General features: G+C 38.9%; 7 protein-coding genes across 7 annotated transcripts; 4 read left to right on the forward strand and 3 right to left on the reverse strand.

The window, feature by feature from the left end:
* Window positions 1-22,625: 22,625 nt before the first annotated feature.
* LOC109165304 lies at window positions 22,626-24,460 on the reverse strand. Its single transcript, XM_019314006.1, has 6 exons — window positions 24,247-24,460; window positions 23,632-24,157; window positions 23,336-23,526; window positions 23,135-23,253; window positions 22,906-22,999; window positions 22,626-22,825 (listed from the first exon to the last, which is right to left on the reverse strand). The coding sequence occupies exons 1-6, from the start codon at window positions 24,458-24,460 to the stop codon at window positions 22,626-22,628; spliced, it is 1,344 nt and encodes a 447-aa protein (XP_019169551.1).
* Window positions 24,461-26,162: 1,702 nt separating this feature from the next.
* On the forward strand, window positions 26,163-26,913 carry LOC109164718 ((R)-specific enoyl-CoA hydratase-like). Its single transcript, XM_019313269.1, has 3 exons — window positions 26,163-26,444; window positions 26,534-26,649; window positions 26,748-26,913. Exons 1-3 carry the CDS (start codon window positions 26,178-26,180, stop codon window positions 26,803-26,805), a joined length of 441 nt encoding a protein of 146 aa, XP_019168814.1. The 5' UTR covers window positions 26,163-26,177; the 3' UTR covers window positions 26,806-26,913.
* A 4,340-nt stretch (window positions 26,914-31,253) lies between these two features.
* Window positions 31,254-35,471, forward strand: LOC109167420 (uncharacterized aarF domain-containing protein kinase At1g79600, chloroplastic). The gene is made up of 7 exons (XM_019316436.1): window positions 31,254-31,750; window positions 31,835-32,062; window positions 32,449-32,784; window positions 32,934-33,489; window positions 33,667-33,853; window positions 33,968-34,334; window positions 35,240-35,471. Exons 1-7 carry the CDS (start codon window positions 31,373-31,375, stop codon window positions 35,357-35,359), a joined length of 2,172 nt encoding a protein of 723 aa, XP_019171981.1. The 5' UTR covers window positions 31,254-31,372; the 3' UTR covers window positions 35,360-35,471.
* A 2,544-nt stretch (window positions 35,472-38,015) lies between these two features.
* On the forward strand, window positions 38,016-42,583 carry LOC109167424 (UDP-galactose transporter 2-like). Its single transcript, XM_019316440.1, has 5 exons — window positions 38,016-38,691; window positions 39,729-39,913; window positions 40,642-40,842; window positions 41,613-41,774; window positions 41,933-42,583. Exons 1-5 carry the CDS (start codon window positions 38,562-38,564, stop codon window positions 42,293-42,295), a joined length of 1,041 nt encoding a protein of 346 aa, XP_019171985.1. The 5' UTR covers window positions 38,016-38,561; the 3' UTR covers window positions 42,296-42,583.
* An 854-nt stretch (window positions 42,584-43,437) lies between these two features.
* On the forward strand, window positions 43,438-47,203 carry LOC109171393 (uncharacterized protein At1g76660-like). Its single transcript, XM_019320477.1, has 3 exons — window positions 43,438-43,951; window positions 45,385-46,465; window positions 46,784-47,203. Exons 1-3 carry the CDS (start codon window positions 43,880-43,882, stop codon window positions 46,984-46,986), a joined length of 1,356 nt encoding a protein of 451 aa, XP_019176022.1. The 5' UTR covers window positions 43,438-43,879; the 3' UTR covers window positions 46,987-47,203.
* A 515-nt stretch (window positions 47,204-47,718) lies between these two features.
* On the reverse strand, window positions 47,719-57,138 carry LOC109167431 (tetratricopeptide repeat protein SKI3). The gene is made up of 22 exons (XM_019316449.1): window positions 57,012-57,138; window positions 56,536-56,666; window positions 56,126-56,449; window positions 55,918-56,040; window positions 55,758-55,841; window positions 55,612-55,662; window positions 55,327-55,419; window positions 54,646-54,786; window positions 54,446-54,526; window positions 54,054-54,301; window positions 53,807-53,978; window positions 52,899-53,014; window positions 52,753-52,810; window positions 52,402-52,467; window positions 52,038-52,250; window positions 51,873-51,924; window positions 51,197-51,570; window positions 50,952-51,046; window positions 50,139-50,375; window positions 49,294-49,937; window positions 48,502-48,705; window positions 47,719-48,076 (listed from the first exon to the last, which is right to left on the reverse strand). Exons 2-22 carry the CDS (start codon window positions 56,536-56,538, stop codon window positions 47,892-47,894), a joined length of 3,564 nt encoding a protein of 1,187 aa, XP_019171994.1. The 5' UTR covers window positions 56,539-56,666; window positions 57,012-57,138; the 3' UTR covers window positions 47,719-47,891.
* Window positions 57,139-60,800: 3,662 nt separating this feature from the next.
* LOC109164580 lies at window positions 60,801-61,831 on the reverse strand. The gene has a single exon (XM_019313090.1). The coding sequence runs from the start codon at window positions 61,737-61,739 to the stop codon at window positions 61,083-61,085; it is 657 nt and encodes a 218-aa protein (XP_019168635.1). The 5' UTR covers window positions 61,740-61,831; the 3' UTR covers window positions 60,801-61,082.
* Window positions 61,832-70,454: the final 8,623 nt, after the last annotated feature.

Genomic DNA, 70,454 nt, shown 5'->3' on the forward strand with positions numbered 1-70,454 from the left:
TCCACCTACACGGTTATATGGTGGGCTGTGGCGCTGATGAGCTACATTTGCATTTACATCCTTTCGAGCAGCTGTGCAGTCTACCTTTTACTTAGTAGTTTTTATTAGTATTTTATCCTAGCCTATGGTCTAGTGTTAGTTATATGACTAGCATAGGACTTGGGGCCACGCATGTTATAGCCCCGGGGGCCTTCGTTTGTAATTTTTATTTACTTGTTTTTTGGGGGGTTTAGGCCATGTAAGGTCTAACTCTCCTGGACCTTGTATTGGCTTTATGCCTTTTTGCTTATTAATAAAGTTATCTTTGTTTTTCTTAAAAAAAAAAAAAAAAAAAAAAAAAAACCCTAAACCCCAAACCCCTAAACCCCAAAACCCTAAACCCCAAAACCCAAAACCCAAAACCCTAAACCCTAACCCCTAAACCCTAAACCCTAAACCCAACAAGATATATTTAAAAGCTGACTAAGAGAGCACTCCCACTTCAGAGTGTATGCTATGCATGAAACACAAAAATCAAATCTCGCGAGACACACAACCACAGATAGAAGCAGGACAGTCAATGAGACCACAGAGCAAACAGAGAAAACCCCCAATATGGAAAGCCCCCTATGCCGACAAGGCCAACTACTCAACTAGCCCAGCAGAAAACATAATAAACATGAAGTAATAGTACAAGTCTGGAAATATCTCCGCTAAAGATATAAAGATATAAAAGAAAGATAAAAAAGGAAATAGAGACGCGGCTCGCAGGCCAAAAATACAGGCACGCAGGCCCACACAAAACAAGCCCAGCCAATCTCCTCACCAGCAACGAACAGTAACCAGAAACCTAACAGTTTAGGGTTTGGGTTTTTTTTTTTTTTTTTTTTTTAAATAAAGTCATACTTTATTAAAAGAAAAAGAGGCCGAAGCCAATACAAAGTTCGAAAGGACTTAGACCCCACATGGCCTAAATCCTACTAACTAATCTAAAATAAAAAAAAAAAGTAAATAACGATTACAGACGAAGGCCCCCGGGGCTAGCATAACACTAACACTAGACCAAATACTAGGCTAAGTAATAATAAATAATAAAAGAATGCTACCAAGTAGTATGTAGTATGTAGACTGCACGCCTGCTCGATGAATGAGAATCAAGTATAGTATGTCAGCATCACAGCCCATCATATAAACGTGTAGATGGGTGACAAGGGGAAAAGCCACCTTGCGTGTCATGCGCCATAGCACTTCCCCGCCAGCTGCACCATAGCGTCCCAGCACTATAGTGCAATCTGACTGGGCTGCAACCACAACCGCAACATCTCCTGGGGTGCTATTGACTGCCCTGTTACAAAGCAATAATACACACCTCCCCATCTAAATATAAAGGCAAATATCGGCACACAGGCCTAAGTCCAGAAATAACATAAGTAGTATAAGGCAACTCACAGGTCAAAACAGAGCAGCCAATAGCATCAACCCCGATCAGCACCAGCAACGAATCAGAACCAACCCTAACGGGATTAGCTACTATGGGCCAGTAGCAAGCCTGGACTACCGCCAACGGATTTGAGGGTTTGTTTTTTTTTTTTTTAAATAAAGTCGTACTTTATTAAAAGAAAAAGAGAGGCCGAAGCCAATACAAAGTTCGAAAGGACTTAGACCCCACATGGCCTAAATCCTACTAACTAATCTAAACTAAAAAGAGTAAATAAGGATTACAAACGAAGGCCCCCGAGGCTATAACATGCGCGGCCCCAGTCCCATGCTAGCATAACACTAACACTAGACCAAATACTAGGCTAAGTAATAATAAATAATAAATGAATGCTACGAAGTAGTATGTAGTATGTAGACTGCACGCCTGCTCGATGAATGAGAATCAGTATGTCAGCATCACAGCCCATCATATAATCGTGTAGATGGGGGATAAGGGGAAAAGCCACCTTACGTGTCACGCGCCATAGCACTTCCCCGCCAGCTGCACCATAGCGTCCCAGCACTATAATGCAATCTGACCGGGCTGCAACCACATTCGCAACATCTCCTGGGGTGCTATTGACTGCCCTGTTACAAAGCAATAATACACACCTCCCCATCTAAATATAAAGGCAAATATCGGCACACAGGCCTAAGTCCAGAAATAACATAAGTAGTACAAGGCAGCTCACAAGCCAAAAACTTCAGCACACAGACCGATATAAAAAGAAAACAGAGCAGCCAATAGCATCAACCCCGATCAGCACCAGCAACGAACCAGAACCAACCCTAACGGGATTAGCTACTATGGGCCAGCAGCAAGCCTGGACTACCGCCAACGGATTTGAAAAACCCCTACCTGGCCACCGTTCAGCCCGGGCCAGGATGCAATTTCTTACCGCTTGCACCAACGTTGAGGCCTGACCTATCTTAAAAGATGCCTGCAACGGCGGAACCAAAGAAGCCTATAGACCAGTCAATGCCTCGGAGGCCAAAGAAACAACAACCTGCAAAGATAGAAAACAAGATAAACAAACAAGCATCTTGTTCCCTTGACCCCAACTATTTCAAACTTTCTCATAAGGTGAGTGTATAGGTATTAACAGGTGACCGAGTTTGGGGTTTTTTTTTTTTGTTTTTTAAATAAAGTCATACTTTATTAAAAGAAAAAGAGAGGCCGAAGACAATACAAAGTTCGAAAGGACTTAGACCCCACATGGCCTAAATCCTACAAACTAATCTAAACTAAAAGGAAAAAATAAAGATTACAGACGCAGGCCCCCGGGGCTCTAACATGCGCGGCCCCAAGTCCCATGCTAGCATAACACTAACACTAGACCAAATACTAGGCTAAGTAATAATAAATAATAAAAGAATGCTACGAAGTAGTATGTAGTATGTAGACTGCACGCCTGCTCGATGAATGAGAATCAAGTATAGTATGTCAGCATCACAGCCCATCATATATAAACGTGTAGATGGGTGACAAGGGGAAAAGCCACCTTGCGTGTCACGCGCCATAGCACTTCCACGCCAGCTGCACCATAGCGTCCCAGCACTATAATGCAATCTGACCGGGCTGCAACCACAACCGCAACATCTCCTGGGGTGCTATTGACTGCCCTGTTACAAAGCAATAATACACACCTCCCCATCTAAATAAAGGCAAATATCGGCACACATGCCTAAGTCCAGAAATAACATAAGTAGTACAAGGCAGCTCACAGGCTAAAACTTCAGCATACAGACCGATATATAAAGAAAACAGATGCTATTGGTTTGGGGTTTTTTTTTTTTTTTAAAGTAAAGTCAAACTTTATTAATACTAAAAGAGAGGCCGAAGCCAATACAAAGTTCTAAAGGACTTAGACCCCACATGGCCTAAATCCTACTAACTAATCTAAACTAAAAAGTAAATAAAGATTACAGACGAAGGCCCCAAATCCCATATTGGTTTGGGGTTTTTTTTTCTTTTTTTATTAGATTACACCAGACGCCTCCGCAGAGGCTCGTTACGATTGGATGGCTCCTGAAGTCGCTTAATTCGTCCCGGTGCTATGGGTTCACCTCGTTTCGCCCAAGGTCCGGGGCATGTGCCCCTGGTTGTTACGCCTGGTGTCGCCTATATATCACCTGGATCACGGCCCGCCAGGTTCCGGCACGTCTCGGGACAGCATGGGTCCCTGTTCCTCCTTGAGGTGTAGAGGACTTGTTGAGATCCCCGGTCCGTACGCAGGGGCGCCGTAGACCCTGTAATCCTGTTTTGGGTTATACACGGCGTCACAGGTTCTGGTGCCTTGGAATCAGACTTCCCGTTGGTTCCAAGCACCAAGCGTACCAAGTTCTGCCAGGACCATTTTTTATTCAACAATCCGAGCCATGCTCATGGTGCAGAGTGCAGGGCCCAGGATCGCTTTAACAACAATATTTCGACCCACGCTTGGGATGGGAATCGATCCCGGGCCTTTTTTTTTTAAGGTCCATACCGGATACCATCAAACCACAAAGGAGATGGTTGATTTGGGTTTTTTTTTTTTTATTTTTTTTTTTTTTTTTTAAGTAAAGTCATACTTTATTAATAGTAAAAGAGAGGTCGAAGCCAATACAAAGTTCGAAGGACTTAGACCCCACATGGCCTAAATCCTACTAACTATTCTAAACTAAAAAGAGTAAAAAGATTACAGATGAAGGCCCCCGGGGCTATAACATGCGCGGCCCCAAATCCCATGCTAGCATAACACTAACACTAGACCAAATACTAGGCTAAGTAATAATAAATAATAAAAGAATGCTACCAAGTAGTATGTAGTATGTAGACTGCACGCCTGCTCAATGAATGAGAATCAAGTATAGTACGTCAGCATCACAGCCCATCATATAAACGTGTAGATGGGTGACAAGGGGAAAAGCCACCTTGCGTGTCACGCGCCATAGCACTTCCCCGCCAGCTGCACCATAGCGTCCCAGCACTATAATGCAATCTGACCGGGCTGCAACCACAACCGCAACATCTCCTGGGGTGCTATTGACTGCCCTGTTACAAAGCAATAATACACACCTCCCCATCTAAATATAAAGGCAAATATCGGCACACATGCCTAAGTCCAGAAATAACAAAAGTAGTACAAGGCAGGTCACAGGCCAAAAAGGTCCTTGGCCATTTCGGCCATTACACAAACAAAATCTCAAAAATATATACAAGGGGCGGCCCGAAAGTGACCACCCCAAGTAACAACTCCCGGCTCATCATATGAGCAACTATATGATCAAAGGCCAAAAGCTCATCACTTAAGAAGATTCAGAAGTAAATTCTAGCCTTAAAGCCCCAATCCTTTCCAAACCATCCACAATCCTAGTCAGAATAGGCTCCCCGTCCCACACAAGTGATGGGAACGATGCCTGAGCTCATGGATCCAATCTACCTTAACTACCCTTGCTATCCTCAAGTCAAAGTCCCATCCCCTCCGGCACGGCGTACCGTGTTTTAACCCGGGGGGACTTTTGCGGGTCCCGGCTTGAGCAATAGCACTTACCTCCTCCACCCTCATGCCCAAGACCAACTCCCTTCGGCATAGCGCACTATGTTTTGCCCAGGGAGGGAGCCATCGCTCATGTCGGGACCTCAAAAGCACCCCCGCATGAGGTTGCCTTTGATCATATAATTGCTCATATGATGAGCCGGGAGTTGTTATTTGGGGTGGTCACTTTCGGGCTGCCCCTTGTATATATTTTTGAGATTCTGTTTATGTTTAGGGTTTAGGGTTTAGGGTTTTTTTTTTTTTTTTTTTTTTTTTAAAGAATCAAGAACTCCATTCCACATCAAAGGACATAAAGCCTTTACAAGAGACGCCATAGGTCCAAAAGTGACCTATGGCTAGAGATTACAGGAGGCAATAGCCTTACAAAGACAAGGGCCAAGTATGACCTAAATGACAAAGGGCCAAATGGCCTTACAAAACCACAAGGCTAAATAGCCTAAATTTACAAGGGCACAAAGCCTAAACTACCACGGCCTTTGAAATGCTAACAAGGCCAAAAGGCATATACAAACTATAATCACAACAAGGCCATTCGGCCTTTGGTCCCAACCAAAGGCATAGATCCACCCATCAAGATGAACCCTCCTTATCCCTCCTTACTCAGCCATGTTCATGAGATCACCCAAAACCATGGTCTTCTTGCTACATTTAAAACTAAAACCACTTTTGCATTTAACTTAGATCAGCTTCTTAATGCAAGAGCAGAGGCACAAGGGTCCCTTCTCTACAACACTTTTGCAAATTATTCATTCAAACAATAGGCCTCATTTGTAGACCATTCAAGCTGCAGCTGTTCTCAATCATTCCCAGGGATTCTACAGTAGTTTTCTGCTTCTGTTTGCTTTCCATTTGTAGATCATTCAACTCCATAAACCAAAGGAGTCATTTCCCATTGTGGGATTCTCGTTTTGGCAGCAACACCCCTCCACAAAAATGCTTTAAGATGTTGCTTAAATTCTTCTGGTTTAGAGGTCCACCAAGCTTGGTGAACCTCCCTTATGCCTCCCTAGATCCTTACAAAATAGGTTATTCAAGGGTCTCATTTCCCAGTTTAATGATAAGTGGCCACTGGTCTAATCTGCAAGCAATGTTGAAGATAGTCCACCAAGAGGGTGGACCTCCTTATTCCTCCCCACAAACTCTTTTGAAGCCAGCTTTATTTCCCAGAATTCTCATTCTCTTTTTTCTCATACCTAGACATGGATGACCCTCCTAATTTCTTCAGAACAGTTCATAGTCCACCTTGAGGGGTGGACCTCCTTATTCCTTCACTCCCAGCATGTTCATGCTTCCAGACATTCAGTTCTCTTCTGCCATGTTGCTTCATTTTCCTGATAGAATCAGCAACAGGTCATCCTTCTTCCAGAGATTTTTCCAGATCCAGCTCAAAAGTAAAGAAGGAAATGAGGCTGCAAGAATTTGAGAAAAGAAAAGGGGAAATTGTACAAAGAACAAAGGACTTATACTTAAATAAACTCAAAGGTTTAGCAAAAATAGAGGGGTTGGTTTGAATTGAGGTTGCAGGATGGGGAGATGGGAATGGGGGGAGTTAATGGAATCTGAGATGGTGGAGCAGAAGCTATTGATATTGTAGGGGGGCCCATGAAATTTGTGAAATGTTGAAATCAATCCAGAGTAAGCAGCAGTATCCTCTGCTTGAGGCTTAATTCTGCCACATGCTTGGGCAGAATGGCAAAGTCTTGGAGGGCTATGGAATCTGAAGAAAGTGGGGTGATGTCTGTGAAGGCAATTAAGCTGTTCTGGATTAAGGTGAAAGGCAAGCCAGCAGTAATGAAAAGGCTGGGGATGGGCACCCCCTTGGATGTTTGATGATGAAGGACCTGAAGATGTTTGGTGGTGCACTCTGTGAGTGGGCCACTAGGCTTAGATAAGAGGCCATGTTGTTGCAGCAAACTCCTAAAGCATCTCATGTGGAGGGAGCTTTGCTGCTAAGAGGAGGATCCCTTACTGGGAAGTGATTTCTCTTGTTTAAAATTCTGGTTCTGGAAATAAGAGAGGTGTTTAAAGGAATACTCTGAGCTGGATCTGGAAAAATCTCTGGAAGAAGGATGACCTGTTGCTGATTCTATCAGGAAAATGAAGCAACATGGCAGAAGAGAACTGAATGTCTGGAAGCATGAACATGCTGGGAGTGAAGGAATAAGGAGGTCCACCCCTCAAGGTGGACTATGAACTGTTCTGAAGAAATAAGGAGGGTCATCCATGTCTAGGTATGAGAAAAAAGAGAATGAGAATTCTGGGAAATAAAGCTGGCTTCAAAAGAGTTTGTGGGGAGGAATAAGGAGGTCCACCCTCTTGCTGGACTATCTTCAACATTGCTTGCAGATTAGACCAGTGGCCACTTATCATTAAACTGGGAAATGAGACCCTTGAATAACCTGTTTTGTAAGGATCTAGGGAGGCATAAGGGAGGTTCACCAAGCTTGGTGGACCTCTAAACCAGAAGAATTTAAGCAACATCTTAAAGCATTTTTGTGGAGGGGTGTTGTTGCCAAAACGAGAATCCCACAATGGGAAATGACTCCTTTGGTTTATGGAGTTGAATGATCTACAAATGGAAAGCAAACAGAAGCAGAAAACTACTGTAGAATCCCTGGGAATGATTGAGAACAGCTGCAGCTTGAATGGTCTACAAATGAGGCCTATTGTTTGAATGAATAATTTGCAAAAATGTTGTAGAGAAGGGACCCTTGTGCCTCTGCTCTTGCATTAAGAAGCTGATCTAAGTTAAATGCAAAAGTGGTTTTAGTTTTAAATGTAGCAAGAAGACCATGGTTTTGGGTGATCTCATGAACATGGCTGAGTAAGGAGGGATAAGGAGGGTTCATCTTGATGGGTGGATCTATGCCTTTGGTTGGGACCAAAGGCCGAATGGCCTTGTTGTGATTATAGTTTGTATATGCCTTTTGGCCTTGTTAGCATTTCAAAGGCCGTGGTAGTTTAGGCTTTGTGCCCTTGTAAATTTAGGCTATTTAGCCTTGTGGTTTTGTAAGGCCATTTGGCCCTTTGTCATTTAGGTCATACTTGGCCCTTGTCTTTGTAAGGCTATTGCCTCCTGTAATCTCTAGCCATAGGTCACTTTTGGACCTATGGCGTCTCTTGTAAAGGCTTTATGTCCTTTGATGTGGAATGGAGTTCTTGATTCTTTAAAAAAAAAAAAAAAACCCTAAACCCTAAACCCTAAACATAAACAGAATCTCAAAAATATATACAAGGGGCAGCCCGAAAGTGACCACCCCAAATAACAACTCCCGGCTCATCATATGAGCAATTATATGATCAAAGGCAACCTCATGCGGGGGAGCTTTTGAGGTCCCGACATGAGCGATGGCTCCCTCCCCGAGCAAAACATAGTGCGCTATGCCGAAGGGAGTTGGTCTTAGGCATGAGGGTGGAGGAGGTAAGTGCTATTGCTCAAGCCAGGACCCGCAAAAGTCCCCCCGGGTTAAAACACGGTACGCCGTGCCGGAGGGGATGGGACTTTGACTTGAGGATAGCAAGGGTAGTTAAGGTAGATTGGATCCATGAGCTCAGGCATCGTTCCCATCACTTGTGTGGGACGGGGAGCCTATTCTGACTAGGATTGTGGATGGTTTGGAAAGGATTGGGGCTTTAAGGCTAGAATTTACTTCTGAATCTTCTTAAGTGATGAGCTTTTGGCCTTTGATCATATAGTTGCTCATATGATGAGCCGGGAGTTGTTACTTGGGGTGGTCACTTTCGGGCCGCCCCTTGTATATATTTTTGAGATTTTGTTTGTGTAATGGCCGAAATGGCCAAGGACCTTTTTGGCCTGTGACCTGCCTTGTACTACTTTTGTTATTTCTGGACTTAGGCATGTGTGCCGATATTTGCCTTTATATTTAGATGGGGAGGTGTGTATTATTGCTTTGTAACAGGGCAGTCAATAGCACCCCAGGAGATGTTGCGGTTGTGGTTGCAGCCCGGTCAGATTGCATTATAGTGCTGGGACGCTATGGTGCAGCTGGCGGGGAAGTGCTATGGCGCGTGACACGCAAGGTGGCTTTTCCCCTTGTCACCCATCTACACGTTTATATGATGGGCTGTGATGCTGACATACTATACTTGATTCTCATTCATCGAGCAGGCGTGTAGTCTACATACTACATACTACTTGGTAGCATTCTTTTATTATTTATTATTACTTAGCCTAGTATTTGGTCTAGTGTTAGTGTTATGCTAGCATGGGATTTGGGGTCGCGCATGTCATAGCCCCGGGGGCCTTCGTCTGTAATCTTTTTTACTCTTTTTAGTTTAGAATAGTTAGTAGGATTTAGGCCATGTGGGGTCTAAGTCCTTCGAACTTTGTATTGGCTTCGACCTCTCTTCTACTATTAATAAAGTATGACTTTACTTAAAAATAAAAAATTAAAATTAAAATTAAAAAAAAAAAAAAAAAAAAAAAAAAACCCAAATCAACCATCTCCCTTGTGGTTTGATGGTATCCGGTATGGACCTTCAAAAAAAAAGGCCCGGGATCGATTCCCATCCCAAGCGTGGGTTGGAATATTGTTGCTAAAGCGATCCTGGGCCCTGCACTCTGCACCCTGAGGTCGAGGCCCTGTGCCCCCGAACCATGAGCATGGCTCGGATTGTTGAATAAAAAATGGTCCTGGCAGAACTTGGTACGCTTGGTACTTGGAACCAACGGGAAGTCTGATTCCAAGGCACCAGAACCTGTGACGCCGTGTATAACCCAAAACAGGATTACAGGGTCTACGGCGCCCCTGCGTACGGACCGGGGATCTCAACAAGTCCTCTACACCTCAAGGAGGAACAGGGACCCATGCCGTGCCGGAACCTTGATTTTGAATCAGAAGAGAGATTGCAAGAAATGGCAGATCTATTTACTCTATCAATAACCGAGCCGGATCTGGTGTATCATAAGGGATTTTCTTTTTCTATTGATTCGTACGGATTGGATCAAAAAAAATTCTTGAATGAGGTATTCAACACCATGCCGTGCCGGAACCTGGCGGGCCGTGATCTAGGTGATAGATAGCTGACACCAGGCGTGACCTTGGGTGAAACGAGGTGAACCCATCAAGGAGGAACAGGGACCCATGCCGTGCCGGAACCTGGCGGGCCGTGATCTAGGTGATAGATAGCTGACACCAGGCGTGACCTTGGGTGAAACGAGGTGAACCCATAGCACCGGGACGAACTAAGCGACTTCAGGAGCCATCCAATCGTAACGAGCCTCTGCGGAGGCGTCTGGTGTAATCTAATAAAAAAAGAAAAAAAAAAACCCCAAACCAATCTGGGATTTGGGGCCTTCGTCTGTAATCTTTATTTACTTTTTAGTTTAGATTAGTTAGTAGGATTTAGGCCATGTGGGGTCTAAGTCCTTTAGAACTTTGTATTGGCTTCGGCCTCTCTTTTAGTATTAATAAAGTTTGACTTTACTTTATAAAAAAAAAAAAAAAAAAAAAAAAAAACCCAAAACCAATAGCATCTGTTTTCTTTATATATCGGTCTGTGTGCTGAAGTTTTAGCCTGTGAGCTGCCTTGTACTACTTATGTTATTTCTGGACTTAGGCATGTGTGCCGATATTTGCCTTTATTTAGATGGGGAGGTGTGTATTATTGCTTTGTAACAGGGCAGTCAATAGCACCCCAGGAGATGTTGCGGTTGTGGTTGCAGCCCGGTCAGATTGCATTATAGTGTTGGGACGCTATGGTGCAGCTGGCGTGGAAGTGCTATGGCGCGTGACATGCAAGGTGGCTTTTCCCCTTGTCACCCATCTACACGTTTATATATGATGGGCTGTGATGCTGACATACTATACTTGATTCTCATTCATCGAGCAGGCGTGCAGTCTACATACTACATACTACTTCGTAGCATTCTTTTATTATTTATTATTACTTAGCCTAGTATTTGGTCTAGTGTTAGTGTTATGCTAGCATGGGACTTGGGGCCGCGCATGTTAGAGCCCCAGGGGCCTGCGTCTGTAATCTTTATTTTTTCCTTTTAGTTTAGATTAGTTTGTAGGATTTAGGCCATGTGGGGTCTAAGTCCTTTCGAACTTTGTATTGGCTTCGGCCTCTCTTTTTCTTTTAATAAAGTATGACTTTATTTAAAAAACAAAAACAAAAACCCCAAACTCGGTCACCTATTAATACCTATACACTCACCTTATGAGAAAGTTTGAAATAGTTGGGGTCAAGGGAACAAGATGCTTGTTTGTTTATCTTGTTTTCTATCTTTGCATGTTGTTGTTTCTTTGGCCTCCAAGGCATTGACTGGTCTATAGGCTTCTTTGGTTCCGCCGTTGCAGGCATCTTTTAAGATAGGTCAGGCCTCAACGTTGGTGCAAGCGGTAAGAAATTGCATCCTGGCCCGGGCTGAACGGTGGCCGGGTAGGTGTTTTTCAAATCCGTTGGCGGTAGTCCAGGCTTGCTGCTGGCCCATAGAAGCTAATCCCGTTAGGGTTGGTTCTGGTTCGTTGCTGGTGCTGATCGGGGTTGATGCTATTGGCTGCTCTGTTTTCATTTTATATCGGTCTGTGTGCTGAAGTTTTTGGCTTGTGAGCTGCCTTGTACTACTTATGTTATTTCTGGACTTAGGCCTGTGTGCCAATATTTGCCTTTATATTTAGATGGGGAGGTGTGTATTATTGCTTTGTAACAGGGCAGTCAATAGCACCCCAGGAGATGTTGCGGTTGTGGTTGCAGCCCGGTCAGATTGCATTATAGTGTTGGGACGCTATGGTGCAGCTGGCGGGGAAGTGCTATGGCGCGTGACACGTAAGGTGGCTTTTCCCCTTATCCCCCATCAACACGATTATATGATGGGCTGTGATGCTGACATACTGATTCTCATTCATCGAGCAGGCGTGCAGTCTACATACTACATACTACTTCGTAGCATTCTTTTATTATTTATTATTACTTAGCCTAGTATTTGGTCTAGTGTTAGTGTTATGCTAGCATGGGACTGGGGCCGCGCATGTTATAGCCTCAGGGGCCTTCGTTTGTAATCCTTATTTACTCTTTTTAGTTTAGATTAGTTAGTAGGATTTAGGCCATGTGGGGTCTAAGTCCTTTCGAACTTTGTATTGGCTTCGGCCTCTCTTTTTCTTTTAATAAAGTATGACTTTATTTATAAAAAAATAAAAAAATAAAAAAAAATAAAAAACCAAACCCTCAAATCCGTTGGCGGTAGTCCAGGCTTGCTACTGGCCCATAGTAGCTAATCCCGTTAGGGTTGGTTCTGGTTCGTTGTTGGTGCTGATCGGGGTTGATGCTATTGGCTGCTCTGTTTTGACCTGTGAGTTGCCTTATACTACTTATGTTATTTCTGGACTTAGGCCAGTGTGCCGATATTTGCCTTTATATTTAGATGGGGAGGTGTGTATTATTGCTTTGTAACAGGGCAGTCAATAGCACCCCAGGAGATGTTGCGGTTGTGGTTGCAGCCCAGTCAGATTGCACTACAGTGCTGGGACGCTATGGTGCAGCTGGCGGGGAAGTGCTATGGCGCATGACACGCAAGGTGGCTTTTCCCCTTGTCACCCATCTACACGTTTATATGATGGGCTGTGATGCTGACATACTATACTTGATTCTCATTCATCGAGCAGGCGTGCAGTCTACATACTACATACTACTTGGTAGCATTCTTTTATTATTTATTATTACTTAGCCTAGTATTTGGTCTAGTGTTAGTGTTATGCTAGCCCCGGGGGCCTTCGTCTGTAATCGTTATTTACTTTTTTTAGTTTAGATTAGTTAGTACGATTTAGGCCATGTGGGGTCTAAGTCCTTTCGAACTTTGTATTGGCTTCGGCCTCTTTTTCTTTTAATAAAGTATGACTTTATTAAAAAAAAAAAAAAAAAAAAAACCCAAACCCTAAACTGTTAGGGTTCTGGTTACTGTTCGTTGCTGGTGAGGAGATTGGCTGGGCTTGTTTTGTGTGGGCCTGCGTGCCTGTATTTTTGGCCTGCGAGCCGCGTCTCTATTTCCTTTTTTATCTTTCTTTTATATCTTTATATCTTTAGCGGAGATATTTCCAGACTTGTACTATTACTTCATGTTTATTATGTTTTCTGCTGGGCTAGTTGAGTAGTTGGCCTTGTCGGCATAGGGGGCTTTCCATATTGGGGGTTTTCTCTGTTTGCTCTGTGGTCTCATTGCCTGTCCTGCTTCTATCTGTGGTTGTGTGTCTCGCGAGATTTGATTCTTGTGTTTCATGCATAGCATACACTCTGAAGTGGGAGTGCTCTCTTAGTCAGCTTTTAAATATATCTTGTTTGAGTTTGGCAGTTGGAAGAAAGGGCTGGTTGTTCTCTAAAGGGTTGGGTGGGTGTGAGGTGGGCTTCTGGTGCTTAGCATATATACTATTGCTTCTGTGGATGGCCGTACAGGTTCCCTGGGTTAAAATACAGTACGCTGTACCGAGGGAGCTGGTCTAACGCTTAAGGGTGGTATATATGTTAGGCATCAGTGGTTAGGAAGCCATCGCTTGGGACTTTGGGCCGTTGAAGCCCTCTGCGATAAAATGCAGAGCTCTGTACGTACGAGGGTGGCCTGGGTTCCAAGGGTGGGTAGAGGTGAGAACCATTGCTCATGTGGCGGACTATTCACGGTCCCCCCGAATAAAAATGTAGAGATCTGTACTGGAGGGGATCTGTCCAATGCATGAGGGTGGTGGGGTTTCTGGAGGCTGGTTTCATTGCTTCTGTGGATGGTCACATAGGTCCCCTCGGATAAAAATGCAGAGCTCTGTACCGCGGGGGATCGACCCGACGCTTGAGGGTGAAACTAGTCCTTTTTGGCTTTGGAGTACCGTTCCCACCCTTTGTGTAGGGCATGACGCCCAGGAATTGTCCAGCTTTGCATGTGGTACAAGTGGTTTGTAGTATGGGTTTTGGGCCCACTTGGCGGTTTAGAGTTTATCTCCTTTATTAGATTAGCCTTAGGCCTCTGTGCTTTATTCTTTTATCTCTTTGTAGCCTTGGTCACTTTTGGGCCTTGGCAAGACGTTATTTTGTTTTTTTTTTAATAAGACTTCCTCTTTTCTTAAAAAAAAAAAAAAAAAAAAAAAAAAAACCCTAAAACCCTAAACCCTAAATATGATGTCCAAACAGATTTGTTAGTGAAAAAAGTCAATAAATTATTTTTGAATATGGTGGCAGGGGTAGGAAGAACAATAAGTACTGGCCTAAGATATGAGTTGAGTGGAGAAGGGGATAGGGAGGAAGAGGCTCAGAGTTGTACAAGAAAGAGGATAGGCAGAGAAATAAGGAGTATGGATGAGTGGGGAGATGTCTTTGATGAATTTGTGGCTCAAGACAAAAATTTTGAGAAGATCACAAGAGAAGCCTTCCAGGATATTAATAATTACTTGTGGACTGTTTTTGACAAGGCTAAGGATGAATATATGGTGAAAAGAGATGTTATGGCAGTCAAGGCAGTAGAAATGTTTGAAAGTAAAGTAAAGGCTTGCTCAACTTGGGAGAAGGAGGGTGGTTTATTGGGAAGGCATTTGAAGAGGAATTCAGAACTTATTGGCTGGAGACTTTGTGAAGTCTCTGAAGCCCTGTATCTGTAGTTGGTCTGATCTGCAGCAGCAGAATGAAGCTTTTAAAAGTGGAGTTTTGTTGCTGCCATGAGGTGGATCCCACAATGGAGATGATGCTTCATGTTTGGCTTTTTGAAAGTAGAAGGACTATGGAGCTTAAATCTGTATAGGGAGGAAATTTGTACAGCTGCAGGTGTGGCTGTCACTTAATCTAAGACTGACTGAACTGCAGCATGTTGATTGAGCCCATGGTAACTATCAACTTACAGTAGCATTTGAAGCCTTATGGTGGAGGTTGTTGATTGTCTAAACTAATACTGATTGAGTCTGAGTTATGCTTTTGGAAGCTAAAATCTGGAGGAACTTTTGCTTGATTAACTGTTCAGGTAAATATCACTGAAGAAGCAGTTTAAAACTTTTGAAGTGGAGGACTGCTGCTTCATGAGGTGGATCCACTTTGGAGATGATACTTCATGTTGCACTCTGTTTATGGCTTGTCTTGGAATTACAGGCAGATTTGAGGCTGATCCATAGACTGTGTGTTGTGGAAATGAAGCCAAAATTTTTGGGTTATTTTTGGGGTTGATTCACAGGTTGTGATCTGTGAAGATGAAGCCACTTTAATCTTTTACTTGGCTTGCATGAAGCAGCAGAGGATGTTTTGTGGTATAAGCACTAGTCTAAAGCATCTAATGTGGATGACTAATGCTGCCATGAAGTTGATCCCAAACTGGGAGGTGATACTTCATGTTGCATTGAATTTCTGTAAGGCTCTCTTAATGTGGTTTGTGGGCCTATGGAATTTTATTTTTGAAGCCTTGGGCTGATGGTGGATTTAAGGCCGAATGGCCTGTGGAGTCTAGTAGGCTGTATGGCCTTGTCTCTTTTTAAAAGGCTGCTGGGCTAATTTAATTAATTAGCCCAGTGGTATTTTGGGCCATAATATTTCAGCTTTCTTAAGCCTAGTTGGGCCTTTATTTGGTTAGGTTTTCAGGCCTTTGTCTTTTGATTTGCTTAAAGCCACTTTTGGGCTCTAAGCTTGTATATATTAGTTATTTGTTGTGGGGTGGTCACTTTTGGGTCACCTATGTACAGACTTGAACTTTTTGATTTTAATATACGCCAGCTTATTGAAAAAAAAAAACCCTAAACATGGGCAAATTCCACTTCCGCAAGTGAATATACTTACTCAATTGCACAGTACAATTCTCCTTTTAAAATCATGGGTCGTGTCAATGAAGTTTGGGTGGAAGTTACTGGGTTTGAAGCCAATGGTTGCAAGCCCGGGCTGGTGGCTGCATACTAAGGAGGGTGGCAAGCCAACGGGCTGCAGGAGAGTGTGAATCCTTGGTCTGTTGTGGCTTTACTGTAAATAATTGTGTAATATTATTGAACCATTGTGTAAGATGAACTTATAACACATCAATGTGCACAGTGTTGGAATTTTACTGAAGAGTTTGTTTGAAAACAAGGAAAATGACTTCTGAAAAATGAGTCATTTTTTAAAAAATATTTTCTTTTTGTTGTATTCTATAAAACTGTTTTGGTGTATTTGGTTAATTTTTGAAAAAATAAATAAAATTGTAACCCAAAGTTATCTATTATTATCATCACTCAAACAGACATTTCTTAAATAAATAAATAAGGCAAAATTAGTGTTCTTTTTATTTTAAAAAATTAACACGGATTTCATTTAAAAAAAAAAAAAAAGAGTAATATCATTTTTGGTTCCTTGATTATCATAAGTAAAGTACATTTGGTCCTTGACTATTGTTTTTTTTAAGAGATAATTACCAATTTGGTCCCTCGACTATGAGGATTTCACCAATTTGGTCCTCGACTATCAAAATTTCTCAATTTGGTCCCCGACTATTGCATTTTTACCCGATTTGGTCCTAAAGTCAAACCAGCTTGTTTAAGGCAATAAACTTGAGGACATTTTTGTAATTGCCCATTATTTCCTTTCTCGACTGTGTAAGTTAATTCCACACTTTGCCTTATTTCAGACAAACAAAATCTTCTAATTGTTGAATTCCTAAATAAGAAACCCTAATTGCACAACTCCTATCAAAAATTTGAGCAATGAGTTGAGAAATCATCTGTCTTTCAAGCAACAACTATAACCCTACATCAGTGGGCGAGCAGAGCACTAGCGCGTGCGAATCTGTGGTGACTTCTGGTTTTAGCTAGCTCATTTCCAACGACCTCTCACCCCCGTTCCTCACTCGTCGACGACGCAGACTGTAGATGGCAAAGTGTTAACCAGTGGCAGCAGCAAGGCACGGCGGTGGACCTCCGTCTCTCTCTCCCTCGCCTATCCCTCTCATCTCAAAAGCAACTCTGGCGATGTCCTTTTCTGGCGAAGTAGAGCAGGTCAATGGCTAGCAACGGTCTCCATCTCTCGCTTCCTGTCGCAGCAGCAATCTTGGAGGAGCTCCAGCAGTAGCATCTCCTACCTTCTACCTTCATTCCCCTCTCTCGGCTAACTTAGCAGTAGCAGTTGAGGGCATCGTTGACTGGCATGCAGCGACGACGGAACATTCCGGCAACAACAACGAAGTTGTGGATGGTGGTGGTGTCTGGCGGTGTAGTTGAGATGTGATCGGCTATGGTGTTGAGTTGATATTGAGAATGAATGGTGAAGTCTTGTGAAGAAATAACATGTTGGCGTTGATGATGATGATGATGTTGACTGGGAATTGGAGATGATAATAATAATTTGGATTGAAGATGATGAGGTAATAATAATTCTTTTTAATAATTCCCAAATTGCCATTTAGGTTTGACCGACAAATCACACTTAGGACCAAATCGAGTAAAAATGCCATAGTCGGGGACCAAATTGAGGAATTTTGGTAGTCGATGACCAAATTGGTGAAATCCTCATAGTCGAGATACCAAATCGGTAATTAACTCTTTTCTAAATTTGGTGCATGACTTTTTAACTAGTATCAGTTTTGGTCCCCCGATCCAATTTTCTAGTAACATATTACCGAAATTTCAACCGGAAAAATAATATGTTATAATTAGAAGGGCATTTTAATCATTTTAAATTTATTTTATTTCCCTCTTTTATTTTTTTTCTGCTTCCCCTATCTTCCCCAAATCTCCATTTCTATTACTCACAAACTGTAGATAAATAAACACTCCGTAAATGTATTAAAAAAAAAAGACACTCCGTAGGTTTTTTTTTTTTTTTTAAATACTGTTGACTATATTACAATGTAATATCTGTTCATAACTATTTTTTTCAACCTATTGAAACACAGAAAGTCTGTATAACTTCAGTGGAGGTTCAAACACATAACCTCCCATAACTTGATGTCAGTAGATCACAAGATTCAACCTCCCGTAAATATATTTTTCCTTTCAATCCTTTGTGTGAAAATTGATTAAGGCGTGCACGCCACGACGATACCTGGGAAATTAGGGAACGATGTTGAACTGACGAGACGTTTGGTTGGAAGGAAGGAATTGTAATTCGGTGGGAAAAAAATAAGGTGTGAATAAAGTAAGAATTCAAATTACGTTGTTTGGTAGGGAGAAATAGAATTATTAAAATTGAGAAGGAAATAAGTGTTATAAATACTAAAATACCCATGTGTAATAATAGTAATAACAACCAAGATTAGTAATGTCATTTTATATGTTTTTCTTTTCTCAAATTCATTGAATTGCAATTCATGGGATACCAAACAATATAATTGAGGCATCAACTGAATTGCAATTCAATTACAACTAAATTACAATTAACCAAACGTCCCGGGATTTTAATTTTAATTTTTTTTAATTTTTTTTATAACCCTGGTTTAATAAAAGGGATTTGGGCGTCATTGGGTTTGGGTTCGGGTTCGATCATACATTTCCCTTCTCTCCCCCTCTCTCTTCCTCACTCCGTGCTCCCTGCGTCATTCCTCTATAGAAACCGATACATATATGCGCACCATCTCCTCTCCTTCCCTCTCTCTTTCTCTCTCCCTCCCATATATACGTATATATTTATATATAGATATAACTTATATGCATACGTGTTTGTCAGTTTGTCAGTTTGTCGTCCTTTTGGAACAATTCACAGATCGGTGCTCTCGCGGATCCGGTTAATTTCCCTCTTCTCTCTGTGGTAAGATATCCTTGTAGTCTCGTGTTTATGTATTATCCGTGGTTGTATTTTTTTTTTTTTTTATGGCATTTGAAACTTTGAATTTTAGGGTTTGGACAACCTCAGGTGATCGTATTCGAATTGTGTCTGGAGAGTTTAGGTGTTTTTTGTGCTCAAAGAAGTTTGATATTGTCGCATCCGTAAAAGTAGTCTTCGTGTGTTTAGGCATTTGGTAACAGGTAGTCAGTACTGCCTTCTTCCTTTATTATCCAGTGGTATTAGTACACTTATTTTTGAGCTGCAGTTAGGAGAGGGCTAGTATTGCCATGAATTTGAGAATTCTCTCCATTATGCATTGTTATATGCAATTGGAGTTTTCACCTTGTTATGTAGTCATCAATGTAGACTTGGGAGTGTATTTGAAATTTATATGACTTGTGTGAATCTTTATGCATACTTCAATTTTAAGGTTTGCTATGTTTTTACATCCATCACATCATGTCATGTGGGTTTGTTAATGAGGTTTGTCATAAGATGATTTGTTGTGTGGTGTTTGGAGTGAAGTTTGTTGGAGGAATGCACTATTTTAAGAGTTTGAAGGTGAACTTAGCTAGCTTACTAGAAATAGAGTAACTTATGCAATCATTCATCATAAATTATAGCGGGTTTAACAAATTGAGTGTCTGTTGTGAATTATATGCTCAGAGGCTTTGTCTGAATGCTCGGGCTGAGCATTATTTGAATGTATGGTCATAATTTGAACATTTTAGCTATTGTGTATGAAGTGTGATCATGTGCATTTGTGGAACAGGTAGTACTCATCAACATACAAACACTCAAGAATTTATATGCATCTGGTATTTCTGCATTTGCAGCATACTTGTAGTGTTAGAACTTAGAAACATGGTAAACCAATGATAAGTTTCATATTTGTTTCCCTAAAACAAGGAGAGTGAAATGCTGACATGTCTTTACTTGAAAAATGGAAAGCAAATAGTGTGTTGATATATTGATGATCTTTGGTACTTGAGCCAGTTTCATTAGACACTTATATGATCTATTTAGTCATTCTGGCACTTAGCTTGATAACGCTGTGAACTGCTTTGCTTAATTTCTTCTTGCTCTACTGACTTTGATTACTTTTACTGCTTACTACCACTGTGACAAGCGGTTTTAACTGTTTTTTCTTATTGAGATATAGGTTTTAATAACTTATACATTTGGAAACTGGTGAAATAGAGTCAGGCTTTCTAATGCGTGTTAATTGAAGTGTGAGACAGACTTTATACTGTTACAACTAAATTACAATTGAGCATTAAAAAAGGAAACTATTTGGACACATTGATAAAGTAGTAGTAGTAGACCGTAGTATCGTTTGTTTGTTTTTTTTTTTTAATAAGATAAATTGTAGTATGTTGTGATTCTTTACTAGTATTTTTTTGTGATATTAACTTAGTGTGTAAAGTGTGTTCATATGATTCTATGGAGCTATTGGTTGTACTTTTTGCTTATCAGATATGTTTTCACACTTTAAAAAGTGAGAAATTAGAAGTTTGTACATGAAGTGAGAGGTGAGCTAGTTGACCAGGTTAGGCTTTGCATAAGCTGTGTTCAAAATGAGCTCAAGTGAGATCAAACATTATCTAGTTCTAATCTCCATATTTCAGATACTTGGTAGTGGGATTAGATCTTTTACATATTTTTCTTTGCCATCGGAGAATATTTTCCTTTTACTTCACATAGGATCATTATTGAGAGGCCTTACTAGTTTGTTGAGGATTGTTCTCAAGTGTATTTGAAAAAATGTTTGCTTGCAATTTCTTTGGCAGAATTTCTTTATTTTTCTCTAGATGAGTTGCTGCGTTTATAGTCTCTTTCATGTGATTGTATTTTAATCATGTTTCAAATTTGCAGGATTTAAGGTTGTAGTTTGGGTGACATTAGATCTATATATTAACAATGACTTCAAGTATGTTAACTGGGGAGCGAAGGTAATAATAATTCTTGTTCTGAATCTCTGTCATTCATTTTACTTTTCAAGTGCAAATGAGAACTCTTCCTGTTCATTTTACTGTTTTCTGAACCTTTCCTGGTGTAACATGATGTGGATTCTTGCCAATGTAGTTTTGGGCTTTAATACCTCAAAATTTATGTTGACAAAGAGATGTAATTGATTTTCTAGCTGTGGAAAATGAGACAAATCTGAAATATGGAAAATCATGAAGGTGAGAAGGTCATATATTCTGAGTCTGGAATGAGATTTTAGAATTTCCTTGTAGCTATTCCAGTAAATGAGCATATAGGCTAAGGGCTTGTTTGGTAAATGGTGGTTTGCCACTTTGGCATTTTGACCTTGGTCAAAATGCCAAAGAAGATTTTTGGTTACTCAACGGTTTGCTCCAAACCGCTGAAAACTAAAACGCTGCTGCCCCTCAATAATACTTGCCTATCAATGGATGTGCATGCAAATTTAAGGAGCCTGTTAGGAGCCTCAAGGCTCCAAACAATCCGACATTTCCCACGGATGTGGGAAAAGCTGGAAAACAAAGGGCTCCCCTTATTATTATTGTTGTTGTTTTTTAATGAAATATATGTATACCCTTATAGGTCATCTTACATGTTAACTACTATCCTAAACAACTAATTTTACCAAACATCTTTTTATAAATTGCTGATACAATCCGCTGGTCAAAACCGTTGACACAATCCGCTATCCGCTAACGCCAATTGCCAAACAAGGCCTAAATATTAAATTACTTTACTTTCATTCATCATGAGCTCTAGTTTTATCACCAATGACATTTCTTTTTTATGGATAACAATATGAGAAAATGATAAACATTTGAGCAAGACTAATAAGGCACTAATTCAAGATGAAAAGAAAGTAACCAATCAATCAATCATCATATTTGCATGTCATAAATGGTGCAGAATTCATGGGATTGGAGCAGAAAATTAGGGGAAAACAAATCACACGAATTATGCTATTTACTTATTTATTCATTGTATTAGTTGGGTGTTTGACAATTGGCTATTGGCTGTTAGCTGATAGCTTATTGTGTTTGTTGGTTTGACTAGCTGATAGTATTAGCTGGTTATAGAAATGTGTTTGGTAAATTAGTTGTTTACTCTTAGCTGATTACATGTAAAATGATATATAACGGCATAAGTATATTGTGTTATTTACTTAACTCTTAATTAAACCCTGAACCCGCCATCCCCTTGTGGTCTGATGGCACCCGGGTTGGACCTTCAAATGGAAGGTCTCAGGATCGACTCTCATCCCGTGCATGGTACAGAATAATTTGTTGAAAAAAGGGTCCAGGAAGGACTAGGTGACCTTGGAACCAAGTGGGGTCTAGAACTGGGGAACCAGGGTCTAGGTGGAACAACGTGGAGCTAAGTGGAGCCAGGAACAAGGAAACCAGGGTCTAGGTGCAACGATGTGGAACCAAATAGAACCAGGAACACGGAAACCAAGGGTCGGTGGAACCAAATAGAACCAGGAACATGGAAACCAAGGGTCTAGGTGCTACAAGGTGGAACAAAGTGGGGTCTAGGTGCAATGATGTGGAACCAAGTAGAACCAGGGAAACCAAGGGTCTAGGTGCTACAAGGTGGAACAAAATGGGGTCAGGAACTGGGGCAAACTTTTTAAATGGGGTCAGGAACTGGGGCAAACTTTTTAAAGCGGAAAAGCGCACTAAAGCGACAAGCCCGGGCTTTGCTTTAAAGCGAAAGCGCAAAGCGAAGCGTCGCTTTTTTGAAAAAGCGACGCTTTAAATATATATAAATTATATATATATATATAGTCAAAAAATTCAAATAATTATGCAAAATATCATCCAAAATAACTCCTAAAGTGATAAAGTCACAACATCATAATAATACAAATATCATAAAGTCACAACATCATAAAGTCACAACACAATCATTCATAGTCCATAGACTCATAGTCATTCAATCCTCCAGATCAAACTCATCTTCTTCTTCACACAAATCCAAATTGTCAAATTCCATAACTCCATCTTCCTCACATGCTTCTTCCTCATCTTCATCTTCATTTTCCTTTTCTTTTCCCTTAGACCTTGAAGTTGAACTCCCAACCTTTTCTTTTCCTTTTGAAGCATGCCTAAGAGAATAAAGAGTTTCATTTGCACCTGAAAATTTAGCAATTTCACCCAAGTCAAGCTATCCCCATCACCAAACACCAACTCCTCATTTGCATCCTCCGGGATACCTGTCAACCATTCATTGGCAAAATCAATTTGATCCAAACAAATTGGATCAATGGTATCCCGCATTTCCCATCGTCGCCTCAATGCCCTATTATACTTAATGAAAACCAAATCATTAAGGCGCTTGTGTTCAAGGCGACTCCTCCTTTTCGAATGCAATTGGAATATTTAAAATGAATTAGTGCATGAATATGATATAATTGCAAATTACTTCTAAATTGACTAACTTACATGCTCAAAGACACTCCAGTTCCGTTCACATCCAGACGCACTAGTTGTGAGACTAAGAAGCTTAATTGCGAATTCTTTTAAATTGGGAGTTGAACCCCCAAAAGAAGTCCACCAATTAACTGTAAAATTTGAAAATTATTCAAAATTTGATTATAAATAAAAATTGTAAGTTAAATCGTTAATCGTCTAAGAAGTAAGAACCTGGAGTTCTAGAACCACGTTGCTTCTTGGCAACTGGCAAGCCAAATAAACCCTCGCCAACTTCCCACATAGATACTTCCTCGGTAATTTTTTCCTGCAGATCTAGATCTGGAACCAACCTCTCCAAACAAGAATAAAAGCCAGCAACAACTTCTGGCGAATGAATTGAAGGAGAAACCTTTTGCTCACCCCTATACCGGAAGTAATCTGGATTCAAATAATACACAGCTGCATGCAATGGTTGACGAAGCTGGGAAGTCCACCTTTTGTCTATGATCTCAAATACCTTCTTTTACTTGCTTGTGTTGTCGAAAGCTTTTTCAATTGCTTTCTTTGTGATCTCCATCGTAGGATAAATATAGCCCATTGATGGCTTAACATCCCCATCAACTAATCGAAGAGTGCTAATCAATGGACCGCCTATTTTAAGTGCTTCTAGAATTGTATTCCAAAAGTTTGGCATTTGCACAATTCTAGAACACTCTTTTCCTGCCTCTTCTTTGAAGTAAGAGCTAGTGAGGAATTCTTCTGAGTTGAACAATTTTCTCAAATTGTTTTTCTGCTCGTGAAGCCTCTTGAATGTCAAGAATGCTGTAGCAAATCGAGTCTTAGCAAACTTGACCAAGTCACGCTTCCCAGTATACTTCCTCAACCAATTCAAAAGCTTTGTCTTCGAATGGATATACACTGACAATTTCAAAGCCCGCTTGTACGCCATTGAAAAATGACGAATCTCAAAGATGTCTTTAAACATTAAATTGATGCAATGGACAGCGCAGGGCGTCCAGTACAATGTCGGGTACAACTCCATTAAATCATTGCCTAAATTATGTAAAGAATTAATAGGTTAAAAAATTTAAAATTTACAAATCTTAAATTCTTATATAAAAAATCAAATATTTTAAACATACCAGCTCTCACATTCTCTGAAGCATTGTCAGATATAACTTGCACAACTTTGTCCTTCCCCACTTGATTGACAAAAGTTTCAAAGAGCTCAAGCATTTTCTTAGCATCCACCGTATCCGTGCTAACATCTACCGACTGGAGGAAATACGATCCTAGTGAACAATTAACTAGGATATTTATAAATACACGACCTCTCCTATCTGTCCACTTGTCCATCATCAAAGAACAACCATATACATCGCATGTCTCCTGATGTGGCTTGAACAACTCCTTAACATGCTCAACCTCCTTCTTAATGCGCGAGTAGGGAGAGAAGCGGCGGTCGCGGAGAGAACCAGAGAAAAATGCGGCGATGAGGGTTTTTGATTTGTCTCCAGTCGCGAATCGCAATTTAGCTTAGAGTTTTTTTTTTTTCTTCCTTATGACCGTTGACTGCGCTTAACGTGACAAAGCAGGGCTTTTTGCACTTTTGCGCTTCACCGCTTTCCGCAAAAAGCGAGCTTAAGCGCTCGCAATCTCATTTTGCTACGCCTCGCCAAAGCGAGGCAACAAGCTGTCGCGCGCGTCGCTTTTGCGCTTTAAGCGCACAAGCGACCGCTTTTCACAAGTTTGAACTGGGGAACCAGGATCTAGGTGCAGCAAGGTGGAAACAGGAACCCAGAAAAAAAAAACAAAACAAAACAACGCTGAACCCCTAAACACTAAACAGAATTTCCAGTCCAGAAGTGTTACACTTGGTCTAATTTAATATTCAATTAAATCCACTCCTGCCTGTCGTGACCCTTCTAAATATAAGTCCAATATGGTTCCAGAATCAAACCTCTTACCAAAATTAAGCCATATTCAGCGCATTTACTGCCATAATATTGACCCAAGAACAACTCCAAAACCTATCAAATTTTGGAATGCCAAAGTTCTCATATTTCTTCACAATTTCGTACAGCCACAAGTTGCAAATCCACGCAGTATAAAACAAGCAACCCGCAACTCAATATTAAAGCATCATCTAGGGATAATGTAGCAGTAACCCTCCACTAATATAATTCGATATTATAACACCCAAATATGTGAAAATGTTATTTAATTTTATTTTATATACACCATAGTTTCATTAAAACACAACTACATGATAATTTCGATATAACTACAGCTTCATTACACAATATACACTCAAAAATGTGAAATGTTATTCAGTTTCATTTTATATACATTGTAGTTTCATTTCAACACACCTACATTTTCATTTGAATTCAATTACACTATTACAGTTTAATTTGATAATATAAAAACAATATGTGAGACAATTTCATTTTAGATACAATGTAGTTTCATTTTGTAATTAACACACCAAAAATACGGGCTCCGTTAAACTGTAACAACAACCGTTTCTTTATTTAAAGAAACGACGCCGTTTTTAGACCATGATCAACACAGCTTTGTAGACCATGGCCCACGATATAATTACTGCCTAGCTTATATAGTCATTTAAAAAAAAATTATTTTTCTATTTCTCTGACGGCTAAGCCGAGTTGCCCACTATCCACTTAATATTTAGCCCATATTCCTCATTTTTTATTTCTTAAAAAAAAAAAACTAATGCATTTTTAAATTTAATTTAGCATAGCACCATAGCGGGCTTTCAAGTCTCATCTCACTCCACAGCCACAGGTACGTGTTTCCTCATCTTTCATCTGATGTATCTGCTATGCGTGTATCTCTACGTATATATACTGGAATCGACACCTTTGGATGGTGCACGAGCTCACTTGAATTTGTTTGGCCATCTAGTTTGCGGGTGGTGAGTGGATATTGCTTTCTGCAATGCCAGTAAGGTGTTTGATGAATTGTTTGTGAGATTTTCAATTGTATAGGTGCGAGTGGATGTCTCCTTCTTTGCCTAATTTCAACAAGTTGTTGACGAGTTAATTGAACAATGCTGGTTAAACTTGCGTTTTGGAGTTACATTTCCACTTCCGGCTTCTCTTCGTTGGCAGCTACGAATTTGCTTAAATGCGGGGATGTTTTGAAGCAAGCTCGGGTGTTTACGGAAGCAGATGTTGTTGAATACTCGAAGCTGAGCCATGATACCAACCCCTTGCATTTTGACTCAGAATGTGCCAAGCTTGCCGGATTCAGTGACAGGCTTGTTCCTGGAATGCTGGTCGCTTCCTTATTCCCAAGAACCATCGCTTCAAATTTTGTAAGTCCGACTCATCAATTTTTTATACTTTTATCAAGTCATTTTGTTTAAGCCTCATTTCTCTTTTGGTGTTTTGGAAATACTTGTAGCCGGGAGCTGTATATGTTTCGCAAACGTTGCAGTTCAAGTTGCCGGTGTACATTGGAGAGGAGATAGTTGGTGAAATATGTGCAACAAATATCAAGGATCTAAAAGCAAAACATGTGTAGGTTGCCCTGGTTGAATCCTCCCTAATTTCATGTATTTTCATCTAGATTCCATGTTCCTTCTTCTCCAAGCTCTTCAATTCGTTTTGATTGTCAGGGTCAAATTTTCCACCAAATGCTTCAAACGTGATGGCGCGCTTGTTATTGATGGCTAGGCCACAGCCATCCTGCGGAGTCTGAACAAAGAACCAGCTCGGTGGTCGAGCTGAAGAACAAAAAATTATTCCCTGTTTAATGGTCAAAATGCATGATTTTGGTGTACTCGATTGCTGCGTGCAGAACAACACAAAGTTCTTCCCTGTTTAATGGTCGAAATGCATGCTTTTCCAGTAACCAGTTTTTGTTGAGCAAAGCAGGAATTAGAATTATGGACTGAATTTTGACAAACAAAATAAATTGACTTTATTGCTAATTCTACAGTCAACAACTCAAAACTATGAAGAACCGAAGGATGTTTAAGTGTTTAACTCTGACTGACATACACCATCTTCTCTACCAAAGCTAACATTTGTGTGCAAGACAACGATGTGGCTAAAAATTCTCAAATCAACAACTCAACACATAGCAATCTTTACCCCCAAAAAAGAGCACAGTTTTATAATCAAAGACCCAACTACCCCAAAAAATAATTGCTGAGATCATTCATCTCACACGGTGAGCCCTTGTGGAGCTGCGGGCGCAAGTGCCTTAGGTTTTGGCTTCTCCACAACAATGGCTTGGGTGGTGAGCACCATTCCTGCTACTGATGCAGAGTTCTGCAGACAGCATCTTGTCACCTTGGCTAGATCAATAACTCCGGCTTCAACGAGGTTATCGTAACTGTCAGTCATTGCATTGTAGCCAGTCTCCCATTCACTGTCCTTCAGCTTCTCCACAACTACCTCACCCTGAACCCTAAACCCTAAACTTTGAATCCCTGAACCCAAAACCCTAAACACAATTTCCAGTCCAGAAGTGTTACACTTTGGTCTAATTTAATATTCAATTAAATCCACTCCAACCTGTTGTGACGCTTCTAAATATAAGTCCAGTCTGGTTCCAGAATCAAACCTCTTACCAAAATTAAGCCATATTCAGCGCCTTTACTGCCATAATATTGACCCAAGAACAACTCCAAAACATATCAAATTCTGAAATACCAAAATTCTCCTATTTCTTCACAATTCCATAAAGCCACAACCTGCAAATCCACCCAGTATAAAACAAGCAACCAGCAGCTCAATATTAAAGCATCATCTAGGAGTAATGCAGCAGCAACCCTCCACTAATATAATTCGATATTATAACACCAATATGTGAAAATGTTATTTAATTTTATTTTATATACACCATAGTTTCATTAAAACACAATTACATAATAATTTCGATATAACTACAGCTTCATTACACAATATACACTCAAAAATGTGAAATGTTATTCAGTTTCATTTTATATACATTGTAGTTTCATTTCAACACACCTACATTTTCATTTGAATTCAATTACACTATTACAGTTTAATTTGATAATATAAAAATAATATGTGAGACAATTTCATTTTAGATACAATGTAGTTTCATTTTGTAATTAACACACCAAAAATACGGGCTCCGTTAAACTGTAACTGTGACAACCCAAAATCTAATTTTATAAATCCGGTTTTAAGAAAATCCAAAATAGTCAATTTTCACTCCAAGATTTGATTTAATTTCGATATCCTAAATTTCCGGGTACATTGCGTGCCAAGTTTTGAACCGAGAAATCTATCTGAGTGAAATCGGGAGAATTCTGAGAAGCCTAAATCAAATACCTGTCTAGAAATCATTTTGGTAAAATTCCATTTTCAACCCCAAACTATTTTAATTAGCAATTAGAGCCAATGGGGTGCATGTCAACATTGTCAATTCTTTGGAAAATGGTCCTACCGTTTTAGAGTCCAAGTGATTATATTTATGATCAATAACTTTGTAGTAAGGTCGCGCAGGTCTGACAATGATGTAAGAACAGTTTTGTCTAATAAAAAAATAATAGTATAATATTTGTAAAATAATGTACAATTGTACCATTATAAGAATGCATACAAAAAATATTAATACCATAACGACCTAAATCATACCAATAATGCAAAAATATAATTGAAATATTAAGTTTTGTTCTGATCTAAAAAATCAAAAGAATATTAATTAAACGAAAAAAAATTAACCTATTTTTTTAAATGCATAAAAATCAAATGATTTTTAAAGTTATTGATTTATAATCTTTGATACTTAATTTTGAATGTTATTTATTTAGTCGGACTAATTATTTGACAAAAGTTTATGTTAAATTTTATATTATATATATTTTAATGCATTTTAACATATTCGTAGTATATGTTTAACAATTATTCCAACTCTAAGTGTGATGGGGTTCGAACCTAAGACCTTTCTTATAGAAATTAATGAGTAAGTTAAAGTTTATAAATAGTTAACGGAATATTCTGTTACTAAAGTTTATACTAACGGAATTTAGGTTATTTAAGGGAAGAAAATAATATAATAGAGGGTAAATAAGAAAAATCATTAAAAAAATACTAAAATCAAAATAATATGAACCATTCATTTTAAGAAACAATACTACCGACATTTTTTTTCCAGTTAAGGGTCTAACATTATTGGCTCTTATTAGAATTGTCGAAATAATAATATATATCAACGATCTTGTGGTCTAATGGTATTTGGTTGTTTCCTTAAGTGGGAGGTAATAGGTTTGATCCTTAGCAGAGGCAGTTAGTAGTTTAGTAGCTACAACAAAAAATAATACATATGCATTTCTTTAATTTAGAATTATGTGTTTACCATGTCTTTATTAAAAAAATATATATTCATTATTAATAAATAACTTCATTACTTTTATTGTATTTATTTTTCTCCAATATAAAAATTCTTTAAATTCCAATTCATCAATTGATTATATTCGCTACATCTTTGTTTAAAAAAATTATTCATTATCAATAAATTAATTAAGAGAAATAATTTTATTAGTTATATTGTTTTTATATTTCTCCAATGTAAAAATTCTTTACATTCAAATTCATCCAATTGATTATATTCACTACATTGTCTATTTTTTTTTGTGCACTATTTTTAAATTAAATATCAACGTTATAATACAAAATAATGTTATATATTTATTTACCAAGTATTTTATTAATACCATGAAAAAATTTAAAAAAAAAATTAATAAAGCCAATCATATTAACTACTTGAGTGATTTGTTGACAAAGAGAGTATTCAAATCACACAACAAATTGAAGTGAGAACTACCTTGCAATGTCTTTGTTTGACAATCAGCAGTTAGCGGATTATATTAACGAATTTGACCAGCGAATTATATCAACCGTCGGTAAAAATATATTTGAAAAAATTAGCTGTTTAGATTAACATGTAAAATGACCTAAGGGTATACACAAAAAATAATAATAATAATAATAATAATTGTTTTAAAAAAATAAAAAAATATATAATTAAGCCAATCATATTAACTACTTGGGGATTTATTGACAAAACGTTTATTTAAATCACACAACAAATTGAAGTGGAAAACTACCTCGCAATGTTCTTGTTTGACAATCCGCAGTTAGCTCTTCATTAGTATATATTTAATATTTTATGCCCTAATTTTTAATTGCTCTCCCTTATATCCCGTATTTGATTTCAACCATACCTATACAATTATTTTATTGACAATTATAATTAATCTTGACTATATTATCTTGCATTTGTAAACTTAGAATTGCCTATTTAAATACGCAAATTTAACATTCAACTATCTATGCATGAACAATTCCAATATAATATTGCCTTGATATACTTCAAAGTACTTATTTTTTTAAAAAAAACATTTGACATTATCACAATCGCGCAATGCGCGTAAAAAACTAGTTAACCTGATCAAAATACTAATTACTCTTTTTTTTTTTCAAATTCAATAATCAATTTGAAACTTATTCGAGTTTAGTTACTTCACTTTTTTTTGAATACAGAGTGAGGGCATAGGCCCGGGTTAGCTAACTAAGGGTTTTCACGCGGGTGCCATGCGATTCACACGAGCACCGACCCTATCTTTCCAAAGTAAATCATCCACACACTGCGGCTGGGTGCCAAGCTCCCGTGTCCTCAGATTATGGTCCAAAGCGACCGAAGCGAGCTTATTAACAGCTCTGTTTGTTTCCCGCACAACGTGCTTGAAGCTCACCTCTTTGGAAAGTATTTGATTCTCGTACCATAGCTGCACAATGTTGCTTCCTTTTCCACATCTAAAACACATATTTATGCACTTAATCGTACCCATCGAATCGCTTTCTACCATAACTTTCGTAGCGCCACATCTGGCTGTCATTCGTATCCCCACTAGAACAGCCCACAGTTCAGCTTCGTCAGACATACACGACCCGATGTTGTGCAAGTTCAGTGACTTAATTGCTATTCCTTTGTACATTTTCCCTTTATTTATTTATAAACATTTGCGTCGTTTCTTAGAAAAGGTATTCCGTAATCCGATGATAGATATGCAAAGACGTTTGCGTACTGGGGTACACACAAATTAGTAAATTTAAATCCATATGGACCAGAAAAATAAATTAGAATTACGAGGAATAAATGTAAAAGCAAAAATGATGTGGATTCGTCGTCCTAGCTCATTCCTGCGTTCTCCCTGCCCGTCAATTAGAAGATCCTGAAATCATATCGGCAGGCGAAGCGATGAGTTCCTTCGCAGTATCTTTGAAGGCCGCTCCTTCATTTGCTCTACCGACATCGCCTGGCGTTGCTAGGGTTTCTGGCTCCCCAACTCTTTCATGGGAGAAGAAGAGGGGGAGACAGAAGAAAACACATCTTGTACGAGCGGCCCTGGTGGAGGCTGGACCCAGACAGGTGCCAGCCATCAGAGACCGGTCGTCTGACAACAGTAATGGTTCTTTGCAATCTCTGCAACGAGGCGAAGTCACTTCCTCCATTCCATCCAGTAGAGATCGAGCAGACGATATGCAAGCTGAAGCTAGGGCAATGGCGCGTGCAGCAAACGCTTCAGTTTATAGCCCACAACTCTTGTCCGCTAAGTATGGCCCTCGACCCATCAAGGTAGCAAGGCTCTCAGAAACTTAACACTTTGAACTGAATGATGATAAGTTTATCTCCTTTTTATTTTTGAATCTTTGATAATAGGTGTTGAGCAGAGCTCTCGAGATATTCACTGGGCTTGGTTCTTTCGGCCTTAGCCTGTGGCTCGACCAATTGAACGGCCAGCTGGACCAGAATAGAAGATTACGCGCCGTTGAGCTAAGGGAGATTTTCACCAATTTAGGTCCTACTTTTGTTAAACTTGGCCAAGGATTATCCACCCGACCTGATTTATGTCCGCCGGAATTTCTTGAGGAGCTTTCTAAGTTGCAGGTACTTACATCACTTCTTTTCCTTCTCGCTCGCCATTTCCCCGCTTGGCTTGCTGCAAAATATAAATTGATACTCCGTATAATTTATCCCATCCATTTGGGCTCAATGGCAAAAAGACTGTTCGAAGTAGTAATGAAAATTCAGGACAACCTTAGATCCCGCATGCTCAATTTGACACCTTGTAAATTAGCTCCATGGATAAATTTAATAAGATTGCGTGGAGTCTTGAGGGACCATATATCAAGTAGTAAGTCCCTTTTGAATATTTTTCTTCATTTTAATTGAGATGCCTCTGGAGATATGCTGACTTTTCATTAAATTCAGAATCTTAAATAATTGAACTGTACTAGACTCCTGCTTTCTGATTGTTTATTGGTTCTGAGTAGGATGCTTTGCCAACTTTTCCTGATGTGGAAGCATTTTCCTGTATTGAGAGGGAGTTGGGACGTCCACTCGATTCTATCTACTCCTCTATATCTGCATATCCCATTGCTGCAGCCAGTCTGGGTCAAGTTTATAAAGCTCAACTGAAGTTCTCTGGTCAGGTTGTTGCTGTTAAGGTACAACGGCCTGGTATTGAAGAAGCAATAGGATTAGACTTTTACCTTATAAGAGGCTTGGGTTTTCTCATCAACAAGTATGTTGACATAATATCCAGTGATGCTGTTGCTCTTATTGATGAATTTGCTCGTCGAGTTTATCAAGAGCTCAACTATGTTCAGGTTAGCTTTTCCACCACTTCTTTTACTTATCTTGAACCATATGTATTATATATTTTTTTTCTTTGTTTGAATTAGAAGAGTTCCAGTTTTAGTAAAACTTCCACAATATTCCTCTGGGTTTGAATGTTAATTTTGGCAGGTCTATGCAGGAAGGACAAAATGCGAGGAGGTTTAAAAAGTTATATGCTGATAGAGAAGATGTTCTTGTCCCAGACATTTTCTGGGACTACACAAGTGGGAAAGTTTTAACAATGGAGTGGGTGGAAGGTGTTAAATTGAATGAGCAAGAGGCCATTGAGAGACAAGGGCTAAATGTTTTGGATCTGGTGAACACTGGCATCCAATGTAGTCTCAGACAACTGCTCGAGTATGGTTATTTTCATGCAGATCCTCATCCTGGAAATCTCTTGGCAACTCCCGAGGGGAAGCTTGCATTTCTTGATTTTGGAATGATGAGTGAAACTCCTGAAGAAGCAAGATTTGCCATAATTGGTCATGTTGTTCACATGGTTAATCGGGACTATGAAGCTATGGCTCGTGACTACTATGCATTAGACTTTTTGTCCCCTGATGTAGATGTTTCTCCAATTGTACCAGCACTCCGAAATTTCTTTGACGATGCACTTAACTCAACTGTGAGTGAACTTAACTTTAAGACAATTGTTGATGGCTTGGGTGCTGTGTTGTATCAATACCCCTTTAATGGTAAGCTACTTCATTTTCAATCATCATTCTTCATAATCTATTGCAAATAAAGCCTGCTAAGTTTTTGACATTCCATAAGTGAGAAAGTAAACAAGATGGCTTCACTTGTATATAAAGAAATGCAGTCAGTTGCATTATTTCTAACATTTCTGATTCAATTTGTTGAAATTTTTGCAGTTCCAGCTTATTATGCATTGATTCTAAGGTCCCTCACTGTTTTGGAAGGCTTAGCTCTATATGCTGATCCTAAGTTCAAAGTGCTAGCGGCATCATATCCATATTTTGCTAAGAGGCTTCTTACAGATCCGAACCCATATCTTAGAGATGCTCTCATTGAGTTGCTTTTTAAGGATGGAAAGTTCAGGTGCGCAATTTGATGTCCTATTGGTATTGGCTGCTGTTTCCTTGGTAAATACTTGATGGACTTGTGCTGTCTACAGAGTAACTCTTTAACTCTTTGCATCTTGCCTTGCTGTAGGTGGAATAGACTTGAAAATCTGCTTGTCCAGGGAAAGAAAGATCGAGATTTTTCTGCAAGAGATGCCTTACAACCTGTCCTAAAGTTATTATTGGGTCCAGACGGTGAGGAATTGAGGGTTTTGGTGACTAAAGAGGCTATTCGTGTCACTGAAGCTGTCATTCTGGGCTCAATTATTGAATCATATAACTTCATCCCTGGTCCGATGAGGACTATTATCTTCAATGGCAATGCAGCCGGTCCTCTTGTGATGAATCCTGCTGAACAGGAAAGCATGATGGATCTCAGGGCACAAGTATTTAGGATATGGGGTCTTTTGCGATCCTCTGAGAGTTTTGACCCAAGCCTTCTACAACCTATTTTACAGGTAAGCTATTTGCCTATTTCTAGTCTGGTGTCTGGGTGCAAGTGGTTTTATTTGCTTTCTGAGTTCTGAATTCTGATAATATAAAGAAGTTGGTTAAGTTATCTTACCCCGATATCTCTCCATTGCAGCCCTAATGAAATCCAGAAAACAAATAAGTGGATCTTCTTTGTTATACATCACTCTGAAATAACTATCACAACCTTATTTAGCATAGCATGGTCTGTTCATGATTCCTGGACATCTACTATTTAGATGATTCAGAATATGCTTTCTCAACAATTGGAACAAGTTATATTAACTTGTGCACTTAGCTCTGTCAGTATTTGCATTCATGTAAAACATATGGTATATGAGTTGTGAATTAATTGCCTAGTTGGTGCCTTGCTGATCGGGTTGGTAATGTTAAGAGAACTATCCCTTAATGGTTCACTTTCATATTATGCTCATTGTTCTATGAAAACTTGCAAACACCCATTTAAAATCATTCACCCAGGCAGAGGTTTGGCTTTTAACCTGAAATTTTACTGATCAAATTTCATAAAGCTGTGTCTGGCGGTGTTCACCTAAAGAGCATATGCATTTCATGACAGTAGGAACCCCTATCTGTACTCATATGTCATGGAATGATACCCCCAAAAAAAAAAAAAAAAAAAAAAAAAAAAAAAAAAAAAAAAAACAGGTTACTCTATAGGAGAATAGCTTACTTTGACTATTTTATACATAAGTTTGCACTTGGAAAATAGCCATTAGATTTGTTGAAGATAGACATCCAGACCAATTATTGCTATACTATCTATTAAAAAATGTTCTGTTGCCAGAAAATTTGTGTTGGTAAAGTAGTACTTCAATACTCAATAGGAACTTGTGATTATTTTGAAGCTAACTTGAATAGCATTAATAACCAGATACTCCAAGAACCTGAGGCACGCAGCATTGGAGGACGCGTTGTTGGTGGAATAAGCCAACGCCTTGCAGCGCGGTTACTGCAACAAGTTCTTCGAGCTCCTTCTCCAACTGTTAAGTAATTGTATCTCAAAATTCCTGTTGTAGATTCAAAGGAAAACTGAAATTCTGTCACATGACCTGTGACAATTATGTTCGAATTGCTTTCCGTATCTATGGAGAAAATTAACTCAACGTAAGAATTAATTAACCCAATAACAAAATTAATGATTGACCAAATATGATAATAGAGACGATTTTCGAAAGAGATGAAGGAATTTCATATTTCACTGTAGAATGTTTCAATATTACAGTTAAATCTTTTAAGTGTTAAGGAGACAAAATGTGTTTTAAACCTTACCTCTAACAACCTTTGTGGGAATTGAACGTCTATCATAAGATTAGATCTTTGTCCAATAACCGTATCCACGCTATTGGACTGGTTACGTATCATAACCTCTTATGTCAACCTATGTGTCACCTTGGCATCTTGTCACGAATTTATGCCTGTATGTGCTCTATTACATGGTCTATACAATTGTATGGACTATAAATAAAGTACATTTTAAATATATTAAAAATACATTATTTGTAAATTGAAAGAACATTATTTAAATATTGAAAATACATTATTTTGTATGGACTAATATTGATGAAAATAGAAAATTAATATTATGGTATGTGAAAAATAAACTATATAGAAGAAGAGAATGTTAATAGAGCAACTAACTTAAGTGCACATTATTAGTTAACAATGGATACACTTTCAAATTTTACGAAAATAAATGTGATTTTCCCTAAACTCTATTTTAGTTTTTTCCATTTTTCTTTATTTTTTTTAACTATTAAATCAAACTAAATGAACAAATAAGATGATTTCGAATTTCTTATGAGAAGACATGTTCTCATATATATACATACTTTGAGACACAACTCGACTAGCCAACTAACTAAAAATAAGTTCATAAACTTTATTATAAATATTTAGGAAGCGACTTACCCCATCCATCAATCTCTAAATTAGGAGTAACATAACTTGGAACAAAGGAGAATGGTTAGCTCACTTATTATTCTAGTGGGTTTTAATAAACTATGCGGATCTAGTGAGTCTTAATAAACTATGTAATTTAATGGTTCATTTCTTCTTTAGAAACAAAGACAATTGAGATAATGTAGATCATGTGGAACAGTTATTAAAAATTAATTTGATATTTAACCATTTAAAACTTATTTTCAAAATGGTATTGTCCAACCAAATGTTTATTTATGGTTAATAAGTGTGAACTTGCATGGGCAGCTCATTGGTCATAGATGTGAAAGTTTGGAAGAATGACTAGGGATCAAGTCTCACCAAAAGTAGTGTAGGAGCAACTAGTGCGGCTTTATATATATATATATATATATAAATAATATGGCTCTTGAATCAGTTTAATCTAACGGCAGTGGTTAATTACTTAAGATTTAAGTGGGGGTGTTATTATGGTAATTATAGTGTCACCCCCCACAACAATGAAATACACAAAAAAACACACAACATACCTAAAAATACACCATATAACGTCCTACCCCTAATGGTGTATTTCTGAACACTGTGTGGTTCTTTTATCCATACCTAATGGTGTGTTTTGGTGATGCGTACCTAATTGCATCACCTAATTTGTGCATGTTTTTTTTGTGTGCATTTTATAACATGGATGGTGTATATTTGTATAACTATTAGTGCAGCCGCACGGGAAAGGGTTGTCGCACCTAAACTTGGCACCAACGGGAATCTACAAATACACCAGTGTAAGGCTAATAATGCACCAATTACACAAATAAAACACACAACAATGTGATTTGCCCTATTTCGGTGCCCAATGACGACTTTAGCCTTGCAGTTCGCGTAGTGGGAAAACGTGCACGAAAATATTGGAGAAGCCTTGATGAATATGATTCATTGGAATTATCTAATCTAATGGCCTGCAATTGACCGCACCGCTGCACCTAACAACACTGCCGCACTTGAACTCCCCTCTCTCTCTCTCTCTCTCTCTCTCTCTCTCTCTCTCTCTCTCTCTATATATATATATATATATATATATATATATATATATATATATATATATATATATATATATATATATATATATATATATATATATTGTGTATCGACTTATTCACTTACAACCAACACACACTACATGGTAGTTGACAGTTGCCTTACTTTGTTATTACACACTTTAAATTTCTTTCTCAACTAAGAATTAGCTGAAAATGCGATTTCTTGATAATCTTTCCAAAATAGTGCTAATAGTTTAAAGTAGAGGTAGTTGACAGTTGTCTTACTTTGTTAATTACAAACTTTAAATTTCTTTCCAGTTAAGAATTAGCCGAAAATGTAATTTCTTGATAATCTATTCAAAATAGTGCTAATACTTTAAAGTAGAGTAGTTGACAGTTGTCTCATGTTGTTATTACACATTTTAAATTTCTTTATCGGCTAAGAATTAGTTAAAAATGTGATTTCTTGTCTCTTCAAAATAGTGCTAATAGTTTAAAGTAGAGGAATAGTCTAATCTAAATATATAAAAATGATAAGGAAAAGTAAGACGAGAAGAGGTTAAAAAAAAAAAAAAGGTGTGGTGAAGTGGAAAGGGGAGTGACGGTATGCAAGATTTATTATTTTTATTTATTTGATACAAGAAAGGAATATACTCCACCTCGTATTTACTATATTCCGTGTATAGGAAGACGCCAGACGGTCGTCATATTGAAAGAAGAAGGGGTCAAATTTAGGGAAGAGAAGAGGAAGAAGAAGAGAAAAGGATTTGAAACATCAAACGCCGATCCGCCCTTCTCTACCGTACATCTCTCTCTCGGCTGGGGTGGAAGCCCACCCCCTCCCCCCTGTGTTCCCATTTGCCATTTCAGATCTACCCCCCTTCACTTCTCTCTCTCTCTCTCTCGAGCGCATTGCACATACAGACAGCTGGAGAATACAACCCACATCACATGGCCTCCTCCAGTTACTTGACATAGAGAAAGAGGGACCTTAATTTTTGGAAGAAAAGCATAAATTGACACCAGTCTCTTTCTCTCTCCACTCCCTTCTTGGAATCATCCTCCCTCCCTCACCGTCTTCATCGTAACAGCTTCTATTCCTCGTCTTATTCTCAATCCATTGCATCTATCAACTTGTTCGGTTCCTCCATTTGAGATCTATTAGAGAATCATCTCCCCCTCCCTCCTCTGTAATTTCTGCGTGCGTGGAGGGGCGGATCTTTCCCCATTCTACTTGAGAATATGGAAGCCGACAAGAAAGCTTCCATGGTGTCCGACGTCGGAGCATGGGCGATGAATGTCGTCAGCTCTGTGGGAATCATCTTGGCTAACAAGCAGCTCATGTCCAACAATGGCTACTCTTTCACCTTTGGTAACTCAATATATCTATCTATCTATCTATCTATCTATCTATCTATGTGGAGTTGCATGTTAACCAGATCTTAACCTCATATTATTTATATATTTTATTTTTCTATGAATGCCATGCTAAATTCGCACCAAATTATCCCTTTCATCTCCTTTATTCTACTTCTAAACCAATTTCAATGTTCTAGTCTCACTTCAAATTGTGGCTGTATGCGTGCCTTTTTACCCATATTTCGTGTTACTGCTTCAACGATTTCAGTTTCATGGCTATGTTCTATTGTTAGATTTGGCCGTTTCTGTGATTGATTTTTGGTTTAAGTTGCCAACTTGTGATTAGTGGATAATCTATTAGGGACGGAACTTGTCCCCTTTTCTTATTTGTGTTTCAGTTTTGAGCTAAGGTGTTTGCCCTGTTCCTTCTTTCTGATTCCAAGGGGCTGCTTCTTATTTCATTTTCTTAAAGTGCCAATGCTGGGGTTGGGGATCTGTAATTTTGGATCGCTTCAGTGCATCCAAGAATATCCTTCTTTATTTAATGTGTAAAATCTGGCTATACTATGTATGTTAAGTGGTAACATTGCCAATAAAAGCTGCAACCTAAAGGGTGCAAGTTTGCAACAGCACTTGGCACAGTTGACATCACATCATCAAGACATTCAAGAAGTTCAACAAATTTACTATGATATAAACACCATCTTTGTAATGGTAATCATGCATCATCCATATACAATCTTGCAAATATGTGTAATTCTCTTTTCTTAGCCCCTATTTTTTGTTTGGGAAACAGAGTTTATGTTATCTTGATACTAGGCATGTTTGCAAGTGATGTTAGATGATTGAGTGATTGCCTGTAGGGTCCTTTTGGTCTTATGTGTTTAAAGGCATTGATATATATGGTGAATGGTTTAATGTGCTTCTGTATCTTTATTATATTTGTTGCTTTTAATTGCAGAATTTTAATTAAAAAACTCAATTGTATATTCTGTTTCTCTTGTATACAATTAATGAATTGACAAGTGTGCTGTTTTATTCACTATCCAGCTACAACATTAACTGGATTCCATTTTGCTGTGACGGCACTAGTGGGAATGATTTCGAATGCCACTGGCCTCTCTTCATCAAAGCATGTTCCTTTGTGGGAGCTTATTTGGTTTTCAATTGTTGCTAATATGTCTATTACAGGGATGAACTTGAGTCTCATGCTCAATTCAGTTGGATTTTATCAGGTAAGATGTTGTTTTTCAAGTCCTTCGTATCATAAGTACTGTGAATCTGTGATTGGTCTGTGATAGAACTGATGTGGCATTATTACATATATCAAGTTGAAATGTACTACCACATCTCAATGCATTTATATATGATCTGTTATATTTGATAGAAAGCCGGTGGCTGAATTTTGAAGCAAAAGAATCAATTTAATTGTCAATCACACATTCTCTTCTACTTTGCCATTTGCATTCAATTCTTGCTCCAAGTTTTTCCTTAGCAGGAGATGGTAGAATTGTTTGTTATTGAGAGAGAGAGAGGAAGAAGGAATGATGATCTTTGTTCCCTATCAAAAGAACAAAAGAATGTAGTGTGATGGGTTTGAAACAGCCATGTGCCTAAGCCATGAAGAAATTAGCAAGTCTCTGCAGCTTTCCCAACCTAATATAGTTTTATTTAATTTTCTATCAACGGTGAACTTTCAACTGTTTTAGGATGAGCATTTGAATACAGGGTAGGCTTATTTGAATACATGTCCAGTTTTGATAGAAAAAAAAAGCTTGTTGATGACATCTAAACTGTGGAAAATTAGTATTGATGTTTGCACTGGAAGGTATGACAAGGGATGAGCTAGAAGTCTTTGGCTATATCCCTTTATTCATCTTAGCTATGCATAATATTATGTATTATTACTTTCAAGAGTAATTTTTTTAATGCATCTAACCCTTCTTAACTTTTTTTGGTGTAGATCTCAAAATTGAGTATGATTCCAGTGGTATGTGTAATGGAATGGATCCTTCATAATAAGCAGTATTGCAGGGAGGTTAAAATGGCTGTTGTGGTGGTTGTCATTGGAGTGGGTGTTTGCACTGTGACTGATGTCAAAATTAATGCCAAAGGTTTTCTTTGCGCTTGTGTAGCAGTGGTTTCTACCTCATTGCAACAAATTGTGAGTATTACATTCTGTACATTTTCCAAATGGATTAACAGTTAATACAACTTTAATTTTTTTTTTTTTTTTTTGGTCAGGGTGTTGCTATCTAGACTCCTTATTTCACTTTTCACACCCCTCCTATCTTAATGAGATAACCCTATAATCTTGACTTCTACAAATACAGATGATATAGACAACCCTAACAACAGACTTTATTCACATACTCTCTTTGTTGAGAGAGGCTAAATAATGCTCCTGCCACATATTCATATCAAATTCTACTTAAAAAAAAAAAAAACAGTTATAATAATTGTTACCCTGAGGTAATAATGATATTCTTTTGATGCTTTAGACATTAGCATGCAGATTTATGTTTGTTGTGCTTAGTTACACTCATTGTGTCCCCTTTCTTGAGTTCTTTCAGCAGAGAAATAAATTAATGAATCTATATTGGAATTATAGTATGAATGATAAAAAATTTCTGTTATGTTTTTTTCAGAGAGTTCAATATCATCTTTTATGTCCTTTATGCATGCTTCCATAATACTTTGATGGAATTTGGGTACTGTGTCTGTATAAGTCAAATCTTGCCTTCTATGAGTAGTATATGTTATTGTACTCGCCCCAATGTAAGTTTATTATGTACCTTGGGTTGCACTATTATACTACAATATAAAAGCTATACTGCAATAACTATTCTTGTTTACTTTAAGACCTCCATGGTTTACTTCCATCTATAAATTGATGCATATATGGAATTTTTAACAAACTTTATGTTGGTGCAGTCCATAGGCTCCTTGCAGAAGAAGTACTCAATTGGATCTTTTGAATTGTTGAGCAAAACAGCTCCAATTCAAGCTGCCTCTCTCCTCGTGCTGGGTCCTTTTGTTGACTATTTTCTTTCTGATAAACTAATATTAGAATACAAGTATTCTTCTGGTGCTATTGTAAGTCTTTATGAACAGCATAATTATTGCATTTTGACATCCTCCATGCTATTTCTGAAAAATGAAAGAAAGCTTTACACACTTGTACACACACCTACCGAAAATATACTTGCATGATGAACGTGTATTAGATTACTAACTGATGGCAATTTCTGCAGTTGTTTATACTCCTTTCATGTTCTCTAGCTGTGTTCTGCAACGTGAGCCAATATCTTTGCATTGGACGTTTCTCGGCAGTTTCCTTCCAGGTTTTAGGTCACATGAAGACAGTGTGCGTCCTCACTTTGGGGTGGCTGCTCTTTGATTCTGAGCTGACTGTGAAGAATATCATGGGAATGCTTACTGCAGTTGTTGGGATGGTAATTTATAGTTGGGCTGTGGAGATAGAAAAACAGCAGGCCAATGCAAAGATCGTGGCCGGCTCAAAAAACAGCTTGACAGAAGAGGAACTAAGATTACTGAAAGAGGGAGTGGAAAACACGCCCATAAAGGATGTTGATCTTGGTGAATCCAAGGTGTGACTTGGTCTATATTCACAAGTGTAGAGATTTCTGATCGTGCCCATGCTCTCGATACATTTATTTATTCTTGCTGGCACCTTGGGTGCATATTCAGTATCCGTTGTTTAGTTTAGACAAGACAGGTTGCATACCTGCGATGCGAGGTGTTCTTCATTGTTATTGTTGTTATTATTATTGTTATTATAATTTCTAGACTTTCTGCTTCACGCATGAAGGCTTTGGAAATGAACGAGACATAGCGCGTAAAATATTCATAGTTTTAGTTTGAAGTTATTTTTATTTCAGCCATATCTCAATTTTATTAGCAGCTCTTGTATTACTTTGCTTTATTATTTCACCAGTCATTAGTTCAACCAGGGTTGCAACTTGTGACCCGTCGGTCGAGAATTAATTTGATTGGGATTAAAATAAAAATGCACACTAATCTTCACCCCAAACTGGCGAACATCTTGGTGTCAAGTGGAGCCTAAATCCACCCACCGGTAAACTACATTACAGACACACCAAGGGAAGTCAAAGCCAAGAAGGTATTGTCCGAGAGGATGATTGACATTTGACATACAGAGGTACAAATAAAAGTTTAGTATTATGAGACAGCAATTCAAGCACACACGCGAAAAGGGCGGCCGGTGTTGATTATTGGTGTTTTGTGCATTACTTAAGTAGTTGAGCGTGGGTGTTTTGTGCATTACTTAACTACTTAAGTCATTTTTGAGACAATGTCAATATGAGGAATATATGGAAGAAGTCAGCTTCAAGGACATTGGCGGAATCAGAGTAAAATGTAAAACCACCACTTGTTCTATCGTCAAGTATCAAAGTTGTAGCTTATTTTGTTCATAATTTAAATGTTATTTTATCAAAAATAATATTTCAAAAAAAAAAACAATTTACTATAAGTTTGTTCTTTTTTATTTTTAGAGAAATATTTTGAGTTGTTTCTTATTCAAAGCATACGAAATTATTGATGGAATTTGTTTTCCGGCGGTAGAATAAATTAAGTGATACCATACCATATATGAGCACATGTCTTGTACAGCAAACAGAGCTTTTGTCTTTGTTCAACTTTAATTGATTAAAGCAAAAGTGCAACATAACATCCCTTCCTCTCCCTCTTCACACTCTTTATGGTGTAGGTGAGACGAGATCCCTAATCCAGTAATCCCTATCACCGAAACATCAATATATTTGTCTGTATCTTTATGTAGATCTTTCAACTGTCAGCGTCTGATTAAGGAAGAATTTGTTGATAGTTGATTGGGGTTGATATTCCTCCTCTGTATTTTGTGTGTATCTATCTAGTATCTATCTATAACATACATAAATTTTATGCCTCCATGATAGTGATAGTAGTCTAGTTGGAGGAGGAGGAGCTGAGAAAGAGAAGTGTGTAAGTGTACTCTATTCTCTATCTATTATATGTATATGTAGGCAAGCTGCGGATATGATAGGATAGGAGAAAGCGGAAAGCATTGGTGAATTACATTAGCAACAGAAACATAAACTACATATTTGTTGTATAAGTGTTGATGGAAGGAAGAGCAGCGGTGTGGTGAACTCTTTTGCACTTGTTAAACAAAGGAAATGGGTTCTGAGCAGAATGGATTTCCGCCACCTCCCACGCAAGACCCACCACCTCCTCCTCCTCGCCCCAGGGTAGGGTATTTCCGTCTCCCAGATCTACTCTGCTCTATATGCAATTTTCTCCCCTCCTTCCTTTATTCTACACTCTTGCCTTCTTTATATTTCCATCTTTCCTACTTGATAGATCCGTTACTAGCACTTCCTCTCTATGATATGGCTGTCTATCTAGCTTTATTTTGAGGGCTGTTCCTGTTTTGCCATTTAGCTAGCTAGCTCGCTCTTTTGTCCCCTTTCTCTTTATCAAGTGGTAGAGCCACGCAGATCTGATCTTTGATGACTTGTGCAATGGAATTTCCACGGTAAAACCACTGACCCAGCACAAATGATACTACATCCTTGGTGCTGTGAGGACAAAAATCCCTGCATTTCACACTCTAATTATGCTATTTTCTCCACATTTTGCTCTAGTCTTGAAATTTTTGGATCTGGGCTCAAGTCAAAACAGCCAGCAATTACTTTTCTCCCTGGCCCCTACTTCAAATATACACATTTTAGAAGCATGCATATGGATTACAGTGATGTCAATGTCTATCTTTCTTTGCTGTCTGTTGGATAGACAATATTATGCTGATTACAAGCTTTCATGCATGATCAACTTTTGCTTGCTTTTAGTGGAATTCAGTACCATGTTCACTCACTATTTTTCATTTCTATCTCTAACCATCCACTTTCATATGCACATTGTGTACTTCTACCATTATAATTATTATTATTTTTGAACTATATGATTCCATCCCTATTCTCATCAAAGGATGGCTTGCTAGTACTGTATTGTATGGAATTTTACGATTTTATTTTGGAGAAGGAGAGCTTGAGGTTTGTGGATTGGGGGTTGGGGGTTATTTTGCAGAATGTGTAGGGCTTTTGTTCAGAAATAGTCAGATTACCTTCTTTAGTTGCCACTGTTTCCTTGATGGAATGATTCAAAATTTTCCACCAACCGGTAGATAATTCCAAGACTTAAACTGTTGTGTCAGGATTGTTGGCCCGCACTTGATCTCTACATCTGTGTTTATAACAATAAGTTTTTTCCATCTCTGCTTGGGACTTAAATACACCCGTGTATTTTTTTTTAACAATCTGTCATTATTCTATGGAGCTTGGAGTCTTAAGATTTATAACCTTAAGCTGAGGGCCTTTGCAATATCAGTCAATGATAATTGTTACTTATGGACACAGATAATGTGCTTTGGATCATTTTTATATTAAACATCCCAGCAATATGATAAAGCATATTTTTACCCTGCATATGCTGATAAGATCTGCAATTATTTACCAACTATTTATTTCTACATATGCCTGCATGCCTTATTTTTATCTTCGTTGTTTTAAATGGTATGTGCCCAAAGTCTTCTTTTACCGCTGCTTGTTGAAGCATTTGGGCACTTATATCTACATTTCCTTTAGCCTTCTTACAGGTTGCTAATAGTCTAGTTCTTTGACAGCATAAAAGATGGGTTGGATGTTGGGGTGGATCGTCTTGTTTTGGCAAACAAAAAGGTGGAAAACGTATTGTACCTGCTTCTCGGGAGGCCAATTCATTAACAAATCAGCCAAATGGACCCCAAGTTGGTGCCATAAATAATCAGACTACAGGACTCACACTATCTCTTTTAGCTCCACCTTCTTCTCCGGCATCTTTTTCAAACTCAGCAATAGCTTCAACAGCTCAATCACCAAATTGTTTCTTATCTGCCAACTCCCCAGGAGGTCCATCATCCACTATGTTTGCTACTGGTCCATATGCCCATGAGACACAACTTGTATCTCCTCCTGTTTTCTCTACCTTTACAACTGAGCCATCTACCGCTCCTCTAACACCTCCCCCAGAGTTGGCACATCTGACTACTCCCTCTTCTCCAGATGTGCCTTATGCTCAGTTCCTTTCATCTTCTGCAAACCTTAGAACCACAAATAAGTCACAGTATGGCATTACTAATGATCTTCAGTCAGCCTATTTGCTCGATCCAGGAAGTCCTGCTAGTAGTCTTAGATCACCTACTGAATGGGATCCCTCAGTTCCTTCGCAAGAGTTCAAGTATCAAGTGTGTGAATCAGGTGGACTTCGTGGAACAGGAACAGCTGAAACCTCCAAGTTGTCCCAAGATTCAAATTTTTTCTGCCCAGCTACATTTGCACAATTCTACATCGATCACTCCTTATTTCCTCATTCTGGTGGGAGGATAAGTGTGTCCAAGGAATCAGATGCATATTCAAATGGGCATCAGAACAAGCAGAACAAAACTTGTAAACAAGACACAGAGGAGATAGAAGCTTACAGAGCATCCTTTGGTTTTAGTGCTGATGAAATTGTCACTACAACGCAGTATGTGGAAATTTCCGATGTCTTAGATGACTCATTTACCATGACGCCTTTTGCCTCCAGTAAGCCTCAAGAAAAAAATATAATGATTGTGTCAACAGATGAGGTGACAAAAGTAGAGAAAAGTCAGAAAAATGTCTCAAGCCCACAATATCTCAAATCAAGTTCATATCATGCTAAGGGACCTTACAGCAATATAGCAGGTACATATGCTATAGTAGATTTTACAGCCTTCTGTTATTTTGAATCCTATGTGTTCTGCTTGTCAATGTTTAATCAGTTTCTTTTCTTTTTTTTCAAGGTAGTATTTATTATTTAAGTTGTATATATTTTTCCACTTTCAAATTCACTGATAAAATATTATATTTGAGATTGCTATGCAAAGCAAATGTTTCTTGGTAATATGTTTTACTATTTCATCAACAGACCTTCTGAGGTTTACTATGTGAAGTTAATTGTTATGGCACTAGTAGAACTTGTTATGCAATCCTGATTGCTTGACCCTTTTCTTGTTTTCACAGATCACAGTTTACAGAAGCATTCTAAAGATGTTTTTGGACAAAATGCCCTTAGCACTCATGCTGTCAGTGACGAGGAGGATGTCTTCTCCAAGATGGGAAATTCCAGACATGGTAGGAAACATCCCCCTGGTTTATCTAGCTCTGATGCAGAGATTGATTACAGGAGAGGAAGAAGTTTGAGAGAAGGAAAAAGCTATTTCTAATGGCTCGATTCTTTGCATATTTCAACTTGTTTTAGGCTTTTTCTTCCTGTTTGATTGATCGGTTGAATGTATTGTCTCTATATTTGAAGTTCCCAAGGTAAACACATGAAAAGTCTAACTGTATTATAGATGTGGATGTAGCATGGGGCTCTTTTGTAATGTGTTTTTGAATGCTAAAGAGTTTGATTTATTAATATTATTCTAATTTTAATTGTAATTTTTTGGGCCTGGAAGCCTTGTTAGATGTGCATTTAGAGCAAAAGAAATTTCTGTTTTTTTTTGGTTGCCAAAAGATATCCCTCTAGCCAATTGTCAGAAGACTAATCCTCAGCACACTAAGTGATAGGGAATTGGCCAAATGGTTTGTTCCATTCATATGGGTGAAGATTGAACCCCCAACCTCATGCTGAAGGGACAAGGTACTAAACCACCATGCCAACCATGTTGGTTAGAGCAAAAGAAATTTCTAGTATTGCATTACTGTTGTTTATAGGATCGTCGTTGTAAATTCCGTAGACTATTGCATTGTCTGGATATCCCTATTCCATTTTATGGAATGGTTGTTGGGAGTTTGGGGATCAGATCAGATGGATGCCTATTAGTCTATTACCAGTGGCATTTATTCCTTTTCTCAGTGATGCCATATAATATACCTCAAGCTCCAGGACAAGAGGATGAGGGACTGTCCATATCTATGTACAAATAATGGTCAAATATCCGTAAACACACCGGTAGTAAAGCCGCAATAAATTATAAATGCCATATAAGCCAAAAACTTGGGTGTATTTAAAAGAGAGAACTAGAGAAGACAGTAAACTATATCTTCTCTGCAGAAAATTCATAAGGTTAATATCACAGCGCACCATATCCCATATTCTTTCTCTCTCCTCTCACATGATAGCTTGTTAGTTGCTTAATGAACTTCTCAATACTCTCCAGTACCTAGAAGAAGATGGGTTCAAATGGATAGCTTGGAGCATCTGTCTTATGGAATCTGCACAAGGCTCCAAAGATGACTCGCCATAAGTACCACATTGTGAATGTCTTGAAACCAAATGCATTTGGAATAAGAGTTCAGCAGGCTTCATTTCTGCAGGAAATACAAGGCTTCTTATTAGAACATTAAAGCAGATAAAGATGGCTCAAAGGATTATAATTATCAAGTCTGCTCCATCCTTCTATTTACGCCTCTCTCAAATTTGGGTAGACAACAAATGTCAAATGTTACAAAACATTAGCTAAATATCCAGGGTGGTATCACAATAAATGAGAGATGCTTCTACCGTCTCACCACACTAATACATCAAACAGAAGTCCTCACCATTGACCATTGTCTCAAATTGTTCAGAGTGTGGCCTCTAAGACCCAAGGTCAGTGTCCCCCTTCCTGTGTTAGGTTACTTCACTAAGAATCCTAAACTAATGCACATTTAGAACATCAAAAAGAAATAATCCCACAAACCACCTGTCCACCCCAACAAGACAGAAGAGATAATAGAGCTAAAGTAATACTAACCTGGTGGCCAAGATGACCATTCCTCATGAAGGTTTTTCTCCCACTTTGATTCAGAGCCAAGGCTTGCTTCTGCTTGTGCCAACAATAGTGAGATAAAAGGCACTGGAATTGGAGTAGCATCTTTAGCTTTCTTTAGACTTCTAATTGCATGTGACAGAAACTTTGAATCACAATGCTGCCTGGCAAGCTCCATACAAATAGCACCTGAATTCATTAAAAATAAAAAAAATAAATAAAAAAAAAAAAACAAAAAAAAAAACTCCCCTTATAACCTATCAGAGAAAAATGTAAATGAATGCATTAAGAAAAAGGGATACTAGACCCCCAAAGCACAGTTGTAAATTTGGAGATCCAGTGTTTTTTTTTTAAGTAGTTATAATTGCCCTCTACAACAAATTTCTTAGCCACAGTTCCAGCTTTATTTAAATCACATAAATGCTGGCTAGGTTACTCCTTGTGTGTTTGATCTTCTTTATGTTTCTCTTTTACTGACAAATGAGACTAATGCCACTAACATTTGCCTCAACAAGTTCTGCTGTTCCAAATTTTAAAAAAGCCAACATCTCATTTCTATGCATCAGCGTCACAGAAGCTAAACAAGATAGACAGTTCAAATGAATTCAATGGACAAATTTTAAATTAAAAATAGAAACCAACACCTAAATTCTAAGCATCAGCTTCAAAGAACCTAAACAAAACGGAGAATTTATTAAATTTTGAAGACCAATATATATGTGTGTGGGTGTGTGGGTGTGTGTGTAAAGGTCAGAATTATATGTTGTAGGATGATACCATGACAAAGCAGTAAGCAGCTCTCGTCACAGGCTAACGAGCAAGCTTGTGAAAGATATTCTTCTGCTCCTGTGAAATCTCCTATCCAAACTGCACTTAGACCTTGCACTAAGCTGAATATAGCTAGCCAGACATTCCATGAAGTATTTACATCTTTGGAGCACTCCTCAAATCTTAACGCTAACACAGTGGAATCTGCCTGTAGTTTGTACTGAGATTCAAGAAACTTAAGGCAGATCCAACCAATATGGCAACCATTTTTAAGCTCCAAGCATTTTAGATATTCTTCAGACAATTTAACAGGATTATCTCCCACAGCATATGCACGGCATAGAAGTAAGTGGGCAAAGAAGATATAGCGATCGGGTATGGATAGCTCTGAAGCACTTGTAGCATTCTTTATGCAGTTAAAATAATTCCCACATTGCAAACTGACCTCAGCTGCACTAAGTAAGAGCTGGAACTTCTGATACTGAAAAGAAGGGTCCTTTCTTGAATACAGTTCATTAGAAAGGGCAACACCTATTAGCCGATCAAGCACAACACATAGATAGTGAGGATATCTCTCCTTGCGAGCCCTCTGAAAATAGTTAGCTATGAGCAAGTACCGTGTAGTTTGGTTCCATGGCTCTTGATGCAAATGCCTGTTAAATTAGGAAGTAGAATTAAATGATGCATTAATGAAAATAAAAGATGATAGTCTATCAACTATCCATGGCAAAAAAGGATTCAATGATAATCACTGATAAACATCAAAATTCATCAATCATCAGACAAGCAGTTGGAAACAAAAGAATCATTATACAAATGAAATTCTCAAGATGCAAGGAATTAAAGCAATGTACTTCTGTAACAGCTGCATAGTGTAACATCCAGATGTAGATTTCCCTCTGCAGGTGGTCAGTGATGTTTTGCAGCATTGGAAGGCATGGCAAGCTACTCCCTCTGCACCAAAAATCTCAAGTGCAGATTTTTTATCATCTTCATTCGGATGGTCAGAAGGGTTCACGATTATGCATCTAGTTGAAGCATGAAAATCTTTCCATTGCTTGCTTAATAACAAAAGATAACCAAGAAGATTCCTGTTGACAGTAAGACAAATCTGAGAATAGAATTGGAAGATGAGACTAAGAAGCATTATAAAAGTCCGTTTTAGAAGGAATATGACACTGTAGCCTTGAGAAGATATCTGAAGTTTCTGAAAATTTCAATAACAAAAAAAAAAAAAAAAAACAAAATGATAAAGTTGTCCCAATCTTCAAAAGTGCAAATATGTGAGCTTGAAAATTACAATTGAGAGCCACTGCCAACTAATCAGCTATTTTGAATTACTCATGACCATCTGAAATATTATGTATATGATCAAATCAAAGAAAAGTGTGTATATTTGAATGGGTGGATACAGTCACAATGTTTAGAGAAGAAGAAAAAAAAAAAAAAAAAAAAACCCTTCTGTATAACTATCGTTAGTGAGTGAGTTCTGAAAAAAAAAATTGATTACCAGCTTTTAAGAAACTTGTACTATGTGGCAAGAAAGTGAAATAATTGTTAATAACTTCAACTCAGAATATAGATAAACCAAAGCAACTCCCACCCCAACACAGATGGTCTGCAATGCACAACTGACCGACATAACAAGAAGCAGTCATTACAATTACCTTATCAAGTGACTATTGGGAGACATGTGAAGTGATTTTTTCAAGTACCCAAGTCCCTTCTTAAACCCAAGGCAACCTTTAGATCCATGTTTCAACTGCAACATGGAAAATAATAATAATAAGGGTCTCTAATAATAATAATAATAAGAAGAAGAAGAAGAAGAATAACAACAACAACATTCTTATAAAGCTAGCAAACCCAGATAAAATTAGACATTTCGGCCTAGTTCAATACGAAAACTTACTAGTTCACCCAGTGCCACTAGAAAATCCATTGCAGCAGACCCTTCAGTTGAAGCAATAAGGTTGCGAGCACTTGAAATAACTGAATCAAGCTGATTCTTATGATCTAATGCATGAATAGCAGATGCTACGAGAATAACTTTTGAAGTCTGTGATAATCCCTTGGGGAGTTTCAATAAGTTTAAAATGGCAGCATCCTGACCCGAAATCTGATATTGCAATCTACAGATGAAACTAACAGATGTGGACACCAATGACTGATCCATAGACGAAACATTTGTGGCAAGTTTTCTTGCCACTGATAAAGCCAGATTATTTTTTCCAAGTTTCCATAAGCACAGTGCATAAATCTGCAAACCTTCTAGATCAAGAAGACCTGGTGCATCATAAGGAAATATAATCTCAAAGTTGCAGACATTTTGGTCCAGAAACTACGACTATAAATTTATAATCAGTTAGAATAGAGAAAGAATAACAAATTTAAACAGCATTAAACACTCTGGAATTTATGCCCAAACTCCTGGTATTGAAACTTAAAAAAGTTTCTGCTTCGTGTGCAATCAGTGCATTCGAAACACAACAGCAAGTACTCATTCAGGTCATTTCTTTTCCCCTCTACCAACAAAAAAAAATACAAAATTTTATAAGGAGATAAATGCCATAACAGTAAAAACTAACCTCTTTTGTCCAAATATTCACACTCATCAACAGCATCATTAGCATTCCCAGCCTGTATTGAGTAAAATATTCAAACCAGTGAAATCACAAACTTAGTTATGGGGCATCAAGTACACTGTTCTTGACCTTCCAGACCAACCAACAAAAGTATAGTAAGCATATTACCCTACAAAGTGATCTGGCTAGGTTAGATGATATACGGTTGAGATAGGTCTTTGATTCTTTTTCATCAAATATGCCAGCTGCATAGCGGGCTAGTCTATATGATGCAATAGCACTTTGATAATCATGTCTTGCCTCACAAACTAGCCCTTTCAAGTTATGAGATTCAGGATAACACGGGGCACGGTGCAATGCTTGCTGGATGGCTCCAAATACCTGGTATAACAATTTCAAATAATCATTTCTTATTTGTTTATTTGATTTTTTGTAATACATTGTAGCTAACAGTTTCCAGCAAGCGTAAACGTTAGAATGTTAGATAATGATTTCATTCTAAGTATATCCTAGTACAGTGTTAGCCCCATACCTCTGAGGACTTCAGGTTACCAGAATGTAGAGCAAGCTTTGTCAGACCAGTTTGAAACTCAGCAAGCTGTGTGAGTAAACAGTTAATCAAGTATATTTCAAAAGAAATTTATGGGTTACTAGTATAGTATGTGCAATAACCGGAAACAGTTGGAACCTGTGATAGGTAACATAAACTCTAGGTAGCATTACAACAAAAATGCATAACCATCACATTGAAACTCTTTCACGAGCAGTAAGCATATGATGATGGCAACATTTGTGGGTTAGTTTTGATATTAACTTTTATGGTTTGTCCTCTTAAATGCATTCTACTAACACAACACTAGGCAGGGAGAGAAACAATTATTACAGGAAAAATCTGAACAGCTCGAAGACAGCACTCATATGCCTCATCTTGTTTCAGATTCCTGAAATAGAAGAACATGCACATTCAAATTTCATTCAAAAGATACATGATCATAGATTATGCTGTTTACCATAAAAAGTACAATTTACCTTGCGTCAGCATCAGCTGACATACCAGCCCATGGCAACGGAAGTGAAGGATCAATACTTCTTGCACGATCAAATGCAAGTTGTGCCAATTGTCGTTCACCCTCTTTCCTATACAGCTGTGCATATCAAAGGATAAAGTACATGAAAATTTTATCAGAAGTGAAGTATCACACACCCTCAAGTTAGGGATGTGAACAAGCAGAGCTCAAACAAACAAGAATCTACTCAAGCAACACTCATTTAACTTTCATGGTGTTCAAGCTTGTCCATTTACAAACTAAGCTCAAGGTAGGTTCTTCATTATTTTCTATTTCATGTTTGTTTGAGTTTGGCTCGTTTACCAAACATGTTTTTGAACAAGCTCAACATCTTTTATGAACAAATGTATTATAAAAAACCATTAACCATGTGTATCAGTCACTCGGTTTCAAAGAAAAATGACAAGTATTTCATTGATAGCACCAACAAATTAAAAACATAAATACATAATCAGAAGTTAAACAAGCAAAAAACAAGTCATTGAAGCACGCCACGTACAGACCCTCGGAGGGCAAAGACATGCGCTATAAGGACATTTTTTACGGTGATTAAGGAGTCAATTAACCAAAAGGAAATAGTGGGGGATTGCGAACCTGAGATTAAGGGCCTAAGGGGGAATATAAAATGGGGTGTTGGATAAGCAATCTTGTGTTTGCTTAAATGAAATAGTGCTGAGAATAAAGGGTCAGATTAAGCATCCAATCCTGCCTAATCTTGGGTAACTAAACAGCAACTAAGTTCTGAAAAGTAACCGGATAAGAAAAATGCCTGGCATCCAATAATAATAAGCCAAGCTATTACCCTTCCCCCCATATCAGTACAGTTTGCATAATAAATCAAAGTATTCTCAGAAAAAACTGGTGTATTACCTTCCCAAGGTATGCCCATGCAACAGCCAGAGACACATCCAACTGCAAGCCTCTTATAAAAGCATGTTGTTTCAACACTGCATGATCTGATAAACATCCCAAAGCCACCCAAAACTCATTATTGCTACCCTCAAGCAATAACCCCCCAAGGCACATCTTCTCAGGCAGAGACCTAATAAAATAAGCAAGTAAGATATAAGTGTAATATTTACACACAACAGATCAATAGATGAAACAAAATGCATACCAAGCATTTAAATTATCTTTATCACTCTCCTCCAAAGTGAAACTGAGCTCTGATGCAATAGCAACATCAGTATACATGTTAGCCTGCCAAGGAGCGATATGTAAAGCCCTTTGATAAGAGCGACAGGCTGTCATAGCAGCCACATAGCAGGTTCTCTTCCAGTAATGGACTGAATTAGCGAAAGCTTTCTCATCAGATTGTAAGCCCCATCCTTCATCAATCCATGGGAAACATTTTGCATACATGAGCTAACAAGGGGGAAAACCAACTTCTTTTAGAACAACCAATGTCAGATATACCAATCAATAAAGTATATAACTAAAGGTAGGCACAAAGAGAACTATAATAGAAGGTTAAAGATAATTTTAGAGCAACTAAGTAAATACATTTACCTGAATGTCTCCATGCAGCTTCCATATGCATGAAATATTACCAGCTAATGATGTACATGCTATAGCCACTTTAGATGCCTCCTGAACTAGATTAAAATTCACATTTTAGAAAATTAGTAACATCTGTTAAGGAAAAAAAAAAAAAAAAAAAAAAAAAAAAAGAGGCACCCTTGTGTCTCTGAGAAGCACGTATGACCAACCTCTAATAATGAAGCTCCCCATCTAAATGCGCCTGAACTTACGCACTCCTTTGCCAAACAAAAAAGCGCAGACGCAAGGCCATAATGTGCAGATACATTTAGAGGTGAGATTAGTAAAGCTTGACGGAACTGCTCAACTCCCTACGTTCAGAAGTAAATTTATAAGAGTAACAACAGCAATAACAGGAAACAGAAAAAAGTTAGAAGCTGAGCATTTTGTGTAAGCAAAGGGAAAAGAAATAAATTATATAGGGCAGGCAAGCAAGCAATGCTATGGTAAAACCAAACTAATGAACAAGTTCAAGGATTTTAAACATATTTTAATCGAAAGTCTAAATCTAGACTACTAAAAGTCTAAATCTAAACAATACAACTTTTTTTTTTTGCAACCGTGCATATTCCTGAAAATGATAAAGACAGTTAAGTTGTTAAGATGCTTCTGAAAGATGAATTACAAAAAGCAAATCACAACTGGCCAAATAGATAATGAGCTCAATGATTTAGTGCAACAAACAGGTAGAAATTCCAAGATTAGTGTTAATCTCAATCCAACATCCAAACCCACACAGAGGTTCATTCCAAGAGTGCTCACAATATGTGCACCAAAGTAAAAAAGTCAAGCAAACAAAAGGTACAACAAAAATTCTTACTCCAAAAAATGCCAGAGATAGAGAATTTTACCTTCCTAAAGCTGCCAAGTATCAAAAATATATTCCCACTTTCAACCAATGCAAAAACTCTTGATTCATCTAACTCAATAGCTCGTCCATATGACTATTGCAATAAGATTAAGCAAACAATATTAGAAATGCCAATCTCTCAAAAAAGATAAGGATCCATAAATATGAAGTTACATCAATCTTCAAATGATTGGAGTACATACTGATAGGTTTTCAACATTTTTCACGTTCAAATTATACTATAGTATTACACACTTGGTAAAAGACACAATTAAATAATAATTACCTTAACAGCAGCAGTGAACATACCCATCTGCTGGTAGGAAAGACCAAGGGCCTGAAAAGGGAACAGGCAGCAATAACACATCGTCAATGAGTAGAATTAGAAAACACCAGAAGAAAGGGAGAGAGGGAAAGGAAAGAATAAATGACCTCCCACAAATCAGCACATGTGGGATAGCCTCGGATAGCATGCTGAAGACTTGGTATTGCTTCAGTCCATTTTTTTTGATGGACCTGCAACAATACAAGCAGTAAAGAGAATGGAATTCGTTCAGTCAGGGAGGCAGACAACCATAGAATTAATATTCACCAGAAGGTAACCCAATCTGCGGAAAGCCCAAAAGGCACGGGGTGACTTCTCCGTGGCTTCTCGGCAGACAGCTATCCCCAAGTTCTCCTTTCCACTTTCCTCCAGTAGTTCACACATTGCTTCCTGCATTCATATGAGGTTTGTTCATGAATTTCAAAGATTTTTTCAAAATATTAATAAATAGGAGTTATGGAATATTAAAATTTACCCCAGCATCAGAATCATCAGGGTTGAGAGAAATGGCTCGCTGGTAGCACTTCAGAGCCCTCTGCGGGTCACATGAGAAGTTGGCATAATAATGAGCCAGATACTTAAAGGGATCCCCATTCTGAGGGTTGAGTTTTGCAGATATCAGAAATTGCTCGGCAGCTTTCTCCCTGATCTCTTCACCTTCAGTGCTGCTGGCTGCCTTCTCCCATAGAAGGAAACCCAGATCAAAATGGAGACAAGGATTGTCTGGCTGGGACTCTAGACTTTTCTCAAGCTCTAGCTCCCTCTGTTTTGTAGTACTAACAACTTCTTCTCCTCCACTCTGTGACTTGGAAAAGCATAAATTGAGCTAATAAACAACTAAAACAATAATTAAAAATAATGTGAATGAGGGCATGGGTAGAGGACCATATTCTCTGATTTCTTGGCTTTTCTCCGTTCTGCAACTGAATTACTCTCACCACTGCCAAAAGATAAAAACACCCAAGCCTCAAGTGAGATTTCCCTGAGAGTTAGCTGCCTCCCTACACAATGGGGACCTGGAGTAACCAACTTCGTTAGCTTTTCAAAAATAAAATCAAATCAAATCTAAACATAAAAACAAAAGTGGAATGAGTTGTCCAAGTTCTCAGGAGTCCTTTCCCTGACCCCTGTCCCTGTCAGTAAATACTTAAATACCCCACCAATTCCCTGGGTCAACAATGAACAACGAACGGGAATCCCTGACCGAGGAATTTCAAGGAGCATATCTTAACACCGGAATTTAAGTACAACGCTCGAGAGTTGTTTGAGTTACCAGAAAACCCCGCCCCACCCCCTTCCCCTGCCTAAATAGATTGATTTTGCTTATAATAAAATAAGAATAGGAAGCGAGGAGCTCTAACCGACGATTGAAGCTTCGAATAGGATTGACGACTCCAGCACCCACCGATACCTGCAACGCAGCGTGCGTCTATATTTTGCCTTCGCCTCTCAGACTGCATTCAGGGAAACAAGTCCCACTTTGATTTTTTTTACTTTTTACTTTATCGTAATTGGACTCTTTTCTTCTTTTCCCTTTTTTTTTCTTTAAACGAAGAAATTACTAAAATAGTCTCTCCGATCGTGTTTTTTGTTTTTTTTCAAAATAAAACTTCCATTAATTATTCTCCATCAAAAAATCATTACAAAAGGAAGATAATGTATCAAACAATCAACCACCGGCCAGAAACGGAGTCAGGATTTTTTTTGAATGGGAGCGAAAAAGCAAAAATAAAATGAATTCAAAAATGTTCATCAATAACCTAACACCAAAAATAAATTCCATCATAATGTATCACTGCTGCCTCATCTACCCTTGCAGAGAGAATATTATCATTTCATCTCTTTAAATGCTAAGGAGTACAAAGAAATTAAGAGCATCCACACCACACCTGTGGATTTTTTATGGTTTTTTCATAAGTTAAAATTTGTGCTTGGTTTTTCAACTGATGCGGAGCATGGTTTTTTCTCATGTCTTCCTCTTGCAAGAGCTAAATTTTTGTGGAGTTCACAATTTGAGAAAGGAAAACAATAGGAGAGCAGGCGCCTTGTGTGTTGGTGACAACAAACGCCCGCAAACTGCTAGTTTTTTTCTTTTTTTTTTTTCTTTTTCTTCCTTTTTTGTTATCTTTCCTCGATCTCTCTCCTAGTGTCATTGTCACCTCCAAAATTGTATAAAATTCACCACTGATATAGATGCTCTAAGAATCATATTTGTGAATCTTCGTTTCGAGTTGGCCCATGTTTTTAGACCTTGATTAGGAAAGTAAGAGGGCAATCGAGCCCCAGGTTTGGGGTTAAATGAGGGACTATTATGTGTTTACCGGTAAATTATACCATGGACCAAGGTATATCTTGCATTGTGACTCTTTGCCCAAAAATAATATTCATATTCTGTACTTGCAATTGACACATTATGATATTATGTACTTACAGTTAATCATTTTTGTACATGTAAACAAATTGAATACACATCAAATAGTAATTACATGCACATAACATGATAACTATAGACACCGATAAGATATTTCAACCGCTCGCAATACTATAGATCCACTCAGTATGTATGTCGTATGCTGCGTAGGCCTTGTCTCGAGCAGGTCCGACCTCATTAGGGTCAACTCGACCTGAATGATCGTCGAGAATAGCTGGCATGACTTTTAGGTTAGTTATCGCGCTTGGGACTTAATTGTCAACCTTAGCTTGTAAGGTCGGAAGGACCACCCGAGTCGGTAGCCTTCAACGATTCAAGAAATTAACTTAGACCAATCGCTTCGTCGGGCCACATACTAACAATGCAACGGTCAAGAATGTCAACACACGTGGACTAATTGAGACTGCCCCCTTCAAGGCCAGTGCATGCGAGACGCGTGCCCAGCATGTCGAGTTCCTAGCATGTGTTTCCTCCAACCTAACCTTCTATATAAGACGCATTTTTAATGCCTTGAAGTAGGACTTTTTGAATTTTCTCATTGTTAGTTATGTTGTTTTTATTTTAAATATTTTGAATTCAAGATCAACTATTGTATATTAAGGCTCTGTTTGTCAGAGCTTATAGCTTATTTTGAGATACTAATAAGCTATAAGTTCTGTTTGGTAATGTTTCCAAAATAAGCTCGTAGCTTAAAATAAAAGCTTATTTTGAAACGCTACCTTAGATAGCGTTTTAAAATAAGCTAACATTTTTTCCATCTTTGTCCTTATTATTTTTAAGAAACGACATCATTTACTCTTCCCAATTAAAATCATTTTCTCTTTTCCTTTATCAGCAACTTTCTTCGCAATTATTATTATTATTATTATTATTATTATTATTATTATTATTATATTATTATTATTATTATTATTATTATTATTATTATTATTATTATTATTATTATTATTATTATTATTATGAGATGAAAGAGATTCGCAATAATATTATTACTTAATTATGGGATGTTAGATCATGATTATGCTAACAATTTTATTTCAAAATGTTAATTTTTTTTTAAGATAAAATGTTAAAGTTTAATATGTAAATAAAGTAATTTAAATTTTATGAAGATGTCTTTTTTTTTTGTCTTCTTACATTTATCCGCTTATCACAAAGCTAATTTTACCAAACACTTTCAAAAATAACAGATAGCTTAACAGATCTTCAGTTTTCATCTTTTAGCTTATAGCTTTTCAGCTGTCAGTTCCTTTTAAGCTTTCAGCTACCTTTTCAGCTAAGTCTTGTCAAACATAGCCTAAGAATGGAAAAGTTAGTGTCTTTTTTTTTTTTTTTCCATGTAATTGTATGAGTTGTTGGTTAATTGTATCTTCTACGGACTTTATTGTTTTTACTTTTCTTTGTCCTCATGTATAATAATATAATTATGGTTGTTAATTGTCATTTAATGTGTTGAGTTTTATACTTTTATTTTGTCTAAATCTTGAATTAATGTGTTGAATTTAATGTAAGCATTACTTTAACTTAACAATAAATATAAAATACAAATTGTCAACATTTATTTTAACATTCTATTTACTCAACAACATTAACTTTTTGACTTTTTGTATTAAAACGTTATTTACTGAACAATATCAAATAGTTTGAGTCAAAGAATAAGATTAAATATTTGATTTTATTTTGTGACAGAAAAAAAAAAAACTTGCAATTATTATTCAAAGGTGTACACTATATAAACTCCGCATTGTGACTCATGATAAAATATTGCAATGAGATATATAAATCATCTTAAGATGTTTATAGTTGACCAGCTTAAATCAGTAAGACTAATAGATCGTTCTCTCTACGAATAAAACTTAAAACCTTGTATCAGTGTCCACATGATACACTCTGGATCCTTGATGATTATGTTCGCTAACCCAACTTTTTTTGAAATATTTATTATTCTTTACAAGGTATTATCTCTTCTATATTTTATCAAAAATTTTCAATTCAAAGAATCTAAGCCCCCGTCACTGGGGTTTGAACCCAACTTAATTATACTATCGCGTAAGCGTGGTTATATAAAAGGTTTTATATTATTATATTAATAGCACTTTTACTTTAAAAAAAAATTTTTAAATCATTTTTTATGTGAATAGTCAACGGTCCAGCTCCCCATACTAATCTACTATACAGAGCTCTATATGAAGGGAATTGATGATTTGTAAGGAAAAGTACATTTCCGTATGTACCCAAATAAAAGTAGTACATTTCCGTAATGAGTTGTATGTCTTTATCTTTCTAAATATTGACAATTAATTGTGGAAAATTTTTAGTCTTCTGGAATGCGTAACGTTTGACAATTGCGAATCTTATCCATGATTGTGCAAAGGAAATAGCTAATTGTTGCGTTAAAGTCTATATTTCACACAAATGCATGTAAACTTAGTAATAGATACATATGGAGTTAATATCCAAATGTAAACTTAGAAATAGATACGTGTAGAGTTAATACTCAATTTAATTTTTAATTAATATTCAGTTTAATTTTTGACTATAGTTGTTTATCTAAACGACTCCTGAATTTTTTGTGTTTAATTAAGTCTTAGCACTTTAATGATTTTATTCAATTGATATTATGCTCGAGTTGTCATGTAGGGAGAAATTAAGGGATTCTAACCTAATTAAAATGAAATCAACTCATACTAGAAAAGAAAATTAAAAGAACTAAATTATTAGCAGCAGAGACGAGAAGAGAAGATGGATTAATACAGCATGCAGTTGTAGTTAATTGTATGTACACAGTATGTCGTTTACCCTCAAAAAGTAATTAAAGTTACTCTGCAGAACTCAAGCATTCATGCATTAATTAATACTCGGTAAAACCTAGAAGGCGCTTCCTCTCACCAAACCGTAACTTTTTACATAGTCGGGGGGAGTAATTAACCGCCATGATCACCAAAAACAAAAAATTAAAGAAAATATTTTCAGTCTTCACGAGTATATATATAGATCAGAACTAGTAAAATGGACCCAGTACAGATCCTTCTTGAATAGTCGTCAGCCTGAGTCTGAAAGAACGAACAGCCATCTTAGCCCGCTGGGACGAGTATCTTTTCAGCTTCCTCGCGGGTCTGGAACTCATCGGAACTCCTAGTCCCGATGACGACGACGTCGCACCCTTGCTAATAATTGTCTCACCGCTATGACTGTCATATTGTTGGAGTTGACCGTGATCAGATTGCTGGAAGATCACGGGTGAGATCCTAGATTTACTCGTACTGATCCTCTTGCTCCTGCTTCGGCGGCGGCGATTTATGGTCTGAAGGGCGAGGCTGGCCTTAACCGCGAGAGCGGCCATGTCGGATGCGCTGAGACGATACTGAAGCTTATTGGTGGGGAGAAGGAAATAGATCTGACCGGCTTCGAGCTCATCCTCCTGGTCCATAGGGGGTATGTAATCATCGAAGTAGAGACGGTCGGAGTTGCACATGAAAAAGGACGCGTGATCGAGAGCCGAAGTGGTCGTGGTCGTCGTCGACTCGGAGAAAAGAACTTGAGAGACTTTAACCGGAATAGAGAACTGGCGCAGCTCTCCGGTGGACGAAATGACGTTGGCGGAGTTGTGCTTCTCCATTACTGTGTGACCTTTCGTTGAAGATAAACAACTTCCCATTTAGGATCGATTAATCAGCTGGCAGGGCGGTGATCGAATTAGAGACGCGGATGGATACGGAGATCTATTTGAAGAGGAAAATGAAATAATGTGGGCGAGAGGTGTGGACGCGTATATATATAAAGGAAAGGTAACGGAGTGGTACGTGGAAGAGAGACTTTCGCCTAACCTTCCGGGGGTGGGGTTCACAATGAGTGGGAGAAACGTAACGTAACGTAACGTAAGCGACGCCGTCACTCGCTATAAGGCCTTTTGGTCAGTTTGCTAATACCGTTAGCGCCAACACCAAATGCAAAGAAGGGTCCACATCACGCGGCCATAAGCACTGACGTGTATACAAACTATTTATTTATCTTGCCGTGTCTGCGTCAGCTGCTACTAGGCAAATTCCTTCCTATCTCCGCCGTTGCATGACTGACACCTCTACAAAGCCTAGAAACTTGGACCCCAAGCACGACTAACCCGCCCACTTCCACAGACCGTCACCCTTCAATTCCCATTCCAAGATACCCGCAAAATTTATGTGCTCCAAGAAAATAAACAAACCATTATTTTAATTGTTATTGTTATTTAGTGAACAAAATTTACTCATCTAGCACACTTGTGAAAGATTGCCTCACGTAGGAATATCAATACGAGCTGATCCGTCTCACTATATATTGTAATTTTTTGTGGGTAGATCATCAATCCACTTTGACAACCTTAATCTCACGAATCTTGTGAAACGAGTTAAATTTATGATAGTTGCTTGTTACTTTTTTTTTTTTGAATATTATTGACTCCATTACAAGATAGTATATGTTCTATACTTTTTCTATCTATTGCACCTCAAAGAGTCAAGACCCCACCATCGGGATTGGATCCTGTGATGACCTTCCCTCAAAAGGAGCCATAGAAGTGCCATATGAGCACAAGGTGCTTGACAGTTGCTTGTTACTTATGATAGAAATCATAATACTCTTGTCCACATGAGTAGTTCAAATGGTCACAGAGGTAAAATTTGTCACAAGAGATCAAAGATTGAGTCTCACTAGCGATAGTGTGGGAGCAACTTCTCAAAATGTGAAATTCTTTATGTGCAGTAAGCAAAAGTCTAGGCATCTATCCATTAATTGTGTTACCATGATTTACACCTCAACAAACGGTCGAACCAGGGGTAGAAAAATTTTAATATAAATATTGTAAACTTATTAAAGAAATTGTAATACTTATTATATAAAATTTAATATCAATTTAAATTAAAAATAATTATTTTAACGTTAGTTATGATAGATATTGTAATATTTAATTAACTCAACCAATTCAACTAGCAAATCTTATTACAAATAAAAGTAAACCAAAAAAAAAAAAGGAGCTGGTATAACTCATTTGACATTTATTCATATTTTATTTAGATTAAATTGTGAATTAGTAAGAATTACATCAATTATTTGATCCATTCACCCTCACACATATATAAACTATGTGTAATGTATTCAAATACAAAGAAAATTATGGTGTAATTGTTCAAGCATGTGTGTGAACTTAATTCATGAGTTTTAGTCAACAAACTTAAAAGTTAAATTTGAGTTTGATGTTTAAAAAAAAATCTTATTTGCTTTGAACAAATTAAACAAAAGCAATCGTTTACTTTTTTTTGGTTGGAATATATTTTATATTAAAAATCGATTAATAATTGATATACAAATTTGAAGGTGGGGAATTAATATATGTTGCAACCAGCACGGGATTTGAGCGGCAAAGAAATCGGAAGTCTAGTAGGAAACACCGGCCACCATCGTTGAATATCCATATGTCAACCGACAAATGGTATAAACAGAGAAAAACATGTTTCATTAGGTAGTATAATTAGTTACGTGCAGCAAAATCACATTATTAGTTACAACAAATAGTGTTCCCAACATGTCCAACACATGAATCATCACCCATCTTACCCTGCTCATCTCTGACTTTTAATTACCACATTGAATGTATTGTCAATCCGCCTTCCCACCAGCAGCACAAACACAAATCATGTGTTAGTTAATTAAGATGCCACCCCTACACGGCTACGCAACATTTCTTATTCAGTTATAATTTTTTTTTTTTTTTTTTAAAAAAAAACCCAAAATATCGTTTGATTCTTTTTCAAACATGTCTTCAATGAAAAATATTAAATTCAAAATTTATAAATATAATATATACTCCGTATTGTTCAATGATAAACTCCACGGGGACTTCTGGAATGCTTTAATCTGATTTATGGGATTCTATTATTAAAATTAATATAATTATTTATAGTGGTGAGAATGCATGTGTGCAACTTCACTTCATATCAAATTTTTTGATATTATCTCAAAAGAGTTAATGTCATTTATTGGTTTTCAAGTTTGGTGGTTTCGTTACGTTTAGTCCTAAACTTTTAAATTGATAATCCGTTTTCGTCCAACTTTATAATTTCAATCAGTTGTAGTCATTCCGTTATTTTCAACCGTATAAGCCGTGAAAAATAAGGAAAATCGTCCTTTAAGTTCTACACAGCCCAATTCCGTATATTTCTCTATAAAAATCTCTAATTTTAGCTTTCTTCTTCTTTCTTCCTCCAAGAAATGAATTCCATATCCCTCGACATCATCATCGCCACCAGTTTCCTCCAACTCCACCACCCTACTCATTGCCGTGTGCGTCGCGACTCAACACCCGAACTCTTGTTTCGCTTCCATGTCTCCATTTCAATTCGTGGCGGTTGCGGAAATGGGTTGGGAGAAGGGCACTTAGGTATGTTTGCCATTTTAAGGCATGTTCTTCATGCTATGAGTTGTGATTTGCAGAGATAAAGTGGAGATTTCATGCTATGAGAGGAAACTATGTAGGAATTTCTGAATTTGAAGAATCTACAATTTACGTCTTGAAGGACGTGCACCATTGTTTTTTTAAAAAAAAAAAAATTATTTTATACTTACAATGGAAAAACAACATTAAAGGACACTTTTACCCTTTATTTTCACGGCTCAAACGGAACAAAGTAATAGAAGGATCATGAGTGGTAACAATTTGAAAGTTAAAGAACCACGGGTGGCCATCCAATTTGAAAGTTTAGGACTAAACATGGCAAACCACTATACTTGATCGGATGGGAGGACCCCATATAACATTAAATGTATGTCAAAAATAATAATTGATGGATACCTAACCCGGGGTACCCAGCCGGCATTGCAAGTTAGGATTGGAAGGTGGTCAACCTTAATGGGGATTATTCTCCAATTATTGCGCCTATACAATGGTCGGTAACGAACCCCCTACGCGAGATGAGCACGGTCCGACCTGCACCGACCCCTCCTCACACTCTTCTCGGCCGTCTCACCTACCGAACTCGTTTAACTGACGTATATGCTGGTGCCCCAGCAATTAATCACTGCATGCCCGACCTGTTTAGGTCGGGACCGTCCTACCATCATGGGTCCGACAACAAGACACCTTACCCTCAGAAACATCAAGGCACGTGCACAAGCGTCATTTGGCCCCACTCAAAGCCTGTGCATGGGTTCCATGTGCCCTCTATGATGTTAGACTGGAAATTGTTCCCTCCTCTTAACTATAAATACCGCATTTATTATTGAGGCGAGGACTTTTTGGCTATTTCTACACACTAATGGTTGGTTCGGGAACCTTTGATTCACTGTTAAGTATTCTGAACTTCATCACTTAAATCTACAAACAGACAAGGCAGAGGGATTGGACCTAGAACCGACCCTAGTACCGTATCTTGTAGTTAATACCGATTGTATTAGTAAAGAAATCCAAGACTCAATTGACATCCCGACTCTAAATTGGCATCCCAGCATCTCATGCTTAGTAAAGAAGTCCAAGACTCAACTTGGAATATAATATTGTCTAAGTTAAATTTGTAAACCTTTTCATTTTCTTTCTTTGAGCTAGCCGCCTATATATAAATATCTTCAGATGACACATTGACACATTGTAAAGGGTTGAATTTCTACTTTCTAAAAATAAAATTATTATACCATTGTTTTCGTGTTAATTACGGTAATCGTGAAACTAACAATATTTAAATATTTTACATAATGCAAAGCTTTACCCAAAATGTAATATGTCACAATTGTGTCCAAATTCATGCTACAATCAAAACCCATTTGAATTCTCGTGAATGAAATCAGCCAACCCGATCAAAAACTTTGGCTGACCACAAACTCCAAACATTATATGCACCAATGCACCATTCGGCCAAAGCAAGTAAATTAATTAATTGGGAGAAGCAGTAAATTAATTAATCTATCACAACTGAATTTCTTATACTAGTATTTACCCAAATGGTACTATTGTACTCCAATTGGCAAATTATATTATGCACCGCGCGTCTGCTTTTTTAAATGAAAATAAACAGTGTTTGTTTCCGCCGTTTCGCACCCTTTTACAAAAAGTAACTCTGTTATTCAGTGTCATTTTGTATACACTGCAGTTTCAGTTCAACACAACTACAGTTTCATTTCAATATAACTATAGTTTCATTCGATATTTATAGACTCAAATATGTGAAAATGTTATTTAATTTTATTTTATATACACTATTCGTAGGGAATATCCCGACCGACCTAAGCTTCACCACGACCGACTTGCCTTTGTCTTTGTCTTTTTGTCTTTGCAGGTAGCAGGTCGGGCTTTTTATGAAGAACCCGGTCGGGAAGCGACCGGGAATTGCCCGAGCGTTAGTGTCGACCACCGAGTGGTAGCCCTTTAGCGGGAGAGCTGACAAAGGACACGTGGCGGCTCTTTAAGACGACAGGCAGGGTACCCGGGAGGATGACACGTGGTGGCTACGTGGAGAACATGCCGAACGGCTGGATTCTTGTCTCCGGCGCAGCGGCTATAAATGCCCACAGTAGCTACAGGGTAGAGGACTTTTGGACGATCGATAGGTTGTTACTAGAGAATCCCGACCGCAGTCAGTCGGCACTCAGAGCAACCAAGTCTTTTACTTGCTTTAATTGGTCTCGGGTTTATTTTATATTGCTTACGTGGAATTAGCAGTATCATTTTGGCGCCGTCTGTGGGGACCCGTGCGAGAAAGCAACGTCTTGACGAGCACCCGCTCCCTCTCCAACCATGTATCCGTGGGCTCAAAACAACTTCGCTGACGACCAGGCGGATGCAGCTAGCTCATCTGGGCATCACACCACCCAACAGCAAGGTCAAACGGTAGAGTTGAATCTCAATCTCTCACCACCGCACCCGTCTAACACATACCCGGTCGCCCAACAACCGGTGAACTACATACAACCGGGATACCCAACACCCGGTCAGCCATATCAGCAGCAACCAGTGATGTATCCCGGCCAATATCCATACCCGGTACCACCTCCGCCGTATGGGTATCGGCCTGGCCAACCGATGTACTACTCTCCCCCGGTTGGATATCCACCATATACGCCTGCTTACACAGCTCCAGCCGCCGCCCCTCCAGTACAACCGACCGCACAGGTAGAGCCGCATCGTCGATCCGCCTCTCGGGCTCGACGCTCGGCTCATTCGCGGTTGGGGTCGGGGGGTGCTGATGCGATGGAGGCACCAGGGCAGGCCCCGCAAGCGGTCGAGGCTCCCGTCCAAGCGGAGGACCCCGAAGAAACTGCCCGAGCGGCAGCTTTTGATCGTCTTCGACCGGAGATGCGCCAGCGTTTGGGACCCCAAGACCCGAACCGTGGGCAAGAAGATGTACAGATGCAGGAGGCTAGCCAGGAGGCCTCATCTGGGTATAGCGGGTCGAGATCTCACCGACGGCGACGCGCTCGGGATACAGCCCAAGCTGCTCAGGCCGCCGAGCTCAACGAGACCCGAGGATTACTCTATAACCTCCAGGCAGAATTTGCGCAATTCAGAAACGCGCACCTTGCAGCAACCCCGGTTGGACAGCCGACCCTACACCAGACGCCTTTCACAGTGGCGGTAATGGCTCAGCCTTACCCGCTCGATTTAAAGGTCTCTGGAGAGAAGAGTTATGATGGCCGGTCAGACCCTGAGGCTCACGTCAACGATTTCTACAGCAATATGACGCTGAAGGGTGTGTCGGACGCCGTGATGTGCAGGGCTTTCTATTCCACGCTTACCGGTCGAGCGGCGGAGTGGTTCCGAACTTTGCAGCCGGGTTCGATCGACAGGTTTGACACCCTCGCAGTCAAGTTTGTGAGGAAGTTTCTCACTTCCAAAGTGGTGATGAAGCCTTATATGTATCTGGAGAAGGCCAAGCAACTTGAAGGCGAGAGCCTGTCCGACTTCCTCACCAAATGGAAGGCGGCGGTCGGGGAGGTAGAACCCATGGACGACGCCACCGCCACCCACATGTTACACATCTCTCTCCGGGCGGGGCATTTATATCAGGACTTCATTTTACACCCCCCGGCCACGTATGAGGAGGCCCTTCGAAGGGTCACAGATTATGCCAATGCTGGCGAGGCGAACGCTGTAAAGCGCTCGCAGGAGGTCGGGTCTTCATCTCGTAAACCGGCCGGCCGGGCGGAACACCGATCGGGTGACGATCATCCCCGATCCCGCGCCAGGACTGGTGAGTTTAAGGCCTTGAACCGATCCGCAGCGGAGGCCATGCAGTATGCTCAGTCATGCAACCTCATCAAGCTTCCCCATCCCGATCGAGATGGCCCTGACAAGAGTAAGCATTGCGCTTACCATCGATGTGCTGGGCATGACACTGAGGAGTGTACCCACTTGCTCCAACTGTTGGAAGACTTGCTCAGTCTAGGAAAGTTGGACAAGTGTGTGGGGAGGAGAGAGGACCCCAAGAGGAATACCGATCGGAGAGAACAGCGGCGCTCTCATCACCGCTCCGATCGGTCAAGTCAGGACCGAAGAGACGATCGAAGAGATGATCGTCGCGATGACCGACGGGATCCTGACCCTCCGTCTAGCAGCCGACCAGCAGGAAAGCCGACCATCCACGTTATTTTCGGTGGATTGGAAGACGCTTCCCGACCGCGAAGTAATTGCCCGGTCGCTATAGTGGATTCCCGGGAGACCGGGAAAAGGCAAAAGATGGAGCCCATAACCTTCACTCTGGAAGATCAACCCAACAGCGGTGACCACGGCATGGAGGCGCTCGTGGTCACAATTGATGTGAAAGGGACGGACGTCCAGAGGGTTATGGTCGACACTGGCAGCAGTGTGAACGTCCTTTATTTGGACGTGTTTGAAAAGCTTGGACTAGATAGGAAGGAGCTGACTCCGGTCGGTGTACCACTGTCTGGATTTACCGGGGCCCTTATTTACCCCGAGGGAAAGATAACACCCCCGGTCGAGATCGGCACGGCCCCGAAGTCGATCAAGACGGAGTTAGAGTTCGTTGTGGTCAACCTCCATTGCGTCCACAACATTATCTTGGGCCGACCCGCCATTATGAAGATCGGTGGGATAATTTCAATGTCTCACCTATGCATGAAATTCCCCACCCCCAATGGGGTCGTCGTGGTCCGTGGCGATGTCCAATCCGCCAGGAAGTGTTACACCCGAGCGGTTAACAGACGCGATTCCGGTTCGTCTTCCCGGGTGAACACCATAGCCAAAGAAGAGGCTAGAGATCGGAAGGAACAACCAGAGCCTTCCGAGGAGATAGAAGAAGTTCCCCTATCCGAGGACCGACCGGATAGGAAAATCAAGATTGGTCGGGCCCTCAACCCCGATCTCCGAGCAGAAATTTTGGCCATACTCCGGGAGTATGCCGATATCTTCGCTTGGGGGCCCGAGGACATGCCCAGGATCGACCGGTCGGTTATTTGCCACAAGTTAGCCGTTGATCCCGCAGCAAAGTCGGCACCGTTCTTCCGATCGCCGCGAGTTTGTTAGAGAGGAAGTCAAGAAGATGGCGGCGATCGAGCACATCCGACCCGTGATCTATCCCGAGTGGGTGGCTAATATAGTTCTCGTTTCGAAGCCCCCAGCGTGGAGGATGTGCATTGATTTTACCGACCTCAACAAGGCCTGTCCGCTCGACCCGTATCCATTACCGAGTATACACCAGATGGTCGACGAGACGGCCGGGGCCGAATTGATGAGCTTTATGGATGCATTCAAGGGTTATCACCAAATCATGATGCACCATGAAGATGAGAGCAAGACAGCCTTCGTGACCCCGGACGGGCTGTATTGCTACCGAGTGATGCCGTTCGGCCCCCGCAACGCGGGAGCCACCTATCAGAGAATGGTCAATATGCTCTTCGCCGATTTGCTAGGCCGAACGATGGAAGCTTATATTGATGATATGTTGGTCAAGAGTCGGGACCGATCCGACCACACTCGAGACCTCCGGGAATGCTTCCAGATCATGAGGAAGTATCAGTTGCGGCTGAACCCGACGAAGTGCACATTTGCGGTTCAGACCGGCAAATTCCTCGGCTATATGATGACCAAGAGAGGAATTGAGCCCAACCCGGCCAAAGTGAAAGCGATTCTGGATATGCAACCACCTTCTACCGTTCGGGAAGTCCAGCAATTGACCGGCCGGTTGGTAGCCCTCAGCCGATTTCTCTCCAAGTTAGCCGAGCGCGCTTTACCTTTCTTCAAGGTACTGCGGAAGGTCAATGGATTCGTCTGGGACGAAGAATGCCGAGCGGCTTTTGATGAGCTGAAGGAGTATCTCATGTCACCAATTGTGCTCTCAAAGCCCGAGCTCGGAGAAGAGCTAGACGTATACCTCGCCGTCTCCGATCGCGC

The sequence above is a fragment of the Ipomoea nil genome, unplaced genomic scaffold (genome assembly GCF_001879475.1).
Source record: "Ipomoea nil cultivar Tokyo-kokei standard unplaced genomic scaffold, Asagao_1.1 scaffold0317, whole genome shotgun sequence".
Lineage (NCBI taxonomy): Eukaryota > Viridiplantae > Streptophyta > Magnoliopsida > Solanales > Convolvulaceae > Ipomoea > Ipomoea nil.

Excerpts from the sequence above, each read along its gene's own strand:
- LOC109165304 (XM_019314006.1), bottom strand. The coding sequence starts at position 24,460 with ATGGACAAGTGGACAGATAGGAGAGGTCGTGTATTTATAAATATCCTA. Across the intron at positions 23,000-23,134 it reads ACTGGAGTGTCTTTGAGCAT|TATAATAGGGCATTGAGGCG; the intron begins GTAAGTTAGTCA and ends GTTTTCATTAAG. Across the intron at positions 22,826-22,905 it reads TGCCAATGAATGGTTGACAG|GTGCAAATGAAACTCTTTAT; the intron begins GTATCCCGGAGG and ends CTAAATTTTCAG.
- LOC109167431 (XM_019316449.1), bottom strand. Across the intron at positions 56,041-56,125 it reads CTGATGATTCTGATGCTGGG|GAAGCAATGTGTGAACTACT; the intron begins GTAAATTTTAAT and ends ATATGAATGCAG. Across the intron at positions 49,938-50,138 it reads ACTATGCAGCTGTTACAGAA|GCATTTGCATCAAGAGCCAT; the intron begins GTACATTGCTTT and ends CTAATTTAACAG.
- LOC109167424 (XM_019316440.1), top strand. The coding sequence starts at position 38,562 with ATGGAAGCCGACAAGAAAGCTTCCATGGTGTCCGACGTCGGAGCATGG. Across the intron at positions 38,692-39,728 it reads TGGCTACTCTTTCACCTTTG|CTACAACATTAACTGGATTC; the intron begins GTAACTCAATAT and ends TTCACTATCCAG. Across the intron at positions 41,775-41,932 it reads AGTATTCTTCTGGTGCTATT|TTGTTTATACTCCTTTCATG; the intron begins GTAAGTCTTTAT and ends CAATTTCTGCAG.
- LOC109164580 (XM_019313090.1), bottom strand. The coding sequence starts at position 61,739 with ATGGGAAGTTGTTTATCTTCAACGAAAGGTCACACAGTAATGGAGAAG.
- LOC109164718 (XM_019313269.1), top strand. The coding sequence starts at position 26,178 with ATGCTGGTTAAACTTGCGTTTTGGAGTTACATTTCCACTTCCGGCTTC. Across the intron at positions 26,445-26,533 it reads GAACCATCGCTTCAAATTTT|CCGGGAGCTGTATATGTTTC; the intron begins GTAAGTCCGACT and ends AAATACTTGTAG. Across the intron at positions 26,650-26,747 it reads GATCTAAAAGCAAAACATGT|GGTCAAATTTTCCACCAAAT; the intron begins GTAGGTTGCCCT and ends TTTGATTGTCAG.
- LOC109167420 (XM_019316436.1), top strand. The coding sequence starts at position 31,373 with ATGAGTTCCTTCGCAGTATCTTTGAAGGCCGCTCCTTCATTTGCTCTA. Across the intron at positions 31,751-31,834 it reads ATGGCCCTCGACCCATCAAG|GTGTTGAGCAGAGCTCTCGA; the intron begins GTAGCAAGGCTC and ends CTTTGATAATAG. Across the intron at positions 33,854-33,967 it reads TTTAAGGATGGAAAGTTCAG|GTGGAATAGACTTGAAAATC; the intron begins GTGCGCAATTTG and ends GCCTTGCTGTAG.
- LOC109171393 (XM_019320477.1), top strand. The coding sequence starts at position 43,880 with ATGGGTTCTGAGCAGAATGGATTTCCGCCACCTCCCACGCAAGACCCA. Across the intron at positions 43,952-45,384 it reads CTCCTCCTCCTCGCCCCAGG|CATAAAAGATGGGTTGGATG; the intron begins GTAGGGTATTTC and ends GTTCTTTGACAG. Across the intron at positions 46,466-46,783 it reads ACCTTACAGCAATATAGCAG|ATCACAGTTTACAGAAGCAT; the intron begins GTACATATGCTA and ends TTGTTTTCACAG.